Genomic DNA, 65,771 nt, shown 5'->3' with positions numbered 1-65,771 from the left:
AGATGTCAAAAATATTACCTTTAATGACATTAGGAAATATTTGAATAAAAAAAGGTTTCCTGAATATGTAAACAAGAGAGGAAAAAAGGCGAACTTTAAAAAGCAATGCAAAAACTTTGCAGTTATAGACAGCAAAATAATGTATTGCAAAAAAAATATTGACATAGTTAAAAAAGCTTTTTAATTAGTTCAAAATTTCAAAAAAAATTTTAACATTTTAAACCCTTGTTTTGGTTCTAATTATTGTTTTAATTTGAATGTCTACAAACAAACTTTTGTTTCTCGTAAGTCATTATGATAATAGATCGAGTAGAGCAACTAAACATTGTTAAGGAAGTTCATGAAGGTCTAGGAACTTCTGAGAAAGCTGTTGAATTTGCCAGTTACCTTAGCATTAATGCTGTCAGAAAGCAAATATCTTCAAGTTTTTTTCGGCATTTAATAGTGGGGGATATCATAAAGCCTATAAATCAATGTGAGCGATGTCAGAAAACCTGCAACAGAAATCTCTCCTGCTTTAAAACCTGTTAAAGTGGAACAACAAGTAATGAAGCAAGTTGGTGTGGATTCAATTCAATTACCTGAATCGAATAGATTTCAACTTGTGATTTTTTTTTTTGATTATTTTTCTAATTGGACTAAAGTTGAACCTCTAAGCCCCAAAACAGCAGTTTTGGGGCTTAGAGGTTCAACTTTAGTCCAATTAGAAGTATTGCATTGCATGACATGACAGGTACAGCATGTTACCTCGAGTTACCATCCACAAGCCGATGGCCTTGTTGAGAGGCAGAACCAAAAAATTAAGAAAGCAATCATTAAGGTCTTAAATGAAAATGTTCAAAATTGGTTGTCAGTTTTAGATGAAATCCTTTTTGCTCTACGTGTTAAAGTGCATGATTCAATGGGGTACTAACCATTTTTCCTTGTGTATTACGGACAACCCTGTTTTCCAATTGATGTCAAATACAAATTTAGACTCAATGATGATTAACATAATTATGTATATGATAAAGTGGTTTTACGAAAACCTTTAGAATTAAAAAGAGGAAATGAAGCAAAAGCTATGAACAATATTGTTTTTTCTCAACAGAAAAAAAAATTAACTATGACAGAAAGCATGCAACAGTATCAAAGTATTGTCTTGGTTAGATAGTACTTTGTAGAAATCTTAAAATAGATGATGCAAAAATGACTTTCTCGTGGCTGGTTCCATATGAGATTCTTGATATTTTATCAAATTCTAAATGCTTGTTAAGTAACAGTAAAGGGAATAACACATTGCAAAAAAAATACTCTCTACATCATCTTAACCATTAATTGAAAAGGAAAGTAATTCAAAAATGTCTGAATTACCTTTAGAATCCGGGGATAAAAATGAATTTCAACGGCACCTCAACCTAATGAAAAACCCCTCAAAGATATTCGCCAGATAATTGTTGAAAAACTTGCTCTCAAAATACTTGTTATGCCAGATCTAATTAATTAAAAAGAAAAAGATGTACCTTTGAAAAAGCATGTAAAGCTGATGAAAATTATTTTCTTTGAGCAATTTTGTTTTTGCTGTCAGGTTCTCAATGTCAACATGTATGTGTTTGCAATCAAGTAGTAAAACACATGACATCAGTACCTTGTTCCAGTCTCTTATCAGGATATTTAGGTGATGACGTGGAAATCTCACCAAAAGTAGTATGGCCGCAGATGGCATATGGGCTACAGATGTAGATGTTCTTAGTACTACAAATCTTATTGGAAATGATATAGCGGTGTAGTTATTCACAGGACAAAAATCAATGGCTAAAATATCCAGCTTCCATTAAACTTGACCAACTAACATATCATCCTATTCTTTTAGAAAATAAAAACAATAATTATTTTATTGTTGTTTTGTCACTAAAAACTTTAAAGTGAGAAAAATTTATACTGAAATTAAATATTGCTGGTTCCACTTGTTCATCATGTTATTTTAGAAGTATTTACAGTCCTATTGAAAGTATATCTGAACCCATTTTTCAGATATATACGTCAATAATTTATAGCCTTCAGTTATTGATAAACTTATTTGCACTGTGCTTTCCTGAGACCGCCAGGGTAAACTTTGGTTTACTCTAAGTTTTTTTGGCTTATTAACTATTATTAGATTAAATAAACTATTCTAAAATAATTTTTAAAATCTAAACTAATTTTCAGACATAAAAACATTAGATTTAATTAAAAAATAAGTCAAACAATGTTATATGCATTGAACAGGGGTGAATCAAAGTTTAATGACTGGATTGAGAAAATATCTTAAATTAACAGACAAAAACTCAAAAGATCATCTAATAATAGAGATATGTCTGATAATATCACAACAAATAATCTAGATATAGTTGACAAAATTATTAAAAATGATATGTCCTTCTTGCTTTCTACAATAGGTATGATTTCCTTAAGCAAATTTAAAATATTGTATAACTTATATAATATTTTAGTTAATAAGCTATTTCTTCAATTATTGTTAAAAAAAAATTTAATTTAAAAGAGTCTATGCTAGTCAATGCACAGTCTATGATGGACTTATTAAATATTAGTGTATTATTTTTAAATGTTTTACAAATATAATAATATCAGAGTTTTTCCTACTTTTAATTTCTATATAGGCAAAGGGGTTTCTCACTTTTGCTGTATGAGTGAAGCTGTAAAAAACCTAACTTTTTGGCTGAAAATCTTAGAAATGTATCCAGTAAGCAAGTTGCTTCTGGGATTCTCAAAATAAAAATGAAAAAAGGCAATATTAAATCTGAAGACAAATTTTCTTTAAAAACTTTTTGAAACAACCTTCTTGTTGATGTTGGCACACCTGATAATTAAAGCAGGAAAGCATCTGTTAAAAATTTATCTCTAGAAACTATAATGGAAATCTCTAATACTCTAAATCTGAGTAAAAAAAAGACTAAGCTACTTTATAAACATATGCAACAAAACTTAGGGAAGAAAATATTAGAACCTAATATATCAACTCAGGTAGAGGAGCTGCATAACTTATTTTCAAATTTTTTTGAATATCAAAACTGAATCATTTATTCCAAGGGATGAAGAAATGAGTTGCAAATTGGTAAAGGATACTTCTGATTTAATTCTTCGTATGATTAATGAAAAAGGTTTAAATCCTTGTTGCACTATTGCTAGGATTTCTATTGATGGTGGACAAGGCTTTCTTAAATGCGTCATAAATGTTTTTGATCCACTATGTTAACATACAACTTCAAAGAGTCTTGATGATTCCGATGTAAAAAGATCATTGGTTTTGGCTTTAATTGAAGATTTTTTAAAGCATAATGGTAATCTTAGCAAACTATTGAAACCACAAGCTCTGAGTGATGTAAAATATTCAAGAGCATTTGATCTAAAATGTGGTAACTCTTTATTTGGTTTAAGCAGTCACAGCAGCAATTATGCATGTCTCTGGTGTGAAGGGGAAAGTACTCTTGAGAGCGGAAAAAAAAGGAGTCTTAGATTCAATTGATTATATCAATTGAAACTATAACAAGTTTATTGAAGATGTATGCAAAACAAATCACATGATAAATTTTAAAAACTGTATTTCTCGTAGAGTTATGAATCTTTATGAACCTAAAGAAACTTTAGTAAAACATCTCATTCCTCCAACAGAATTACACATTCTTATTGGTATTACTTCTATATTTGTAAAAGTAATAATTATACTGTGGCTTGATTTTGATTTGCGGCTAAAATCGAATTATTTAATCCTAAGAGGTTACCACAGAACTAGTTTGGATGGTATCAATTCACAGAGACCTTCTAAATGCAGCCTCTATTATTACCTCTATGATATTATTACCTCTATTATTACCTCTATGATATTTCTCGAACATGTAGTTGGCTGTCTTAGAAAGTTTACAGTTATTAAAACAAAAGGTTATAGCATGTTTATTAAAGAATCTATTGCTGAATCAATTTTAAATTTTTAAAAAGCTGTCGAAAATTAAAAATTAGAAAATTAAAAAATAGAGTAAACCAAAATTTACTCTGGTGGTCTCAGGGGAGCTCAGTGTTTTATATATGTTCCTTAATGTAAAATCTTCTAATGCTAAGAATAAGGGAAAATGCATAACTTTACATAAAAAAGTAAATCAAAATCTAGACAATAAAGTAAACTATGATTTAATGTATGCATTAAATAATAAAAGTTTTATAGGAAGATAAATTGAAGTACGCTGAATTGTATAAAACATTTTTATTTTTACCAGCCCTTTACCCTGACAAACTTTTAACATTGTTTCATTATTTGATGACAGTAAAAAAAATAACTAGTGCTGAAAATTTTTAACTTTAAAGTTTTACTGCACAGTAAAATTACCATGTTAAAAATTTATTGCGCAGTTAAAATTTTAACGGAGTAAGTTATTAACATGACACCGGAACCAATTCATGAACCTGAAAAAATCTTTCTATAGTTGTATTTCATTTTAAAAGTTACAATCGAAATTAATTGACATAATATAAATTGTACATAAATACAAAAAAATAGTAAATACAAATAAATATAAATACAAATAAATAAATAAATTGTATACAAATACAAATAATTAAGAAATAATTTAACAATTATTAACATCAAAAATTATATTCTACAGATAACTTTGCCTAAAACCACAGTTTTAAATAATTTAAATATAGATCAGATAGTAAGAGTAATAAAAAAGAGAGCTTTTTTTAAAAGACTGAACTACAAAAAAAATATATATAAATATATATAATATAAATTTAAATTACTATTTTATTTATTATATAGCTTCTTTCCATGCTTTATTGTTAGTGTGATTTATTCTCCTCCAGTTAATTGCCAAATAGAGGCCAAATATCAAGGCCCATAAAGACAAGTTCAGCTCACTAAAGAGCATCATAACCGATTCGCAGACAAAGAGTAAGTGATTTTTTGAAGAATAAAGGATATTAGAGAGAAAGTTAGGAGTCGAGTTAGAAAGTTGGCATAGCGACAGCGGACAGTATTTCACTGTTTGTTAGAATGTGCAACTTATGTTCAATATCAAGATCACTTGATAGGAACCATTGTTACGTATAAAGTTTTATGTAATTTTTGTAAACTTTATTACATATATATATATATATATATATATATAAATATATATACCAATTCGAAAGTATTTAATTAGACTTAGCAAACATAATAATAAATAGTTATCTTCAAATGCAAAGATTAAAAAAAGACTTCGTCGTCAACTGGAGCGTTGTTATAGAAAAACTGTTAATTTAACAGATGAAAAACTATATCGAACTGCGTGTCAAGAGGCATCTTAAGCAATTCACCGATCCAGATATAACTATTATAAGAAAAAACTTAGTTCAGCACAAGCTAATCAAAAAGAAACATGGGTTATTGCCAAAGAAATACTTCATTCAAATATTTCTAAAACGAATTACACAATACCAGAAGTAAAATGTAACACAATAAGTCAATATTTTGAATAACTTGAATAACTTCAATAACTTGAATGCATAAAAAAAAATATACAAGAAAGACCTGCTACAATCACAAAATCTGACTTTATTATGGAGCAAAATTTGATTTTATCATCTCCCCCTGTAGATATTTTTACAGCATTTGATACAGTCACTTCTACAAATGTTTCGCAGGTAATCAAAACTCTCAAACTAAGATATTGCCACTTGATATTGTTCCAATAAACATTCTTAAGTTGTGTTTAGAATTATTTATAGCTCAACATGCCAACCTCTTATTCAAATTTGGAACTTTCCTAGTCTCATTCAAGATTGCTCAAATTACACGAAGACTCAAAAATCAGGATAAACAGTAGTTAAACTTACTGATCTGCGCGCCAAATAATACCTCAATACAATATCGAATATTTTCAAAATCATGAAAAGCTTGCTTTATCTGGGCTTCTTCCACATGTAACTTCAACTGTAAACTTCAATCCTCTTCAATCTGGTTTTAGGTTTAATCACTCAACAGAAACGGCACTCCCAAAGATTGCAATTACATTCTGTTAAACATTGATGATGCTTTAACCACCGTTCTTCCCTCTCTTGATATATCGGCAGCGTTTGATGCAATCGATCACAACCTGGTATTTGCTCGTATAAAAAATGACCTGAGTGTCACAAATGATACTGCATTAAAATGACTTACATTATACTTGCACTCTCGAAAATCCTTTGTTTCTATAGACTTAACAAAATCTATATTGTCAACGATTTCAACAGGAGTACCCGTAGGTAGGTACTAGGGGTACTCCTGTTACTAGGTACTAGGGCCATTTTTATTTTTGATATTTGTTTTGCCTGCATATAGTATTACAGCTAAACATGCACAAATCGTCATCAACATGCCGATGATACCCAATTACATACTTTCATTAACCCGGGAAAAGACAACATTAATAAAATCACTGAATGTGCTAATGCAGTCACAAAATGATTTCTAGAAATTAGACTTTTACTTAACCCAAGCAAAACAGAAGCTATCTTATTTGGATCTAGGAAAAAAACTAGAAAACTTAAAAAGGATTCCAAAATTACATTCTCTGGAACAACACAAACTATAGTAAATTTGGTGAAAATCCTAGATATCACCCTAAATTCTACATTCTCCTTCGACCAAGATATAAATAAAATTGTTAAATCCTGCAACTACCATAATGGTGCTCTTCGCCACATTCATCAATGTCTCACCAAAGAAGCAGCTAACACAATTGCTTGTGACATTATTAACTTTCAACTTGACTATTGTAACAGACTTTTATCAGGTTCTTGCAAAAAAAATCCTAAAAAACTTCAAGGTACTCAAAATAGCTTGTCTCGCAGTGTCTCTCATTCTCCTTTTTATTTATAATCAAAAATATTGCAAAAATCTCTTAATTAGGTACCAATCCAACAACGAATAACTTATAAAATATCAGCTATTACATATAAAACTTTAAATACCAATTCTCCTGCATATCTATTCGAACTTTTAGAAACATGATCATCAGACAGTGGTCAACTACTTTTTTTTTCTTTTTCAGGATTTGTTTTTGCAATGCATCTACAAAATAATTCTGTTAAATTAATAAATCATTATTTACCGTAAGAGAAAAGTAAAAAAATGATGAAAATATTTAAAAATTGTATGTAGCGCAAGCATGAAGAGCGTATAGTTGCAGATGATCAGGATGCAGTGATTTAGAAGAAATGGGTTGGATAGAAGTAAATAAAGCTAAAAAATACTTTGCAGGTAATATGAAAAAGCTATGGATTTTTATAAACAAGTACATAATCACAATTGAACCTGATCATTGTACTTTTGTGTTGTGGCGGAAATTGATTTTTTTGAAGTAACCTATGATATCAGCTGACAGGTTTTCCCGGGGAACTTTGAAAAAAATTACCCAAATATCCGGCATAGCACTTGAAGATTCAGATATAGTTAAAATTTAAGTTAATAACCATATAGAGGCCCCATATCAAGGCCCACAAAGATGAGATCAGCTCACTAAAGTGCATCATACCCCACTTTGAAGAAAATATATGTATATATGAGCCCCTAAGATACATAGTGGTATAAGTCACTCGTAACTAGTTTTGAGATACTGAAGCATTTAGTAGCTATCATATCATAAATCATCAAACTGTTTCAGAGGAAGTAAATAAAAATAGCATCATTATTGATATCATTTGACTTATACCACTCTGTCAAGTAATAGAATAAACAAAATACTATCCATTGGTGGCAATAACTCAAAATATTGAAAAAAGTGATTTATACTACTATGCATCTAATGGGTTTATATATATATATATATATATATATATATATATATATATATATATATATATATATATATATATATATAAATATATAAATATATATATATTTATTTATAGATAATTTTGTAAATAAATGAAAATACTATATAGAAAGAACATGCAAGAAAGTGCTAATACATCAACTACAGGTTTAGTTTGAGGCAACAATTTTATTTTTAGTTAGTAATAAATGTGAACAAAACATATATAAATATATATAAATATATATATATATAGTCTTATAAAAGACTCTAGGTCCTGAAAACTTTTAGTGAAATTTTCACAAAACACAAATTTTTCTTATATATGTATAAGATAAATTGGTATGATTTGGTATATATATATACATTTATATATATATATATATATATATATATATATATATATATATATATATTATATATATATATATATATATACATATATGTATATATATATGTACATATGTATATATATATATATATATATATATATATATATACATATGTACATATATATATATATATATATATATATATATACATATGTACATATATATATATACATATATGTATATATATATATATATATATACATATATATATATATATATATACATATATGTATATATATATATGTACATATGTATATATATATATATATATATATATATATATATATATATATATATATACATATATATATATATATATATATATATATATATATATGCATACATACATACATATAAATGTATATATATATGAACATATGTATATATATATATATATACATATATATATATATACATATGTATATATATATATATATATATATATATATATATATATATATATATGTACATATGTATATATATATATATAAATATATGCATACATACATACATATAAATGTTAGCCTACATTTTAATTTTTTAGGCATTGCCCACAACCACCTTCGAAACACAATTGCCGACATAAACACAAAATGAAATCTAAATATTCTCAAATAAAAAATACTGACCCATATCTTTGTAATGCTCCTTTTTATAATGCTATCAAAAAAGGTGACTAAGACAAATATATATAAAAGGTTTTGTCTGTTTGGAAAAAACAACATACTTGAAAAAAAGAGCAGTTTTATCCTCAAAAAAGAAATAGGTCTGATTGTGAAATTAGTTATTTAATAGAAAAAGAAAACAGACAAAGAGTGCATGTTTGTAAAGATACTTTTCTAAAATGCTTACATGTCGGTAAAATTCGTGTTCAAAATATTGAAAAACATTTCTTTAAACATGATAATCCTAGAAAATAAAAGAGAGGTGGTTATAAAAAGAGCCACAATTTTAAGAATAAGCGAAAGGCTATGATAGAATTTATAATAACTCTTCCTGGAGGGGAGAGTCATTATAGTAGAAAGAAATCTATAAAACTTTATCTACCATTACAGCTTAAAAGTATTAAAACAGTATGGAAATTGTATACAAAAAAGGAACCCAATCTACCAGCAACATGAATTTTTCCGAAAAGTTTTTATAATCAACTTTAATTTAGGGTTTGGTTCTCCTCAATCATATGCCTGTTCTTTTTGTGAATGAATTCAAAATCAAACAAAGATTGAAAATAATTTAGAAAGGAAGAACAGTTTAATTACTGATTTAGTTGTTCATAAGCATAGAGCAAATGTATTCTATAATCTCTTAAAGGTGCAGAGAGATGGTTTAAAAATTAATTGCTTTGACCATCAAGAAAACCAAGTCATTCCCTTATTTCATGATCAGCAAGGTTATTACAGTAGACAACTATACGTATACAACTTTCAAGTTGTAGAAAACAAAAATAATGGATCATTAAATCAAGATAATGTCTCTATCTATACTTGGAATTAGAATGATTTAAAAAAGAATAGTTCTTCCTGTTACAGTGCAGTATTTGACAAGCTCTTCATTACAAAAATAGATGGCATAGACTTTGTTTGTTTAATTTCTGATGGATATGGTGGTCAAAATTAAAATATTCCTTTAATTTATATGGCAGGCTTCTGGCTGTTAAGACATGCACGAAAATCAGGAGAAACAATTGAACTTTTGTTTCATGTTCGAGGACATACATTTTTGTCTTGTGACCGTGTATTTGGAACTTTAGAAAAAAAAGCTTGAAAAGATTGAACGAATATACTCTTCAGAAGAGTACTGTAATGTTTACAGTACACTGGAAAAAGTGAAAATTGCAGAAAGAGACTGGAGTGTGTTAGATTTTAAATCAGCATCTCTACGAGTTTTTAAAAAACCATTGTTAATTAAAATTCAGGAGAATAAACGCTTTTTTATCACAAGAGGATCACTTAAAATATTAAAGTCCAAGGGGAACCAAATTTTAAGTTTTTTATGAACAGCCCTCAGATTATAATAAAGAGAGGGCGTGACTATTTTTCTTGTCTATCTCAAATTCAGAAAGGAGTCCCTGTTGTAGATGCTAATTAGAAAGATAGCAAAAGTTTGATTCTTGTGCATGCAGGAGTGAACTGGGAGCAAGATGAGGAAGATACTATATGCAGTTGTCTTGATGAAGATGCTCTAAGCAGACATGTTTAACTTTTTGTTGTATTTCAAATTTTTTTTTGTTGTTGATCAATTTCTTAATAAAAAACTCATAATATTTTGTTTATCCCTTAGTTTTATACTTCCTTTTCGGTTACCTTATTTATGGTAATAATATAAAAAACCTAATTCACGCAAGTTAAATAAATTAAAATATTTCAATGCTTTTTAAAAAACTAATAAGCCAGCTGAATTTAACCAAACATTTTCAAAATAACCTTAGTCAAACTGACATTATTAAAATAAGCTAAGCCCATATTTCAAAAAGGTTTATATCAAGATTTTGTAGAGTTGTATTTTATTTTATGCACGTGATTTTATAGTGTCGATTTAATGATACAAATTTAACAAACACATTTTCTTTGAAGCGCTAATTAGGCGTGGGCCGTTTTCCTTCAATTTCTCAAAATCACTTTACTCGGACTTAAACCTTTTTGCTGATGGGCTCCTCAAATTTTGAAAAAAATATATATATACCCCCTAAACTTGGGGCAAATATATAAAAAAATGAGCCTCAAAAAGTAAGAGTGCTGTAGGATTACTTTTGACTTCTTCCCCCTCAAACCAATAACTTAGGGAAAAAATGACCGAAAAGTGGTCTTTTTGAACCTCTTGAGGGAGGGGTTAAATATTTTTTTTTTTTCAATTTTTTTTACTTACTATATAAAGGGCTATATTTTAGTTTAAAACAGTATGATTTTTTTATTACCCCTCAAAAATTTATGTTTCGTGGTATTGAAAATCAGGAAAATTGGTAATTTTTTGCATTTTCTTCTGTTACGCGTATTGTTGTGTATTTATATTTTGGTACAACTTCTAAAAATTTAAAATTTTACATTTTATAACAATTTCAGATTAGTACATAAAATAAATATATTAGAATGAGTGCAACTCAACAAAGGTTAATGAAAAAGAAAATTTTAATTATAAAAGAGGCAAACCGGCTACATCAGGTTGAAACATATTTGTTAATACTAGAATTAGTAATAAATCGTTTTTTGTAATTATTAATGAGACTTTTTTTGAATGGTTCATTAATAATTTATAATCTTTTAATTTAGATATACAGCTTCCAACGGGTTTTGATATTCTTCAACACTTAATATATAACTAGCAATGTCGATCTGCATCAATATTAAATATAATTACTTGTTCCTTTTAAAAACAAATTTTCAAGATGCTTAGATAGTTGCTGTGAATGTATTTTGTCTAAAATCAAGAGATCCTGGATTAAAGCTGGATTTGATGTGTTAACTGATTTAGTTTTAGTTAAAAAACATTTTAATTTGCTTAAGTCTTATTCCAACTTGAAAAAAAAATGCAAAACGAGGAACTAGTGGCAATTTGGCTAAACAAAACAAGTGTGGGATTGGAAAAAAAAAATTTTTTTGGGCAAGTAATTATAATCTCAAAAACATGATCAGTAAAGATAAAAAAGATCTCTAAAAGACAAGATTGAAGACTTAAAATTTCTTAAAGATCAGGAAGGTCAAAGAAAGTTTGTTATTGGTTCAGAAGATACTAAGTAAAGAATAAAGGTATTCGATACTTTTAGTTAATTACTTCAGCTCTGGTTTAACCTCCATTACTTTATTCTCTTTTCCACTAATTTTAAAATCAAAAACTACTACTAAAACATTTTTATAAATTAGGCAAAAGGACGTATCAGGAAGAATTATTGTTCACAGACTAAAAGTTTGGGAGATGATGTACCTAAGGGTGAACTTATAGACGCAGATCTGAGCGAAAATTCTTCAACTGAATCTGATTTTTATCCCGGTGATTGGTATCATATAGAAGTTTCTGAAAACTTCTATATGAAATCAGTAATTGCAAAAATTCCAAAAGATATTTTTGCTGATAATGTTTCTCTTACTGCCACAGCCTGTGATATATCGCCGAATGTTTTACAGAAGGTAACAAATGCTATTTTATATCAATCAGGTGTTGGCCTTAACGTAGTTAAAAGCAGTCAGTCTACCGCATATAAAAAAATGAAAAAAGAAAATGCAAACATATCAACCATTACAAAACAAGATCTTAAAGTAGCTATTTATGCATCTCTATATCCATGTATAATTCATTTCGATGGCAAGACATTGTTTAAACTAAACAAAGGAAAAATATTCAAGAGGGATAGAATGGCTGTTTTACTTAACATTAATGGAGATTCGTACCTATTTGAAGTACCTCCGCTGGCGTCGTCCACCGGTTAAGATCGATTTTTTGGTATAATAGATTTAATTAAAGAATATCAACTTACATCAAAAACTAGAGGAATATGCTTCGATAAAACATTATCCAATACTGAGACGAATAAAGGTCCGTTTTAAGAAAATCTAAAGAACTGCTTTAATTTCTCCTCCAAATCGCTTGTAGACATCATGTAAAAAAACTAAGAATGCTCCTCTTTTGGAAATTAGTGACCAATGGATAAAATAAATGGACCTGATAATCATCTTTTCAAAAACTTATTAACTATTATTAAAGAACCTAGATTTAATCCAATACAACTTTTACGGTTTGATTGGAATAACGTTAAAAGCAATCTTTTAAAGAAGGCAACTGAGAACTCATTAACATTTTGCAGAGCTTACATTAGTAAATCAAGTATTAAAGAGATAACAGAAGTGAGCTTGCAGAATTAGTTGTCACTTACTTATCCCATGTTACATATAAAGTACTAAAAACAGGTGCTATTCATTAAGCACGATTATTAGGTAAAGCAATTTATTATCGAAAGCTTCAGCTTCTATCCAACCAACTTGCATTTTTTCTAGAAAATGATAAACTAAAAACTGAAACTAGGCTTATTACAGAAGTCATTAATTGCCCATATGCAAAATGGTATTTACAATTTGAGGATGTCATCAAAGCTTCTTTTCTTGATATTACAGCCATACATCAAATGCATCTGTAGAAAAAGGTATGTACAAACCCAACTGCTGTTTATGCTTTATTAGAATCTTAGTATAAATATTGTTGGTATTTGGACTCAACAATGATACCTCTAGCTTTGATAGATGATGACTTAACACTAGAAGAGAAGACATAAATTGCATCAGCAATTCTTTCATTTGACATGTCTAGCTCTGACTATTATAATCATGCTTTGGAAGTTTTCAAAAACATGCTGAAACTTTAATATTTGAAAATGACCCTCGGAACGTTCTATAGGTAAGATAGTGCAGTATACTCAAAGATATTTTAATGAAACTAAAAAACTAAATAGATTGCTCACTGCAGACAAAATTCCATCTGTATTAAAATCACCAGGACAAAATAAAGTAAAACTTTAAAGATTAAGTTAAACGATGTTGTGATGCAGAAAGAAAAAAAAAGGATAAACATTATTAATGTTAGTCTAATATGTTTTTATCTTTTATAATATTTTGAACATACATTTATCTTATTGTTTATTCTTTTCAATAATAATAAATGGAGGTTTTTTCAATATATATAAATGGTTGATCCCTCGTCCATGTTTCGGAATAGATTAGAGGGGTCCTTTTGTGTTTATATATAAAGGGCTTATTTATTTAATTAAGGTTATTACATTGTTTAGTTATAATTAATGTTATTAACATTTAGTTAGTTATAATTAATGTGTATATATATATATATATATATATATATATATATATATATATATATATATATATATATATATATATATATATATATATATATATGAATATATATATATATATACTCCCCTTCCTTCACCCCCCCAACCAAAAAAAAATTTTTGGATTTTCAATACAACAAAACATAAATTTTTAAGCAGTAATAAAAAAATCATACAGTTTTAAACTAAAATATAGTCCTTTATATAGTAAGGAAAAAATAAAAATTTGAAAAAATATATATTTAACCCCTCCCTAAAGAGGTCCGAAAATGACCACTTTTTGGTAATTTTTTTCCTAAATTAAGGGTGTGAGGGGGTCAAAAATGACCCACACACAGACAGATATATATAAACACACACACAGACATATATATATATATATATATATATATATATATATATATATATATATATATATATATATATATATATATATATATATATATATATATATATATATATATATATATATATATTTATTTATTTATTTATTTATTTATAATTTAGGCCTTTATCGCAACGATGGTTTAATAGTAATGAGTAAGAAATCTTGTCCACAGCTTCAAACACAGAAAACATAAAACACAGCTTGATAAAATAAGTAAAGATATTATAAAAATTTTTAAAAAAATTGGCTTTCATATCGAAAAAAAAAAAAATTTTAAAATTGTAAACTTTCTTGATGTCACATTTAACCTTTCTGAAAATTCTTATAAACCTTTCAAAAAACCAAACGATGAATTTTTGTATATTATTATTAACTCAATCCATCCACCCTAAATTCGAAAGCAAATCCCGATTTTAATTAATAACAGGTTAAAAAAAACTCTTTTAACGAAAATGTATTCAACTCCTCAAAACGAATATTTGAAGATGCTCTTAAAAACAGTGGCATTGAAAATTTTGAACTAAAATTTGACCCTGAAAAAAAGAATACGAAAAAGCGAAATAGACCTAGAATTATAATTTGGTTCAACCCCTTTATAGCAAAAGTATTTACGCAATGAAAGGAAAAGTGTTTTCAAAATTTGTCGATAAGCATTTCCCGCCGTCTAATAAATTACATAAAATTTTTAATTAAAATACAATTAAAGTTAGCTACCGTTGCACAAAAAATATGGAAAGAACCATAAAAAGTTACAATAATGCTTTGTTAAACCAAAAAGATATCCTAATTGAAAAAACGACAAAAAAGAGTAATTGTAAACAAAAAAACAATGGTCCAATGAGTGGAAGTTGTTTATCAGAAAATATGGTATGTAAATGAGTTGTTTCCTCTAAGAATATACCTGATAAAAAACCAAGTAAACACAGATTGGTTCAGAATTGGTCAATATTTAATCGAAATCGGTCAAAAACGGGTGAAACGCTTTGCGACCTAATAATAACTAAAAATTGACGCTTGATTTTAAATGTATATTCCAAACATTTTTTATATTTACGTTTACCAAACGTCAATCTAACGTTTAGAACATCTACTTACATTAATCAATTTTGTAAACCTTTAATCGACCTTAATTAAACTTAAATATTTATTGATTTGAAATCTACGCTTTAAATTTTTTAATATATTGGTTTATTAAACATTGATCAAACTTTTACAATATTGACTTATATAAGTCGTTATTCTCTAGCGGTTTCTCTGTGACAAGACCTGATGGTCTTCCTTGAGTATCCACGTTCTTTATATTTATTTTTATCATTTATTTCTTAACGATATCTTGGCTTGTTAACTTTCATTATTGTAATAAAGTTTTTTTTTTTTTTTTTTTTTTTTTTGTAATAAATATTGTAACAAATAACAAAAAAAAAAAATTCTAAACGTTTAATCGAGGTTTAGTAAAAGTTTATTATATTATAACATAGTAATATAGCCATTGGTCAGAAAACAACGGTTTAAGTCACATGGTTTAAATAGGCATCACTAAATCGAAATAAAAAACGTATTTAAAAAATCATTTTTCATTGGCTAAATAATTAAACTAGACTTGAATGCGTCTTCAAGATTCACTTCCTTATAACAACTGAATGCAAAACGACTGATAAATTAATAACAAACGAGTGTCGGGTGCCCATTTTAATTGGTGGAATTTATTAATCTACCTTACTAAACTAACTTCTTAAATGCCAACATATCAATGGACTCTGATGTATTAGAAATTGTTTATGGCGACATTGACACATTTAAAAAATATTCCTGATCTCTCGTTATGAAAGTCCTGCTGCAAGAACTTTTTTCGTAAGTTTTATAAACAGTTTAATTTCATTTTGAATACACTAGTATGATTGTGTAATAATAGGTATTCATCTTTGCAATAACCAAGAGGTTTAAAAACTAAATATTTATTTTTTATTTTAGATGCATTTTAGCTTAATTTAGTTACATTTGCTAGAGAAAATAAGAGGAACAGAGCTGGTAAAAACCATTGCATATTAGGGGTGTTCAGAAGAAAAAAATTTTAGAATTTGAAAAACCAAACCGTCTAGATTTGAAGCAAATATGTTTAAACTTACTCACAAAAAATTTCAGCGCCATTGAATCACTCTTTCCTTGCCCTCAAAGCACACGTTTGGAAAAAAAAGGACTCAAAAATGAATAAAAACGGATTACTTTATATGTCTTGAGGGAAAGGCTAGCATAAACATTTATAATAAAAGTTTTTATCAGGGTTTAGATAAATATCTGTATTATTAATTAAAAAAGTATAGTTTTTTTCTTTCTTTTCAAAAAATTTACATTTTAAATCGGCTAAAAAATGTTTATTACGTGGTGTGGCGTTGTCTTTATAATCTTTTTAACAATTAAATTCAAACTTTGTTATTTAGATTCATAATGCAGTTTTCAAAAGTGTGTATTCAAAATAAGAATAGAATTACTCATTTTAGGTTTGTTTAATACCATTACCACAGAAAAAAATATGTTCTTAACTTACAACTACGATATTTTTAATTTAATAAGTAGTGATATGAAACACAAATTAAAATATACTGTGCTGTATATATCATTTAACAAGTGAAATAAAGCTATATAAAATATTGCAAATATTTTAATGATATATTAAATATTTTGCCAGCTTTTATAATATTTACAAATATATTCTTGGTTATTTAGATTAATGATAATGATAATTACTAAACTTTGCAATAAATATGTTAAAGGAAACGAAAAGTGCAAGTTTGAAAACAAATTTAAGTTAAAATCTAATAGAAAAAAGAAATTGTTTATTATTAAAGCAGCTAAACCAGAAGTTACAGGTAATTTCTAGTTTGTAAGAAACTTTAACAATTATATTTGTATATTATATATTTAAGATAGAGAGTGATCTAAATTATCTCAATAAAGTATAATGAACAAAAACAAATATGCATTTAGATATTCAATTTCCAACAGGAATGGATACTCTACAACATCTAGCATGCCTGCAATCTATACTGCCTTAAACCATTAAAAAAATCAGTTTGGTTACGTGCTCGCTTCGTAAAAATTTTGAAAGATGTGAAAATTTGGATTGTAACTGTGTTTTAGCTAAGGTTAAGAAACCCTGGATGGTTTGAAGTTGTTATTGACACTCAACTATTCAAAAATCTTATTAAAATTGACAAGCAGTGTTCTAATTTTTAAAAAAAACGAAAAAAGAGGCTCTCCTAAAGATTTAACAAATCAGAAAAACTTCGAAAATTACTTAAAAAAGGTTTTTTGGGTATGCGAGCCAGATTTGAAGAACATTATTAGGACCGACAAAAAAAGATCTGACAAGGACAAGTGATGTTTTGCCAAATATTTTGCAAAAAGTTACAAGTCCCATTTTAACTGAAGCTGGTGTTGAACTTACAGATATAAATTGCAGTAAATCAACAGCCTTTAGAAAGATGAAATTAGCAAATGAAAGTATGTCAACCTTAGCAGAAGAAGATGTAAAAAATACAATTGTTTCTCCTTAAAAAAAGTTTCTCCTTATCCATGTATTATACATTTTGATGGAAACACTCTTTATGAAATTAATGAAGGAAAAAAAGTTCAAGATTGACAGGCTGGCAGTTCTTGTGAACGTTGAGGGTAAGACGCGTACTAAAAGATTATAAGCTTGAATCAAATGTAAGAGGTCTTTGTGTTGATACAATTGCAATACTGGGATCAAAAATGGTTTAATCATAAAGATATCCAACGATTTAAATGCATCTCTTTTAAAATTAGCATGCAGGCATCACATAACAGAACTACAAATGGTGCATTATCGAAAACATACAACAAATGAGTTGACAACAAGACCTGAAAACTTATTGTTTCAAAAATTTTAGAGCCTATTTGAACATCCTAATTTTAATTATTCCCCAAATGATCTGTGCAAGTTTAACTGGAAGGAGGTGAATGGTAGTATAAGTGAAAAGGCTGCTGAAGAATCTATGAACTTTTGCAAAGCATATATAGAAAGAAAGGGGATAGCAGGAGAAAATAAACGTGAAGACAGAAGAGAGCTGGCTGAATTGGTAGTGACTTATTTATCACCTTCTGTTTATAAAATCAGAAAAACTGGAGCTATCCATCATGCCCGTTTTCTTGGTAAAGCAATATATCTGAAAATGCAGCTTTTGTTTTCTCAACTTGACTTTGTTCAAAACAACAAAAATCTAAAAAAAGAAATGAAACTTATTGCGTAGTGTGTGGTCTTTTTTTATGCCAAGTGGTATTTAGAATCGAATAGTGTAAAAAGGCCCCCAACTTAGATATTAAAGCTATCTATCAGATGCATCAATTTAGAAATAATTGTTGAAGTCCACAAGCAGTTGATGCTGTGCTTGATTCGCTTTACAAGCACACTTGGTACTTGGACTATGATTCCACTAGCTCTGTTGGATGAGGATTTGTCTTCGCATGAAAAAAAAAAAATTGCAGCTGCAATTCTTTCATTGAAAATGCCTAAGGCTGAACACTTTAAAAATGAAAAAAAAAAAAGAAAGACATCAGAAATGAGATAGAAAAAAATGCTAGTACTGAGAAATATCTACCAAGCTTAGCCCCTATGGTAGATGAGTTTTCTTACCTTATGTTTAGTTTTAGTGGTTTAACTGAAGAAAGAATAAAAGACTGGCTTTCACTTCCGCCGCAATACTGGCATATACAGTCTTCGTTTAAAATTTTTGAAAATTATGCCAATAGCCTTATTGTTGTCAATGACCATTCCGATAGAGCCGTCGGCATGATGTAGCAATTTATCCATCGTTACAACAACGAGGAGGAAAAAAAGAACAGATTAATATCAGTTGACAGAGTCCGCTCAGCCTCAGGATTTCTGCTAAAAGCTCCACCAGTCTTACCAAAATGAGATTACCTGATAGTCTTTCCTCCTTAGCAAAGAAACAAAACACAAACAAACAAACAAAAAAGATTAATTAGATAAACTATAGAAGAAACTTCGACAAAATCTTTCTAAATATTAAAAAAACATTTTTTTGATTTAATAAGTAATATTGAATTGTAATATGCAAAAACCAGATATGTTACAAAATCAACATTTTCGGTAAATTTGAAAAGACCTTTTTATTTCTTAATTGTTAATGACTTGTTTTTAAAGACCACTTGATAACCGCGTATTTATTAATGATGTAAGGTACTTTGGCACATGTTTAATTTTTTTTTAGAATATCATTGGTACTGCACATATGGAATATTTTTGGCAATAAAATCTTCAAACTTTGCAAAAAAGTAAAAATAATGCGAAGTGTGATTTTTGAAGACAAATAAATTAATGGTAGTCATTCCTCCATGGAGTATTTTATTTTATTCTGATTAAAATATTACAAATAATAAAAGTACATAAAATGAGTAATTCTATTCTTATTTTGAATAATACATTAGCAAACTGTATTGTGAATCTAAATAACAAATTTGAACTTAATTGTTGAAAAGTTTATAAAAACAACACCACACCACGTAAAAAACATTTTAAGCCGATTTAAAATGTAAATTATACTGTTTTTTGAAAAGAAAGTTAAAAACCATATTTTTTTAATTAAAAATACAGATATTTATCTAAATCCGGAAAAAAATATTTATTATAAATATTTATGATAGCCTTGCCCTCAAGACACTTAAAATAATCCGTTTTTGGGTCTTTTTTTTCCAAACATGTGCTTTGATGGCAAGGAAAGTCTGGTTCAATGGCGCTTAAATTTTTTGTGAGTAAGTTTAAACATATTCGCTTTAAATCTAGACGGTTTGGTTTTTCAAATTCTAAAATTTCTTTTTTCTGAACACCCCTACTACATATGTTATGTCGCAAAGATACTAATTTTTTAATGTCAAAAATAAACATGAATGGTACAAGAAATTTCGGAAACTTCCATTCAGAAAATCCTTTTTAACGGGTGATGCGGAAGTTATCGGACAAATCCTAATTTCATTATTTGAGCATAATAATTAGTTTTTGTGGTTTTATGCGTAAGCATAAACGTTCTATAAAATATAAACTTTATTATTTGAAACACAGTTATTTAAAATGAGGTTAAATGCAGCTGAACGAGAATCTTTTCGAAAGCGACTAAAAATGTTTTTTGTAAATTACCCTAATATTAAAAAAAAAAAAATTGTAAATCATTTTGAAAAGGAAGGATTTGCTTAAAGTACAATATATGATAACCTAAAAAGACTTGAAACTGTTTAATCGTTTTCTGATAGAAAGCACCCTGGTCGTCCGACATCCTGGACTAGAGAAAAGAAAGCCGAATTAACGAGACTTGTCAACAATCGAAAAGGGGTCAGTCAGAGAAAAATAGGTAATAAATTCGATGTAAATTAATCGATAATTGGTCGTCAGTTAAAAAAAAATGAATATTAAATATAGAAAACGTGAAAAGACTCCAAAATACACTATAGAACAACAAATAAAGGCAAAGAAAAGAAGCAGGAAACTAGTTAACCAACTCTATAACACAAAATCGCTTCTAGTCATCGATGACGAAAAATACTTTTGTTTTGCAGGGGACAACATGCCTGGAAATTCTGGATACTACATAAATAACAAAAAGACATGCCCAAAAAGTGTTCGTTTTATAGGAAAAGAGAAATTTCCGAAAAAATTATTTATGTGGATAGCCATATCTGACCGTGGTATGTCCGAGCCAATGTTTCGCACTTCCAAGGCTGTAGCAATCAATTCATCAATCTATAATAATGAATGTTTAGAAAAACGACTTCTTCCATTTATTCACAAGTATTATGGAGACTTTAACTATTTATTTTGGCCAAATTTAGCAAGTTGTCGTTATTCTAAAGATTCTCTAAATTGGATGGACCAATATGTCTATTACGTTGATAAAGAATCCAATCCCCCAAATGTGCCTTAAGCACAACCAATTGAAAATTTTTGGGGACATTTGTCACAGAAGGTTTACGAGGGAGATTGGCAAGCTTCAACAGAGCAAGTTTTGATTGATCGTATTAAACTAAAACTACAAGAAATTGGTTTAAACTTTTTACATTCGCATATGAAAGGCGTCAGAGCAAAATTGAGATCAATTGCAAATGGTGGTGTTTTTTCATATAAAAAATAAAATATTTTTATTAAAAGATAAATGCTTTATTTAAAAAAATATAATAGTAGTTTGTTTTTTTATTTATAAATAAGTTATTGACGTTTTTATTTTGTCCGATAACTTCCGCATCACCCGTTATGTAAAGATGTTCTGTGTAATTCCAATTTTGATTTATTAAACATAAAATTCTAACTATTTTACACTAGTTTTTTGAGGTTACAAATCAGGTTATGAAATCAGACGATCAGAATACGAATGTATAAGATGATATTGCACAAACAGGTGCAGGATAAACAAGCGGTTGACAGTATTCTAGGAAAATTTTTGATAATGCATACACAAGAGAAAACAGTGAAACAAAATATTTGTTTATAGGTTTATTAATTTTTTTAGTAATCTTTGACTTAATGTAAACTTTTACTTTCTGCTAATTAGATTAAATTTAAAAATATTCAATAGAAGTTGTTACAATAAAATTTCCACTGCAAAATGATTGATCATTTATTTATTTAATATCGAAACATAAACAAGTATTGTGCACAAACATTTTTTCTCTATATCCCCACTATATGAAAACGTTTTATATAAGTTTATAACTTTATATAAAGTTTTATAAAATAAAATTATAGTAAAAGTAGTATAGTATAAAAGTTTATAAACATACTGTAATAGTTATAAAAATATCAAAAATAAGACCAGGTCATTTATAACTATATCTTATTTATAAATTTCATTGCTTTTATAACTATATTTTATTTATAAATTTTAAGACCTATATAACTCTTATTACTTATATAAAGTTAAAAAGTTATAACGTAATATTAATTTATATTAGTTTTAAAACTTAAATAAATTGAAACTACGTTAACTAAATCAAGGAAACTATTAGACAAGATCTAAAAGTTTAATGTGCGTTTACTTAGACTGAATCTATAATAGACGTTTTAAATACGTTTGAATATAGACGTTTTATGGGCGTTTGTTCTAAAAGTTAATCTGGATTTCATTCTAAACGAATAATTGATCAAATCTAAACGTTCTGTCGAAACGTTGTTTTAACGTTTAATAGACGTTTGTATGTTTACTGAGAATATATTGGCATAACAAAGGGTGAATGGAAAAACCGTTTTGCCGATCATAAGCAACCTTTTAAAAATAAAAAGTATTCAAAAGACACCATGCTTTCAAAATATATGTGGGAACTAAAGGTTAAAAATAATTTTATACTGAATTCGTCTGTCGGTAAAACAGCGCCTGCATATAATAATATTTCCAAAAAAGGCATACTAGGCCTACAAGAAAAATTTGAAATAATTACACATGCAAACCAAGAATGCTTAATAAACAAGAAATCGGAATTAATTTCTAAATGCAGGCACGAAAATGAGTTTTTCCTAAAAAACAATAAAAATGAATGAGCTCAATTAATTGTTACATTAAATCCCCCCTTTTAAAAAATATTTTTTTAAAAAGGCGTAAGTGATCATTTTCGAAAAATTCTTTTTATAAAAGTGTCAGCAAACTTCACAAATATGTGTAAATATACAGTTGTAAAGATATTTGCGACTTCCTATAATTTAATTTTGTGTATAAATTGAAGTTTTATTAATTTGATCATTCATTTCTGATGAGTCTTTATTGATGAAACCCAGTGTTAAATGAAAAAAATTTTTGCTAAGTGATTTTCTACTAATTTATAACTGCTCTGTTCTTTTAACAACATTCAGCACTCAATATTGTTGAATATATTTTAAAATTGTTTAAATATGTATATAAACATATATATATATATATATATATATATATATATATATATATATATATATATATATATATATATATATATATATATATATATATATTTATATATATATATATATATATATATATATATATATATATATATATATATATATATATATATATATGTATATATAAATTAGTAAAAACACTTATCTAATTTTTGATTACTTCAACACTGTGTTTCACCATCAGTAGGTTCATCTGGAAGAATGTCTAAACATAAAAAAAATTTCAAACTATAGAAAAATTATTTTACAGGAAAATGGGAATTGTTATAATTAATTATGTAATTACTGTAGTATTTTGCAACCAGGAAGTTGCATCAACTACATTAGATAATTAAAAAATCATGAAAAGATTTTTTTAGAATTAGGATAAATTTGGACTGGTCATTTGTTTTTATAATTTTTTAAAAGAAACTTATATTCATGTTTGCATTTAGAAATTAATTCTGATTTTTTATTCAGTAAATTTTCTTGATCTAAATGAATAATAATTTCAAATTTTTCTTGTAAACATAGTATACATTTTTTGGAAATGTTGTAACAGGTAGACGCAGATTTTAGGATAGACCAGTTTAATTTAAAAATAATATTTTTTTCGTTTAGTTGCCAAATATATTTAGACAGCATAGTCTCTTTTGAGTATTTTTTATGTTTAAAAGATTGTTTGTGATTGGCATAACGTTTTTTCCATTTGCCCTCGGTTAAGCCAATATAATGTTTATCAGGGTTGTTTTGCGAGGAAACAATGCATTTGTAAATAATATTTTTTGATAAGCATTTGCCATTCATAGGGCAGTCAAGTTTTTGCTTGCAGTTACAATTCTCAGTATTTTTTTCTTTGAGAAATTTATTTTTATTAATCAATGCAAAATTATGGCCTTTTATAATTCTTTTAATATTTTTTGTACAGCTATAGCTTACTTTAATAGTGTTACTTTAATTAATTTAGCCAAAATATTGCTAAAATAATTAATTTAGATGCTAGAATTGAATCAGTCGCACCAGCGCAAGCGTTTATAACACTAAAAGATCATAAATCAAATTTTGAAAATAAACTCCCTACTACTCTACTAGCACCTTAAAAAAGTGAACTAGGGCACGTTAGTAAAATTAAATTAGATAAAAAAAATAATTTATTCGGAAAAAATTAAATTTACAACAGTGGAAAAACACCACTGATGTTATAAATTGGTTTTCTAAAATTACTAATAAAAATGAATGCACGTTTATACAATTTAATATTAATGATTTTTACCCCTCAATTACAGCAGAAATTTTAGATAAAGTAATAGAATTTGGAAAAACCCACATTGAAATTACAGACGACACTTTTCGTCTAATTAAACATTGAAGAAAAACTTTACTCTATTTTAATAATGAGACGTGGAAGTTACGACGGAGCAGAAATTTGCGAATTTGTAGGCTTATATATTTTAAATTCCCTAGCTAAAATAGTTCATTTTAATCAATTAGGCTTGTATCGCGATGATGGCTTAATAATAATGCAAAAAAAATCAGGGCCTCAACTTGACAAAGTCAGAAAAAATGTTATAGAAATTTTCAAAAACATTGGCTTCCAAATTGAGATAAACATTAATTTAAAAATTGTGAATTTTCTTGATGTCACATTTAACCTCTCAGAAAATTCTTATAGGCCTTATAAAAAACCTAATGATGAATTATCATATAATAATATAAATTCAAATCATCCCCCTCAAATCTTAAAACAAATTCCCATTTCAATTAACAATAGACTTAATCAAAACTTCTCCAATGAAAATATTTTTAACTCTTCCAAACCCGTGTATGAAGATGCTATTTAAAAAAGCGGATTTAAAAATTTCGAGCTAAAATTTGAAACAAAACTTGCAAAAAAGCGAAATAGAAATAGAAATATCATTTGGTTCAACTCACCGTACAGCAAAAACGTTTCAACAAATATTGGAAAAGCATTTTTAAAATTAGTTGACAAACATTTCCCTCCCTCTAATAAATTGCACAAAATTCTTAACAGAAACACTATTAAAGTAAGCTATAACTGTACAAAAAATATTGAAAGAGTTATAAAAGGCCATATACTACCATTGATTAATAAAAATGAATTTCTCAAAGAAAAAAATACTGAAAATTGTAACTGCAAGCAAAAACTTGACTGCCCTATGAATGGCAAATGCTTATCAAAAAATATTATTTACAAATGCATTGTTTCCTCGCAAAACAACCCTGATAAACATTTTATTGGCTTAACCGAGGGCAAATGGAAAAAACGTTATGCCAATCACAAACAATCTTTTAAACAAAAAAATACTCAAAAAAACTTTTAGAACATTGAGCACTCTATTTGTAGAATACACTAACATAATTTATAATTTATATATATATATATATATATATATATATATATATATATATATATATATATATATATATATATATATATATATATATATATATATATATATATATATATATATATACCTGGCCCGTAACAACCGGGTGATCAGCAGGGGTATTTGCCCCCCCCCCCACCTTCCCCAACAACTTTTTAAATAAATAATTTTAAAGAAATTAAATAAAAAAATAACTTAAAAGAAAAAAAAAAATTCTTAAAATTGTTTCAGGGTAGTACTGCCCCCTTCTCCCCTTGAATATAATTTTTGTTCCTGCGGCCCTGATATATTACGGTAACATACTATACACTTCTCGCTACAGCTATTCTAAAACGTTACAAACCATCCCAACAAAAAATTGACCAATAAATTAACGCAAATAGTATTATAATACTTCGTGGGTTCTTAAATTAATCCTTATTCTCAGACGTTAGTTTCGAAAAGTTGGCATAAAAACAGTTTTTCGTTTCGGACGATCTTTACTGAACATTTTGTGCCAAAATAAATCAAAGCCACCACCAAACAGTTACCCGGCGTACATGTGGCGCTTTTTATGTGAGTGAACCTAGGAAAAAGATAACAACACGAATTGTTGAAAATCAAAAAAATGTGACTGACGAGCGAACTGGAAAGCTTCTGGAATTGCTGAAGATGCACAATATTGTAAAGGTAAAATTATCATTGTAAAGATACAATTAAAACACTTTCAGTTATCCCAAGTAACTATACCAAAAATTCAGGGAAGAAATTAAAATAGACAGATTGCAACGTTGCTACCATAAATATGAAATTCTAAACCAGGATGATTGAAAGCTAGTGACTACTCACTATTGGAAATCGTTTTTTGTTAAATGTAAAAATAAAAATAAAACTGTATAAAATTACGTAGCAATATTATAAAATTTTTTATAATATGGCTGCGTAATATTATAAAAGTTATATAAAAGTTATATATATATATATATATATATATATATATATATATATATATATATATATATATATATATATATATATATATATATATTAATATAAAATCTTTTCTACCTAAAATTGCGTTATTTTCATCACACCCAATCATTTCATCATAGAAGCTCAGTTTCCTTAGGTAAGCTTTTTTTAATCGACTCAAAAAAACTTAAAAAACAAAAAAATACTCACAAAAAAAAAAATCTTTTCTTTAAGGGCTATACTAAATTAAAAAGTAATTATTATAAAAAAACAATATTAAATCTTTGTTTGTATTAAAATTCGGGCCTCAACGTAAAAAAGGTTATACCATCGTATGAACCAGCTCATCTTATGCAATCTTAGCTTATTATTTTCCAAAATTTATTTTAGAATTAAATGGGTTTTTAAGTATTTTAGAAATTCTTCTACCAAACAAATAATTGGATCTCTTTATATCCTAATAACTTTATTAATTAGAAATCTAATTATGGCAGTAATCATAACTGTAATGGCAGTATTTTTGTAAAACAAAAACATTTTACATCATTGAACCCATTTTTTAGTAATTAAAAATTTACAACGTAAAAGTAAAAAAAGCGATAAGCTTTAAATTACAACTGTAAAAATTTAAATTACAACTGTAAAAATTATAGTTGTAATTGTGATAATAATTCCGCAAATCAAAGCTGCAATGGCATAGTTTTTAGCAGATTGAGAAGCAAGTTGTGCTCTTGTAATGTCTCCTAACAAAATAGCTGTGTTGACCTAAAGAATAAGTTAATTAATATTACAAAGCCAAACTCGTTCTTAAGATCAGAGTTTTAAGAATAATTTTTCTGAAACATTAACATAACTGATCTAAAACAAATTTAAAAACCTCATTAGAATAAATAATTGACAAAAATCCTAAAGGGCAACAGCAGAATAAACAAGTTAACCACGCAGCTGCACTATAACTACTTGGAACTTGTCTAATATCAACTGCCACTTGTTGTTGAGTTACAATGCCGGTTGTTTGATAAGGCTAAAATGGTAAAAAGAAGTACAGATTAAAAAAAAAAAAGTTTGTTTTTTTTAAAAAAAATAGCTTTGTTTTTTTAAACAAGTTTTAAAAACACAATAAAAAAATAAAGCTTTTGTTTTTGTAAAGTAGTGCTTCAATTATCAAAAAAACAAGTTTAAAAACAAAATAGTATATGAAAAAAGATATATTTAATATATATTTAATACGCTTTTGTTAAAATTATTATTTGCTTGTTTATTTGTTTATATTAAATTCCACTTCAATCACTTCAAAAACCTTCCACAATTGAAACTCGAAAAAGAAACTACAACCAATTCTTCAATTTTTCATAAAAACGTTTTTTTAATTATTTTAAAATTAAAAAAGGGGTATAAAACCTTGCACTTTTTGATTCAAGCTAGCGCTTAAAGCACTGTGTTACACCTGCCTAAAATTTTAAATTCAGCTGTTTAATGAGGTGAAATAAAAAAATAAAATATTTTTCGATACGTTTTTTTGTTACGACGCACAGAAGAGTATTTGTAAAAACGTCAAAAGTCAAAAAATCAAGTTATTATAAAAATCTTAACGTTTTATTTTCAAGCTAGATAATTGCTTTATTAGATTAGCAAAACTTGCAAGCTAAATTGTCTTTTTGTTGTTTATCATGCTTATAATTGTTTATTTATTAACTTTGCTTATAAAGAAATTTGAATATGAAGAATTTTGTTGAAACACGATTCAAAGTTTCATGTTGTTACCGTTGTATTAGACCCCATTGATGTTTGTAATGGATTAAAGATTTATTATTGATTAATAATAAACTATAAGATCTATCATGAATAAAAAAGAAGAAAGAAAATGAACTTTAAAAAAACAAATAAACAAAGAAAGAAAGCTGTTTTTGCTATTGTTTTTCTTTTTACAGATAGTCCAAATACTGAATGACACAATTTGCTTCAAATATTTGCAGCAAAATGATTCATTTTGATGCAAATATTGGACTCTGAAAACTTATAAACCAAATACACTTGTTCCTCTATCAGTCAAAAATCTAATTGTATCCATTTTTATGGATTTGCAGAAAGATGATTTACTCTTGAAATATTTGCATGGTCAATTACATAGTTCAAATGAAGCGCTAAACTCACTCATATGGTCCAAGTTACCTAAAATCAGATTTGCTAGTAAAGATGTTGTTGAAATGGGTGTAAACTCTGCTATTTTGCATTTCAATGATGGTAGAAATGGTGTATTAAAAGTATTACAGCACTTTGATATACAAGGTAATCACTATTGATATTTTTGGAGATGGTGCCCTTCTAGCTAACCCGAATAAGCCACCTATATGTGGTAATAGTGGACACATGTAGGTGTCCAGAAATGGGAGTTTTGAAATCCATCTATTACGTCCGAGAAAAAAATCAATTTTAATTTCCCAATTATTTTACTGATTCAATTATTTACTAAACAAGCTATAAAATTGAAATGGGTCATTGGAACTTCATGAAATTTTATGGCGTTCTACCTATATAGTATGGCTATCAATGTATAAAGTTTCATGCAGATATCTTGCTTGGTTATAAAGTTATAGGCCAAAACGTTTTGCAAAATCATACATTTTGACAGTGTTGGTACCAAAAGTACATAAAAATTTTGTCTGATTGCCCTGAATTTTTGTATGTATACTCTATAGGCAATAGGCAACAACTTTTGTTATTAGAGTTTTGCAACTAGACCATTTGCTAAAAAACTGTGGCCACAAAATCATTTCGAGCCCCAAAATTTCCTTATAATGTTGGCAAATCAATTTTCAATGAAAATGACCAACTCTGGGGAAAATTTTTGAAGTATTTGCAACCCTGAGCAGTTATCAATGTAAAATATAATGAAATGCATGTACACATAACACAATTTGGGGGGTTTAGCAAAATAAATAGTTTTTAAAATAGTAGGTTTTTTAAGTGACTTGCTCTTTTCATTATGTCCGTATGAATTTCATTCAGAAAAAGCATTACAGAGGTCGTAAAAATTAAGCTATCAAGTTAAAAATTGAACCCAATGTGAGCAGTAGACTTAGGAACATTCGTGTAAACATTGGTTGAAATCTGACGGGTAGTTTTTGACACAGACAACCTTTACCGAAAAAAGAAATGTACGGCATTCCCTATTTTTTTGTTTAAGCGATTTTACAGGTAAATCCATAAAAAAATAACTTATTATTGTTTTCAAAACTTGCATTTTATTGCATTTGGAAATAATTTCTTGCTTCAACAAAACTGCAAATATCAAGGTAAGATTCTTTTTTTACATTTTTAACTTCTGATGAAAGTTTTTGGACTATGATGTTTAAGATGGAAATATTTTTCAGCGGAAAAAGTAGGAAGTGGTAAAATGTATTGTATTTTATTGAGTATAGTGCGCAATTTTATTACAAAAAAATGATATCAAAGAAAAAGGTGCACACTTTAAAAATAATATTTATTTAATAGATGTATTCCATATTTATTGTTAAAAATGTTGAGTGTGCACTATACTCATATGCAAACTATACTATATAAAATACTGCAAGATGACAAGTGGGTAAATGAACTAAAGGGACAGTAGATATAAAAATAGTTTGCTTTTATATCAAAACTATTTTAATCCTAATAAATATATTTTAAAGCTCTGAAATTAAGTTAGATTATTTTAAATTTTGTGACAAAGCTATGCCTAAATTTTGACCAATCTCCAAATAAAAGGTTCACCCTCACTTTTGTGACCGTCCATATTTCTGCATACAGGTAAAGCTTCGATTCGTTTCAATTGCATATATTGTCAATAACATCAACTATATTTTGGCTTATAAGTCTACAAACTTTTGCCCGTTTTTTTAATTCTTTCCATTTGCAAAACTAAGAGATTTAAATTTCAAGACTGATAAAACTATTTGAATACTGTTGCATTTATAGGAGACAAAGCAATTTCTCACAATGCCAAATCGTGCAAGCGGTCACGAGGAGAACAGAAAAATTGTCTGTCTAACTTGCCTTAAAAAGTGCACCGGGCAAATAACTTTATTCCAAGCGGACCGTTTGTCAAAAATCTATGGCTTCAACTTTGTCTTGGGTGATGCAAGAGTGCCTCAAGGAACATGTGATAGACAATCATGTAGAAGCGAGATGAAGGCAAAGAAGTTTTTCTACCATCACTGTATGACTTTAAGTCTATCCGTGTCAGATTGGAAACTCGTGGCAAAAACTGTGACTGTCTCATCTGCAGGATAAAAGACACTGTAAGGCTATAAAACCATCTGAAGGACCACCTCTTCCTGTGATTCCAGGTGCTTCATTTAATATCGAATACCTTTAGAAATATTACATTGACGCAACAAATATTGTTATTCAAAAAGCATTTTTCTCCTCAATAATTTAGTATTTGGAAAAATATTTCATAAGCCAATTTGTAATTACAGGGCTCCAAGTGGAGCCATACCAAAAACCATCTCTCCTGCTTTGAAGACACAAGACATGGTCAATGTTCAGCTCAACACAGGTATATCTAATGTGGGAAAGATAAAATTGGCAAGAGTTGTAAACCAGACTTCATAGACAAAGCTTGTTGAGCCGAGTTTTAACAAACATTTTCTGCTGGTCGAAAACTGAGTGATTTTTTTACCCACTCAAATATAAAGGCTTCTGATGCAAAAGGTGAAACTGGTTCATATCACACTGTTGCCCACTGTAAAAACATCACTGACCTTATCGGCACAATCAGCACATCTCGAAATGTTTCAACTGAGCGAATTATAAAAATTGGAATTAATGGTGGCAAGGGGTTTCAGAAGTTTTGTTTGGGAGTCATCGATAGAACCACAAAAGAGTCCCCACCTCAAAAGCGTCTCTTGACTGACAGGCTTGCAAAAGATACGGGTGTAAAGCGCCAGATGCTTGTGGCAGTTGCAGAAGAGCTTCCCGAGACTTATGAGAACGTCTGCCAAATTTGGTCGCTATTTCAAGTCGATAGAGTAAAGGCCATTGTTGCTAGTTACTTGAAACTGGCCAACATTCTCCGTGGGCTTCAAGCTCACTCAAACTCTCACCCTTGCTCTTGGTGTAGCATTGATTTCACAAATCTAGAGAAGGCTGGAGCCTTGAGAACACTTGGGTTACTCAGAGAGAGCTATAAAAGCTTCTTGAGTGCAGGGAGCATTCTTGCCAAGGCAAAACACACGGGCAATGTTGTCCATCCACCTATCCTCAGTGAAGCCGATGATACTCTCATTGCGGACATTTTGCCTCCACCAGTATTGCATCTTTTGTTGGAGTTGTTAACCACATTTTTCAGAAGATGAAAAGTGTATGGCCCAATGCCGAAAAATGGCCAACTTCTCTTAACATGAATCTGAGCCCATATCATGGAGGCATGTTTGAAGGAAACGATTGTTGCAAACTTCTTCGGAATGTGGATATGCTTCAACAGTTGGCAGAAGCTGAGTCGGCTTTCCATGTTTTTGGATTCATCAAAGCGCTCAGGAAGTTTGATGCTGTAGTGAAAAGCTACTTTGGATCACACCTTGAGGATGACTTTTTGGACAAAATCCAATAATTTCAAGACTCATACCTTGCAATCCCGAATGCTAGTGTTACACCCAAGATCCATGTGGTATTTCACCACATCAAAGACTTTGTGACCCGCCACATGTTACCACTTGGAATTTACAGCAAACAGGTAGTTGAAGCAGCTCATCAAGACTTTTTTCATCATTGGGAACGATACAAACGACTCCCATCTCATCCAGAATACGCTCTTAGACTTAAAAACTTCCTTGTGGACTACAACAGCAAGCACCTTTAATAGTCTTACTCTGCCCAAAATGCCACATTTTATAATTCTAAAATTGTGCAGTTTATTTTAGAACTGTTTAATTAAATTAAAAAGTAGGTGTTTTTTGAATCAAGAAAAAAACCTAATTTGTAATTGAGAGTAAATTGTTAAGTCATCAATTTAAGAAGAAAATAAAATTTTTGAGTTTAAAGCTTTCACCTCTAATATTTGAGTTATCTTCAACTCTTCAATTCAACTATTTCAGGTGACTAACCTGATTAAAATTCAAGTTTTATTGCATCTAAAAGCTTTTTTCAGCTTTGAACCTTTACTAAAGCCACTAGGTGCATCAAGAGGAAGCCTTAAAATTAACTTATTGGGCAAAACCCCCAATTTGTGTTATGGTTACATGCATACCATTATATTTTACAATCTAATTTTATTTTTTAGTTTTTCATGCAAAAAAAGCCATGGTTACTTATTGCTTTTCCATTTTGAACCTATACTAATGCATAGAAAATGTATACAAAAAAGGCCTATTTTATGAAAATCTAAAAACTGACCTAAAAGTAGCAATTTTTTGTTATTTTTCAATAGACTCTGTATTTTTTTATATTGATTGGTGCTCAGGGTATCAAAAAAGGCAAAATGGACCCCTCAGTTGGTCATTTGAAAAATGATTTGCCAATATTATAAGGAAATTTTGGGGCTCGAAATGATTTTGTGGCCACAGTTTTTTAGCAAATGGTCTAGTTGCAGAACTCTAATAACAAAAGTTGTTGCCTATTGCCTATAGAGTATACATACAAAAGTTCAGGGCAATCAGACAAAATTTTTATGTACTTTTGGTACCAACACTGTCAAAATGTATGATTTTGCAAAACGTTTTGGCCTATAACTTTATAACCAAGCAAGATATCTGCATGAAACTTTATACATTGATAGCCATACTATATAGGTAGAACGCCATAAAATTTCATGAAGTTCCAATGACCCATTTCAATTTTATAGCTTGTTTAGTAAATAATTGAAACAGTAAAATAATTGTGAAATTAAAATTGATTTTTTTCTCGGACGTAATAGATGGATTTCAAAACTCCCATTTCTGGACACCTACATGTGTCCACTATTACCACATATAGGTGGCTTATTCGGGTTAGCTAGAAGGACACTATCTCCAAAAATATCAACAGTGGAATGTTTCACAATTGACAACAAGTTTAGCAAACAATATATGAGTAAAACAAATGAAACGTAAGGCCACAATTACGGAAAAGAATCAGAGAAAAAAACTCAGAGCAATCAAAAAAAGGATTCAGTAAAAATCTTAAAACAATGTAACCTTAAGACTCATATGATTCAGGAGGATTTTAACATGATTTTACAGTTTAAATGTGATTTTTTTCTTCATTTTTTAATTTTTTTTTTTTTTCTGCAAGTTGAGTTTTTCATATTTTATCAAGATTTCAAAGCATGTTTTTTTTCTGATTAAGGTTTTGTTCTGAAATTTTCAGGACATATTCCTAACAACATTAAAATTTTTTTGAAAGATAGATTTTGTTAAATAATTTTTAAAACTCATTATAATAAGTTTCAACTTCTTTAACTGCTTGTAAATTGTACAAATTTAAATTGTTTTAAAAAAAAGTCATTTCTTTACATACAAAAAGACTAATTAAAATTCTTTCTGTTAAATGGAGTAAAATAATGTCATCAACAGATCTGCAAAGATCGAATTATGGTTCTTAAGTCTAACTTAAGATAACCATTACAACCTACATAAACATATTTACAATTTCACATTAACCATATAAACACATTAGCAATTACATACAAAGCCGTACAAACATATTAACAACAATTACCAAATATATACGCACTTTAATTATAAACCACTTGACATTACGGAACACTGTAACATTTAACTTAATATAATTACACTCCTCCTTGACCTTTAAGGGTCATTTAAACAGTAATTAGTAAATTTTTTTGGCATGCATTGCTCCTGAGCACTTCTTTGCAAAGGGATGCCTATTTCCTGGGGACTATCCTCGACCTTGATATCCAATTTGTAATTACCACTTCAGCAGTTCTTTCAACTTTGTCCTCATTGTTTTCAACATTATCTTTGCAATTATTGCCCATATCTCTTTCTATGTCTAGAATAAAGCATAAGAGCTGAATTTTAAATTGAGATCTAATATGTTTAACGTGGCATGGAACCCCATTCACTTTAACAACTTGCTCCGACACGTCTTTGGTTACTGTCGCTGGCTTCTAGTTGGGTTAGCACTTTGCATAGGGTGGTTTCAACCAAACTTTATCACCTGTTCCAAATATTTTGTTTGTGCCATTTTTTGCCTGATGATTTCTTTTTTTTAATCCCTTGAAACCAATTTGATAACTATATATTCTCCATCGGTCGTTCGTCATTTTTGTTGACAACAACGTTGTACTAATACATTGCTTCTGGTATTGATATTTCAGACCGCTCTGCTATTCTTTTTATTGTACTATGGTTTCTTTTCACGATTCCGTTTCCCTCAGTGTAATAAGCGGTCCGAAACGTGATACGCACTCCCCAACTGTCATGGAAACTCCTCCTTTCTTCAGTCTTACACGTTGCTTTATTGTCTGTTAGTCTACGTAATATCCATGGCCAATCTTTCCCAATTTTCTTTAACATTCAAGGTACCTTTCGTCCACTGTACAGGTGCTGGATCTATTGACTGACACGGCTTGCAATTTTTTAATACCATTTAAATTTTTTTATAATTTGCATTTGGAAACATTTCACGAACAAAGTTCAATGTTCTACTCACTCCAAAATGTCAAGTTTTCTTGTGTATACTCGAAATGGGTTCAGGCTCGCTACTACTATTCCAATGCAAATTTTTATAAGTTCATTCCCAGTCAACTTATTTATCCATCTGCTGCGAACTCCTGCTAATGTATCAGCTAAATTATCTTCCGATGGGACAAGATTTACGCCAACTTTCAAATCGTATTTTCCACGCCAAAGTCATATTTATTCCTTGTAGCACCGTGTCTAACTCTGCCATGTTTATAGGAATGTTTAACTTTTCTTTTTGCAGCCATGTTGCATCTTCCACAATTGTATTTTTCAACTTGAACTATTACACCCATAGCTAAAGAACTTGGATTACCTCACACCTTTCCCTCTTTGCCATCTACAGCCCAATCCCCACAAGCTGGCTCGCAACTTTTAAACTCATCAAAAATTTCTCAAAGTACACATTTTTGTTACAAATTTCATCAACCCAGATCTTCGTCAAACTGACAACTCTTTGTTTCAACAGACTACAAACAACTCGTAGCCAACCACACACAGAAAAATGATCCACCAACTGTCCGCCAACTGAAAACACTCCTCTCCTGGTTAATTTTTTTAGGATTCCTTTAACTCGATTCCCTCTTGACCGCGTCAGTTTGTTACCAGCTTTGCGTGCGCATAATCCCAACACACGGACCCCATTATTGTCAATCTGTTCACCGTCTTTGCTCTCCAAACCATATTTTTTTAAATTTATTTCAACATAATTGAGATTCACCTCGTTTTCATTGGTAAATATGTCATACACACAGGCGGACATACCTTTATTAAACAACTCGTCTTGATCAATGATGGCGTTCATAACGGATTTCATGATCATCGGTGCAACATTAAAGCCAAAACCAAGTTGTGCTAACCAATATCTCTTGTAGTGAAATACCACCGTTTGGAACGACCAAAGGTGTTCTTCAGTTTTCAGCTGGAGATAAGCCTGGCGTATATCCATTTTTGCTGGTTTGTTTCCCATTCTTCTTCATTCTCTCAACTTATCAACACACATCTCCATCTCTTGTATACGCCTCAATAAAGTTGTTAGCTTCTCTCCAATCCAAAACAGGCCGGACTTTATTATCTTTGTTTCTTTGAATCCCAGCCGTCAAAGGAATTTGTCCTTTAGGCGGCCCCATTACATTTTCGTCATACTCAAGTAACCCTTACCGCTTGATCCAATCCTGAAGTTCGTTTTTGTATTCCGTTTCAGCATGTTTTGGTGTTGTGTACTGGGCAACTTTGTTAAACAGTTGGTTGGGTCCATCTCGTCTCTCCATTTCCATTTGACTCTCCATTCAATACCATCAAAAACAGCTTCATGATCTTTCTTTTTAATTCCGATTTTGTTTACTTCATCTTTGTTTAAAGCTACCAGTCCGCAATAGCTGGATCCAAACTTCATTGTTTCTGATGAGGAAATTAAAACTCCTCCCAATAATTTAATTGAACTCGTATTAAGCATCATATCAACTCCGAAAGGTCAGAAATCCACCAAAATAACTTCGTCGCGTATTTTGATATCATCAACCTTTATATTTACAGTCGCAGGTCCAATACATTGATGAACTTTACCTACAAAAGTTACCACCTTTAGAGAGTTAAAACTTTTATTCTGATTTTTTGAACGAAAACTGTGATTCAAAATTTTCTATGAGAATCCCATGACCACTGTAGCTGTTGCTACCATGCTGTTAACTTTTAGACGAATAATACAAAACGTACTGATTCTATTTTTGTTCAGAAGTATATCCCTCGCACCTGCTCTCATTTCCATGCATCTTTAAGCATCTTGAAGCCATATGTTCTTCTGAGACAGGTTCTTTGCAAATAAACCGTTCTTCACGATGAGGTGTAACCCTTGGCACTTTTAACACACTAAAGGGTTTTTTGGAGCTTGACTTTGAGAAACAGCGCCGATAGCATTACTGTCATTTATCATCCCGCGGTTCAAAGCAGCTCTTACTTTGGGTTTACATAATCTCATTCGGGTTCTTTCTTGCTCAAAATTGTGATGATGAAAACTCAGGCAATCCCACAACAAATGCCACGTACAGTCTCTTCAGATAATTTCGACAGTTCAGCCAATAGTTTCAAATCAGCCAAATACACATCAACTCTCTCTCTCCATCATGTAAATTCTGTTTTGTGAAAATCTCTTATGCACTGTAAAGTTCCAATGAGAACGCTGCTATAAGCACTTGCTTGACTTCCATTGCATCTTGCTTATCTTCAATGGTTAAGGTGTCATAAACCAAATACGCAGTTTTTCTCAGAAGAATTGGAAAATTAGCTCCAGCTTTTTGTTCTGCATTTCAGCCATTACTTTGGTTCTTTGCATCGACACCACAGCGTCTGAAGTTCCATCATATGTTTCAAACATATCGAATAACTTCATACTTGAATTCATGACCCGGTTAGTTTGTAGTTAACACGCAGAGATATAGCATTAAGTCAAGATATTTTCTTTTGTTTACTCAATGAGAACTCATCTCTTACAAAATTATAATCTTATTTTATAGTAAATCACATACTTCAAATCTTACCAATACAACCCACTTTAATTACAAACCACTAGATGTCACGGAACACTATGTAACATTTAACTTAATATAATTACAATATATGTATATATATATATTTATATATATATATATATATATATATATATATATATATATATATATATATATATATATATATATATATATATATATATATATATATATATATATATATATATATATATATATATATATATATATATATATATATAGTAGTGCTTGCAGCTTTGTCGGGATAGAATCAGAATACCAACATATATATATATATATATATATATATATATATATATATATATATATATATATATATATATATATATATATATATATATATATATATATATATATATATATATATATATATATATATATATGTATATATATATATATATATATATATATATTGTGGTGCTTGCAGCTTTGTTGGGATAGAATCAGAATACCAACATATATATATATATATATATATATATATATATGTTGGTATTCTGATTCGCTCCCAACAAAGCTGCAAGCACCACTGTTAAGTTGGGAGTTACTAGAAAAAAAATAGTGTAATAGAGCAAGGAAATGGCTGATAGAAGACGTAAAGAGTTGAAGGTTGTATCAGTCAGAAAAACACGAAGATGAGAGAGTTCTAAAGGGTTGAAGTGTGGGGAAAAATGCTTGACAAATAAAGATTTTTGGAGCATGCAGGGATAGATATAGTAAAAGAATGAGACTTTGAATAATGACAACTCAAGCGAAAATGAGTTTTAGTTGATGGAATTAGAGACGATTGCTCCTTAGAGCTGCGACCATAATATCATTTGTAGAAAATAGAAAGAGATGCAACTTTACTACAATGGGAAAGAGGCTAAAATTAAGAAGATAGGCCGGGTCCAACTACGTTTAGAATGCGTTTTCAGACCTTGTTTAGAAAAGTAAGAGCAGCATTAGAAGAACTAGCCCAAATATGACAACAGTATTCCATACAGGGACGAATAAACGATTTGTAGAGGTAGAGAATGGAATCAGGAGACAGAAAATGGCAAGCAAAATAAAGAGAAGCAATCTTATCAGATGCTAATTTAGCTATTTTAGCAATCGATTATATTTATGGTTTCCACCAAAGTTCAATAGTAAATGATAATCCAAGAAGACGTAAAGTAGAGTAATTAGTGAGAGGGTTAGTATTCATTAACATAGGAATGTCAACATTTCTTCGATAGTTGTTTGCAGTAAATAATTGAGTTTTGTTGCAGTTAAAATTTTACAAACCACTATGAGCCCCAGTATGTTACAGTAGTGAGATCAGATTTAAGTTCAGCTGCCTATTCCAAGCAATCGAAAAAAGAAGACTTTTTGTCAAGACAGGAGTATAAAGTTTAGTTATCAGCAAAAAAAGCTACTTAAGATGTAAAGTTGTCGGGAATATTATTAATGCAGACAAGAAACAAAGTATTACTAAGGATAGAACCTTGAGTTAAATGGGTTAGAAAAAACGATTTGATAACCTCAATAACTTTTCCAAATACACAATATAAAACAAAGTTATGGAAAAGACCAAATGCCAAACTTTGTAGAAAACCTTAGACATGTCAAGAGCAATAGCCCTAACCTCTCCGTCTCCATCTGATGCACGATAAAATATAAAGCGCTCTTTTTGATTGCCTATTTGAATTTTGACATAAAATTATAGAATTATAATGTTTTTGTTAACAAGTACGTTGTTGCCGAAATATAATTTTTTACGAGCAATAACTATAGGCTGAAACTTTTTTTTAAATTACCCGCCAACGTCCGCCCCATTTTATATTAACGCTTCGTTGTGAAAAACCATTAGCATAGTGTGTAAACTATTACATAAAATACACAATCGTAAAAAGTTTTAAAACAGGTATAAAATAAATTCTTGTTAAAAAATTTAAAGTTTAATATAATCTATTTAAGATTTGTTTACGTAGTTTTTATAAATTATATTTTAAATTTTGTACAAACTAAGTTAAACTACGTAAATAAATCTTAAATAGATTATATTAAACGAATAAACTATAAAACTATTAAAACATATTTTATTGTCGATCGTTTAGAACACCGTTATTGAGCTTTGTATTTATTGTTTCATTATCTATCTTGTAGATTTATTTGAGTTGTTCGCAAGAAAACAGTTATATAAAATAATGAAAGACTTATAAAGGTAAAACATTTGATAAAAAGTTTTCGTTGTTGGAAGAACAAGTTATAACAATTATGAAATATCTAAGAAATTAAAAAGTTCCAAAACAAGATTTTTAATATTTCAATCTAATATTAAGAATAAAATATTTTTTAATATTATATTGTAAACGCAAAAGTTTTATAAAAAACAATAAAAAATGGCTCAAATTTAACATCAAACTGTCTTATGGTCAATAAACGTTCGACAGAAACCTGAACAATCATCAAAATCATTTATAGAGCTTGGTGATTGCAGTAAGCGTCAAAAAAACTCTAGATCTGTGCGAGCAGGTAACTGTTGATGAGTTGACGTATGCAGCCAGAGTGAGGCAACGCACTTCAGGAAGTACTGGTGTATATAAATTGCTGATGTATAAAAAAAAAAAACAATTAAGTAAAGGTTGCTTTCTCTTTGGCTTAAATGAAGTTGAGTCGTCAGAAAAGTTTCTTCAAATTAAATTTTCAATAAATGAAATTTTAATAGACTGTGAGTTGGATTTTAAAACTTCAGTCTAGCCGAAAGATCTTATAGGAAATCGATTTTGAAAATGATTTCCTAGAGATTCCTCAGGACAACAACAGTAAGGCAGTAGCAACCTTGATTGTGCAATTTTTATAAACAACTCTCGAAAAAGAAATTTGAGCAAATATGAAGCTTTATTAAACCATGAAAACGTAACCATTTACATTGAGTTTACAATTTGGCTTTCTAGAGTAGGGGTTTGGTTACCCAGAAAATCTCTTCTTTTTAGCGTATCAGATAGTTTTCCTAACTTAGATTTGGTTAAAAAAAGACTCATTCTAAAAGTAAATAACTTCATATATGCAGCCATAAAGCTCCTAAAACGTAGAGGTTAAACAATCTTTATTTCAGCATTTTATTAGTATTATATTGCTTAAGCTAGACAGCATAAAAAGTTCGATTGTAATTGAATCTGTGATTTTGAAAGCTCTGATTTGTATTAAATAAAATAGTTTTATAACATTATTATTAATTTAAAAGGATTTAACTTAATACAGCAAAGCAGTATTATAATACAAACGACATATTTTGTTTCACCATCAGCCAAAGCTTTAAGGAGTAGGAAGACCTATAAGGGTTTGTAAGGGCTTCTTAACATCAGATATATAAAATAAGTTGTAAAAAACCTTATAAATTTTTAGATAACTAATGTGTGGTGACAACTGAGTAGGATTGTGACAGTTTTAACAAGGCCGATATTTTATTCCGCATATTTTTTTAATCTATATGTATTGACCAAATACGCTAAGTACCTTCAAGAGTCATCTATTTTCAAGAGTAATCAATAAAAAAATATAGTGAATTATACATCAATTTTAGCAAAACTTAGATTCTTATTTCAAAGTACTATCACAATTCTACTCAGTTAACACTACCCATAAATTAGCTAAAATATATTTAAGATTCATAAAACCCATTATGTATGTCAGGTCACATCCTGTGTATACATAGAAACCCAGTAGTACTATCAAACATTTGGAACCGAATTCTATAAACCAATCCTTGAAACTGATGTTTTAATTATCAAAACTTTTTGCAGTTTTTAAGAATGTTACGAGAAGTAGGTATGCAAAGTAAAAAATCATCAACAAAAGTACATTTGTATGTGGCAAGATATTATAGCAATAGGTTAACGGATTGCATCTTGAAAAATCAATGGTTTTTGTAACTATTTTTAAAAACGGAGATATTTGTAACTATTTTCAAATCATATGTAATTAAAAAACTTATTTATATATGTTTTAGAACATCGTAAGTACATTTTAATAAGTATGTAGTAATAACCCGCTTAGTTTCTATATTTAGGAAAAAATCAATAAAAAAAAAACTCCAAGCATTGATAACATTTCCAGCAATGCAGAAATAGAAATTTAATTCGCTATAAAGATTCTTTTTTTAATATTTTCAACTCATTAACTTGATCAGGAGTTATATAATAGCAACAATTTTATCAATACTTTAAATTGGAAACACAGCATTGCTAACCAATTATAGACCTAAATTTTTTAAGTACTTTCCGAGTTCATGGAACAAATAATTTACAACAGGCTTTTTAACTATCTAGCATAAAATAAACCTTTAAGTGAATAATATTACAGTCTTCTAAGAAACCATTCAAAAGAAATGTAATCTTAGACCTCATAAGCGACACCAGCGCAGTTTCTAATTAAGGAAAATTTTTAGACCGAGTCTTTATTGATCTTTCAAAAAAGTCAAAAATATTCTTGTTCTCATAATAACATAGATAACTACATAAAAATTTTCTCTCGATAAATCAAAACTAAAACTTATAATTAAATAGTCTGCAATTGAAAAACGCAAAAGTTTAAAAATTCCATTTCTCTATTCGCGGCCCCTACTTATGAAATTAACTAATTCTGAAATACACCATAATTACTCTTCCAGATAATAATATTTCTTTAGAATAAAAAATTGAAAGTATTTAAGTTTCAATTATAAAGATTATTATTATTTTATTGATTCTCAATCATAAGAGTTCATTTAAGGTTCTTGATCATAAGACTTATTTCAGTCTTCCATGAGTTTCCTATAACATCACAATCTATTTTATCAAGTCTCAAATCATGCTTACTTAAGTAATGTATCCTTCTTTTTTCTTTTTTTTATTTTTTAAATAAGACAAAAACGTTACAAACAAGAGGGTTATAGCATCAGGCATTTACCGATAGCATCAAATTGTTGTCTAGCTCTAAGTCATGATCAGAGAAAATATCGAATCGTATTTAACTTGATTGCAAAATTGTTTTAAATGTTTTCAAGAATATTGGATTTGGATTGGGAAACAAGAAAACTTCTGATCTTCCTGAACCTAAAACAATAGCTTTAGAAAAATCAGAAATTTCTTTTTATTGCGACTCATAGTTTATCTGTATTTTATTATATCTTGCTTTTAAGACTTGTTTGTGAGAAATATGAGTAACATCTTTATAACTTTGCAACTGATAGACAACATAGCATTTGCTAAAATTTTTGACATTATTCAGCTTTTGTTAAGAAACATTAACTAAAGTATCTTTATTAATATATTTCAGGAAGTGCATTCAATAACCTTTTAAAGGTGTTAGGAGATTTGACCGATGTAATGAATGGCCTTATATTATGTTGGCTCAAAAAAGCTATAATTTTACTAGTCTATATAGAAATGAAAAAATAATACACAGTAAAATGGTATACGTAATTTAAATTTAACTTTACATATTAATATAAGTTAAATCATAACAACACTTACGTCATACATTCTTCTCTTAAAATATTCGATTAAGTTTATAAATCAAGTTCATGTGGACAACAATTATTATAGGTACATAATAAATACCTTGCAGCCTGAAGAGCATCCGTTAAAAACTGTTTTCTAGGAGATAATAGTAGATTTCTAGATTTAAGAGTGAGTATGACTTCCATATAATTTCATGATATACATTCCTCTTATCCATTTCCAGCTGGTTCATAAGGGTTATCCTTCAAGTTACAATATTTTTAGTAAAGAACCAGTATTTTACTTCAGAAGAAATTAAAGAGCATTAACGACATGAATGAACAAAGCTTGGCACGCTAAACATGGAAAACAGATCAGCTAAACAATTATTTGTTATCTGAGTCGTCATACTTTTTATTAAATAGGCAAAAGGAAAACGTGAGTATTTATCTACAACGGTAAACATGTACTATTCAAGAGTTGAAGAAGATAATAGTCCTTTAAAATCTATGGATATACGTTAAAAAGGCTGAGTCGCTTTAGCAAGGTGCGTAGCATTTTGATGATAGTACCTCAGTTTTATACCATTACATATTCTACAATATCTAGGTATTTGTCTTGCGTCAAAGGTAGGTTTGTTTTGAATAAAATGATAGAGTCGAATAATTCCATGATGTCAAAGCGCAGCATGCAAATCATATAGTGACCCTGAACTTATTGCTTCACACCGAACAGGTGTAAAAGTATCTAGATCACTTTTACATTTCCCAGGAAAATATTCAATATCATACTAATTCAAAGACAAGGCTAATCTCTAACAAATTATCTAGTCATTTTGCTATTTTACTGTTTGATTTATGTTCATAAATAAATGATACAGGGCATTTTTCTGTGATAAGAATGACATGTCAACCTTAACGAATTTTTCGGCAATGATTTATGGCTTTAAATATTTGCTTTAGCTTCTTTCTGCGCTAATGAATAGTATTGTTCTCTTCCCTATAGTGTTCGTAAATGCCAGGCAAAAAGGATTTCCGATTCGGTTAAGTGTGCCTGGTACGGCAAAAACTGAAACATCAGTTTCTTTAGTAAAAGGGGTATTCTCATTAACGGTTTGCATATATGATAAATAAGCTAATTTTTAAGATTTTATATGCTAATATTTTTTGTTGATTGAGTAAAAATTGGGTAACACAATTCAAAAGTCGAATTTTATCTGAAGGTTTTCTGATCCATTTTGCTTCCTATGAAAATATTTTGATAATCTGTTGTCGAGACTTTAAGTGGTTCATCACCCAAATGTTCTCTATACATACTGAACTAGAGAATGAGCAAAAAAAGTTAAGTTAACAAAGCTAAAACTTGGCTTTGTTTCATTTTTTTTGAACATTTTTTTAAAAGATTTTTTTTTTTGCATTTCTGTAGAACAGTCATATAAATACACAAAAAATAAAAAAAACTGGTTTGTCCAACAGAAAAGGTTAATAGGAACATTTCCTGAAATTTTCAGTCGAACTGATAAAACTTTGGGCGAGTTATAATAAGAAAAAAGAAAACAAATCAATATTGTTAAAAAGTTCCCGCAGAACAGTATTTCGGAACATCAGATTGGTCTTCAATGTCAATAAGTCATATACGTATCTTTTTATAAATCGACTTAGCGTTCTTGTAAATCAATATGAAATGAATCTTCAAAAAATAAAGAAAATATTTAAAGAAATATTTGGTGAGTATAAAAAAGAAACGTTAAATGAGTTTAAAAAAAACGAAAATATGTTTAAAAAACACGAACAAATTGTTTTAGACATAATCAGAGGATATATGAAAAGTATAAATAAAAATTGGACAGACTTGAAACTAATGCTGATGAAAATGTAATTAAAATCAAAAAAATTGAAAAAGAAATTGAAGAAATAAGCAAAAGCATAAACTTTAACAAAAACATTATTGATAAAAAAAAAAAAATACAATAAACAATTAGATCCTATTGCTTATATTTTATACAATATATAAAATATAAAAATATATCTATACAAATAGTTATATTAATAAAAATTAGAAAAGTTAGAAAATAATTAGATAAGGAATTAATTGAAAAAGTTTTAAAAGAAAAACACGGAAAACTAGATGATTATTCAAGTAGAAATAATCTACGAATAGATGGTTCATATGAAGTCAAAAGAGAAACTTGAGGACATACATAAGAAAAATTCCATTTATTTTTCAAACAAAATCGAGCGTACCCATCGCATTGGACAAAAGAAGGATGGACAGACCTTGGACAATAGTTCTTAACCTTTAACAATATAAAGATAAGTGATAATATTAAAAGAATTATTTGATTAAAAGGAACAAATATTTTCGTTAACGAAGACTTTTTACTTGAAACCATTGCCATCAGAAAAAAATTCATTTCATTTCAGTCATTATAGAATAATAATGACTTAACAACTTTATCACTTTCAGAAAAATTCTACTGTTATGTTAACCGATGACATTATTTGTGCCCCAAAGGGTAAGATTGATCTTTTCAAAAAACAAAATTGTATCAACAATCACTTTTAAGGTATCTCTTCACTTTTTCATCTCACCATTGATAAATTTCTCAAGATCGTAATCTATAGTCTTCCTTGTTTAATGTTTTTTTTTAAGAGTTTTCCAATTAAAATAGCATCTTTGGTGTTCATTGCTGTTTTCATATTCAGAAATTCTTGGATTTAGTTTCTTGCACAGACAAAATCTATTTGAAGTTTTTGAAGATTTTTGTTGTTGTTGTTGTTGTTGGAAAAACAAAATTAAAACATAGAATCCTCTTTTTTACTGTACAGCAACTAATAGTGGAAAAAAATTTTACTATTGGAATTAGTTATTTCGGACCATTTTGCAATGCAGTGTCGTATTCTGCTGTCAAAATCACACGACGTGTTTAATGTAATGTCGCATTCTATAGAAGTGTTGCATTCTTTTGTCAAAATTACACAGCATGTTTAAGAAAAATTCTTTCTTGTTGTATAAAAAATGAGCAACCCACGTTGAAAAATAATCTAACTTTTTTCATCAGTAGGTTCATTAGGAAGATCATTATACTTATATACATATATATATATATATATATATATATATATATATATATATATATATATATATATATATATATATATATATATATATATACATTTATATATATATGTATCTATATATATATATATATATGTATATATATATATATATATATATATCTATATATATATTAGGGATATGACTTTTTTGCAACCTACTAGGCCTGTATCGTAATTCAATGAACTTTTATGTAAAAAGAACGAATAGATGTTTCATTTTGACATATTTTGAAAAAAGGTCACCCCAAAACCAAAAAATCGAATTTTCAATAGGTACACTTTTGTACAGTAAATGAATATTAAAGGCTGAAGATGTTGTAAGAGTCATACTCCTGTTGTTATTTTATTTATTTATGCAACATGTACTGTGATATAACAAAAAACATTATGTGATATATAATTATACAAGTATTACAAAATTAACAGTATCAAAGCGTCTAGTACAACAATATACATAACTGTCTGTGTCTATAGGCCTACTGTGTTTAGTACATGGGTCACATGATGCTCACGTCTCATAAAGAGTCTAGCGCTTATTACTTAGAATGAATCGAAGTTGCAGTTTGTCTTTCTTTCTGCAGGAAGCATACAGGTCTTGCATCACCTTGATTGCACGTTCAGCTATCTGATTACTTCGTGGTATGTCGATGACGGATGGCTCTTTCTTCCAGTGATTTTTGAATGACTGCAATGCCTTTTTGTAAGGCTTCAATATATCAGATAAATTCTTGAAGTCATTGTCATTGTACTTTTGACTACTAAACCAATGTTCTGCCCACTCATATGAAATGAACCTGCAAACCTTCTCCAAATTCTTTCTCGCTTCAGGCATAAGAATGAACGCCAGAATGGCGAGAATGGCTCTTGAGTTCCATCTGGCATTGCTCATATTAGGAATGTTCTGAAAGTGAATCAGAGGGAAGTTTCTTTGTTCTTCATAGAACCTAAACACTCTTGTTAAATGGTACAAAAACTTCATATCGTCTCTCCACCCTGATTTATCAAGAATTTCTACAGTTCCATTCACAAACTTATCCTTCAGTTCATCATACTTATTCAACAGTTCAGACACAAATGGGTATTCAATGTTTGGAGATTTGGTATCACCCCCAAGTTCTTCGTCCATCACCAGACGGAGAATCCTGCCTAGTACGTGATGCTGACAACCGATAAATTGTGGTATTGTGACACCCTTTAATTTAAACATACGTTGCAACTTCACAACAACTCCATTTCTCTTCCCAGTATTGACGTTTGTTGTATCAGTAATGATCATCTTAATTGAATTCCACAAATTGTATTCATCAATAAGTTTGGCAATTTTTTCAGCAACAGTTTCAGCTTTGCCATCTTTTAAACGCAGTGCATCAAGTTTCACGTCAGTTCTTTCATTCTGAAGTACAACTACCTGATATTCCTTATCATCTATTCGTTTGCCGTCAAAGTGTAAGGACCACTGTTCTATTTTAAGTTGTTGTATCATTTCTTTTTTTAATTTACCTGCCTCTTTGAATATGGACTTGTAAATTGCTGATTGACTTGGAGTTGGAATATCAATACCTTGTTGTGATGATACATTGCATATTTTAGCAGCTTTCTTTGTGGAAACTCCACTTGATGTAACCATACTTACAGCAAATTTACTTTTGTAGTGCTTTCTAGTTTTTTTCTGAGTGTCCTCATCATCGTCTTTATCACCGTCGTCGTCTTCATCATCTTCACTCTTACTTTTGCAGTTTTCAGATTCAGTACCACTGTCTGTGGTAGACAGGGCTTGTGATGTGGAAGGTATTGCTGTTCCAGACTGGACTTTCCTTCTCTTGGAAGGGTGAATGGTTTCTTTACTTGCCACTTGTCCTGTTGAGTACCCCACCTGTCCTTTACTTTCTTTTTGTAGGTGGTATAGACGTTTATCTTCCGAGGATAACCACTGGCCATTCACTTTCGTGATGTCAAATAATGCATTGAGAACATCATATTTTCCACGCTTGACACATTCATCATAGACCTTCAGCACCTTCATAAGCTTTGCTCTTATCACTTGATCAGACACACGTGGAAAATTCAGTTTATTGTCCCACAATTTTGTAATTTCCTTAGAAATTTGGTCTATTCGTTCTTTTCTTCCTTTAACATATGCTCCGAGAAACTGGTATCTTCCTACGATCTGCAATTGAAGTGGTATTCTGGATTTTTCATCGAGTGAATGTTCTTCTACAGCCACGCTTCCTCTTCTTCTGTGTGACTCTTGAAATCTCACCAAATTTTTAGTCCAAGTCTTTTTGTTCTTTGTTACTGTGGTATGACTTTTCTTGTGAGACATCATATAATATTGTTACGACTTTACGGATAGCTGAGCGTAAATATCCGTTTAATAAAGTCGTTTAATTAATAAAATACTTTAACTGTATAGTAATCCAATTATAGTTCGATAATCCAGTCAATGTTGATAACAGTTCGATAATCCAGTCCGTATCCTAACGATAATGCTACAACTACTTATACTTCGTACACTTACGGCGTCTTTAGTTCGCTACAGTAGTTCCTTATTAGCTCAGTTACACGCAGAGTACTTCATAGAACTATTGACATTATCAACACTGAGCTCTGACAGCAGCTCGCTTATATAATTATTTAGAGCTTCCAGAATGTTCTACTAAGTTCTATAATCTTCTACAGTCTGTTACAGTCGTCTATATCACCGTGGTAACACAATGACGTCATTACATAACAATTCCAAGTATTTGCCGGCACACGGCCGTTTCGTTGCCATGGTAACGTGTGGCGTTATATTTATAAATTCATAACAAAATAATGAAATAAATAGAATTAAGCTGAGAATTAAGCTTAAGTTAAAACATCGGTCAAAAATGAATGTATAAAAATGGTAAATCAAATTTTTATTTTGGGGTGACCTTTTTTTGTTGCAGAAAGCTATTTGGGCCTTTTTTCATGATTTTAGGTAAAAGTTCATCGATTTATGATACAGGAAACATTTTATTTGAAAAAAAATTAAAAAGTCATATCCCTAATATATATATATATATATATATATATATATATATATATATATATATATATATATATATATATATATATATATATGTTAACTATGTTAGATTAAAGGGTGTATATCAACTATGTTAGTATTATGTAAGGAGGCGCAGATTAAATTAAATTTCTTGGTAGCGCCTCGGACCGCAGCCCTGCTAGCCTCGCCCTTAGTACGGCTCTGGACGTGGAACAAAGACACTTAAACGGAGAAATGTTGCGGTTTGGTAAGATAAAATTATTTGTTTTAAAAGTTCTTTTTAAGATAGCAATATAAAAAAGCAAACTAATCAACATTCTTAAAAGGAACTCTCCTTAAACATTTATAAAACAATCACGGCTGCATTGAATAATTTTGAATTTCTTGCATTTAATTTTTTTGAAAAAGAATTTTTTTTCTAGGATAAAAACTCAGATCCCGAGAATGATTTTTATTGTGAGACTTTTTTAGATTGCTCGTATCTTTTTCCAAGCAAACTAGAATAGTATCTTTTTAAGAATGTTATTGACAAAAATTCGAATCAAATTAGAATTCTCCACCTCAATACAAAAAGTCTAAAATAGCGACTTTGAAAAACCTTTCTGCTAGCTTGAGCGAAAATCTTAGCATGTTTTTGCAAAACGTCATTAAAAAAGGCGATGCCGTAAAGAAAAAAAATATTGTATTTAGGGGCTTCAAAATGAGTTGTTTTCTTTATAAAGACTATAAAGTAAAAATTTATCATGACACATTTTTTGAAACAGGACCAATCCCCCTCATCAATCCCCTCATCATCCCCTCTCATCAATTCCCCTCATCAATCTCCCTCATCAATCCCCCTCATCAATCCCTCTTATCAATCGCTCTACCAGAGTAACTATAAACTTAGCTGCTTTAATCGATAGCATTACTTAAACTGATATTTTTAATAATGGTATAAAAATATGTCTCGTAAAAACTGATATAACGAACCATTTTTTCCTTTTCGTAACAAATAATGCAAATATAGAAAAAAATCATTGACAGTAAAAAAGTATTGAAGAAACGGGTTTATTAATCAGAAAACCTTAATTTATACAAAGACTTACTACCTTTACTCCATTGGAATAACATAAACACAACTAATAATGTAAATGGCATATATGAAACTTTTCTTAAAACTTTCTATTCTGCATACGACGCTAACTTTCCCATAGTTAAAATAATAGCAAAATCTTTATTACAGGAAATTACAGGAAAACAAATATTATGCTTTGGTGTTCCGCCATAAATCATTAAAATTGATGACACTAGTGTATTTGCACCAAACGCTATATCACATTAGTTTAGCAAATTTTTTACTGAAATAGGTTTTTAAACTATCAAAAAAGATTCCTATCTCCAGAACCTTATTTAGTGACTTCTTATTACCCTTTGATAAGTGCATATGCTCTGATGAGCTATCCTCTGATTTATCAATTAAAGAAATTAAAAAGGCTTTCAAATCTATATATAAAAAAAATTAATGTGGACTAGACAAGATAAATGGAAACATGATTATAGACTGCATTGAGCAACTAAAAGATTTCAAAGTTTTCAGTGCCTCAAGGAATGTTTCCAGAACATTTAAAAATTGCCAAAGTTACACCTATTTATAAAGGGTGATCAATCCCAAAAAACTAATTATCACCTCTATCTCTGTGCTCTCTATATTCTCAAAAACCCTAGAAAGAAAAATGTGCAATAGAATACATAAACACCTTGACAAAAATAACCTACTCTATGATAATCAATTTGGTTTTTAAAAGGATAGCTCAACAGAGCATACAATTATCCAATTTGTAAATTTCGAAATCTTTTGAACAATCAAAATAAACCATAGGTATCTTTATTGACCTATCGAACGCCTTTGATACGGTTGACCACTACTACTGGAAAAGCTGTAAAACTATGGAGTAAATAACTAAGTGTTAAGGTGGTTTAAAAGATACTTAACAAACCAAAAACAGTTTGTTGTTGGTAATGAGAACAATGGTAATCTCAACAACTGCTTATATACAACCTGTGTAGTTCCACAAGGTTTAATCATCAGATCCCTCCTTTTTTTAATCTATATAAACAACCTAAATAAAGCTACAAATCTGATAAGCATCATGTTTGCTGATAATTCTAATTTATTCATCTCAAAGAGTGATATTAAAATGAACTTTTTGCCACAGTAAGTAAAAGACTTAAACTTTTTTCCAACTTTTGTTCAAATCAAATAAATTAACATTAAATGTTGACAAACTAAATGCAACTTCTTTTATTCGCTTTGGAAAAAAAAATTTTACCCTCAAACTTACATCAAATCTTTAATGGTGAAATTGAAATAAAAATACACTCTGTTCTTAAACTCTTAGGTGTTTATCTCAATGTAAATATTACTTGGAATCAGCATATTAACTTTGTATGCACTAAAATCTTTAAAAGCATTTGAGTTTTATAAAAAGCTCGAACTTATCTCAAATAGAAAAACTTAAGACAACTTTATTTCTTATTTATTCACTGTTACATAAGCTACGCTAATATTGCTTGGGGAAGTACTGAGAATAGTAAATTACATCGTCTTTATCGCTGTATGAAACGAGCAATTCGCATATTGACTTTGCTGATTTTTTTACTTATTGTAAACCTTGTTTTATTGAAATGAAAATTTTAAATATATGTAAAATAAATCTTAACCTTTGTTTATATGTGGAATTAAATCTCCTACCACCCTCCACCCCAAGTCCCAGTCTTTAAAAATCTTTTCAGTTTAAAACCCAGCAACAAATACATTCATAAAAAGTTTTTAGAAAGTAGAAGAAACCGTAGCTAGAAGGCACAATGGGTAATCTGCAGAAATTTTTATCAGAAAGTGCCAGAAATTGAATGGAATCAATAAGCTATTTATTAAAAAAAAAGCCATTTGGGTTATAATGGCAAAATTTTCACGGGACTTGTTTTCCCATATAATTTACTATTGAAAAAAAAATTACAAAAATCTTTTTTTTTTATTTAATTTATAACAATACTGAGAAATTTAATTTTGAAATTTTTAAAAAATGTGCCCTACTTTTTTGTTTTTTACATATTTGGTACTTACTATTATTTGCTAACAACGTAAAGCAATATTTAATTTATGGTCTAAAATTGTTCCCAACATATATTGTAAACTCCTATAAATTTTGGCTTTAAAATACATTAACAATCCTATATTTAAATTTTGCTATAATTTACCCTAAGGTAGGATAAATTTGAGTACTTTTTTAATTAAGGAATTGAAAGAGCCCCAAGAAAATTTCTTTACAATAAACAAAGCTTAAAAATGTGACCTATAATCATACTCTTTAAGACTAAACTTTATTATTAACAAAAAAATGTGACAATAGGGCAACAGAGCTCAAAAATTAAAAACAGAGGCAACTAGCTCCGGTCTCCCCTACCCGAATCAACCAGCATATTTAAATGGAGCTTGTTATTAAAAAACTGAAATCAGCCGCGATAAACACTGTATTTAACTTTTAATACTCTGTGATAGAAACTAAATACAATTTTTGTGTAATAATAAATAAAATTGCATTAAGTTTAACATTAAAAAATAATTTTATTTGTAGCGTAAGCACTAGATTATTTAATTGTTGATCCTAAAATTAAAACTAAAACAAAACGAAAGAAATACAAATCAGATTGTCAGTGTAGAAAAACAAGCAGATACAAGTCAAATAAAACAGAAATAATTGTTCAGAAATAATTCGATGCAAACCAGTCATGTTTATATAATTTAAATAAAATGATTTCTTGGTCTTTTAATGATCATTATTAAAAGAAGTAATTTTCAAAACATTATTTGAAGTAGGATTTGTAATTGCATTACCAGAAAAAGTATTTTTAAATGTTATGGCGCTTAATAAATGATTTTAAGTATAAAATTTTAATAACTTTTAAATACATAAAATTAAGTCACTTACATTTGCGTTAGGCACATTTCCAATTAAAGGAGCTGAAGGATAAAATTGCTGGGGTTGATTGCTGTTTTGATATTGAGGTGTAATTCTAAAATCTGGTTGTTGCTGCCAAGGCATTGTTGTGGATTGGTAATAAGGAGGTGGTTCAGCTTATAAAAAAAACAATTACTAATATTTTTTATTACCCCTTATTATGTTAACATTATCAAATTTTTTGGAAATTTTCAGATTCAAAGTTGTGTAAAAGTTATTATTACCCCAATTATTAATATTATTTATGAAAAGGTTTTATTATTTTCTATAACTTCTCTAACAATATAATAAAATAATCATAAACTATTAATGCACACGAACATATTATTATAAGATACGATATTGACAGTATTTTATTATACTAATTTGTTTTGCTTGGTAATTTTGTATGGTAATTTTTTTTAATATATTGTATTATGGTATTGTTGTTTATCCTCCTTCGGTAAATTGCCGTATAGAGGCAACATACCAAGGCCCACGAAGACGAATTCAGCAAACAAAAGATCATCATAATCCGCCTCGACGGACCAAGAATGATAAAGTTTGAGAAGAACGAATAAAATTAGAGTGAAAGTCAGAAGAAGTTAAGTTAGAAAGACAGCATAAAAAAAGCAAACACATATAGCATTCGAAGTTAGAATGTGTTATACATTTAAGTATTATATTATTACAAAACATTTTATAATACTTTACCAAGATAAGGTTTTAAGAAATAAATATTTAAAAATTGGTGGTTATTGTAGTTTTGAAAAATCTTAAACTTTGTTCTAAATATAAACTTAAATGTTTAACACGTCTGAAAATCGTATTAAAGTGTGGTAATAAAATTTTTAGACGACCAAAACATGTCTTCTGCATACTGGGTTTAAACCTTCTAAATAAAATTATCAAAAATTTTCAAACTTTATATATTCAACATTATGTAAAGTTTGGCGTAGGTTTTTATCTTTTTAATGTATACATACCTATATGTATATCTATCTATATGTACTCTATAGAGTACACTGGGGTAGGAGTAAACGGTTTAGCTTCAAATTCTATTATTTTTTATAGAAAAAATAATTTATGGTTCTTTTTTTTGTTTTATAGTAATTTTTTTACATTATATAAATATATGAAAATTAAAAAAAATATTGTGAAAGTTGAGAAATAAATCGAGTATTATCAAAAAAAAAACGTTTACTTTTCCCTATATAATTGGAGAAAAGTTAACTTTTAATAACAATTGATAAATAAATTTAAGCTAAAAAGCAGAAAAGAAAATCAAGCTAAGTTAATTAAAAACAAATAATCTTATTGAAAGTTACAAATATACGAAAAAAACAAATTAATAATTAAATAAATTTGAATAGTTTCATGGTCAGAATTAGGTCCGCGGCATTTTTTCATTCAAAAAAAATTAGTTTTTTTGGGTAAACACGTTCAACAAACCCAAGACTTGAAACTAAAACCTTCACATTGGTACCACATGTTGTTTTGAGTTAGCAATGCTTTATCCCAAACTCTGCGACACTTTTTGCTTCTCTTAATGTCTTTGTCTTGTGTCAGTTTTTTTAAATGTTGCACTTGCTGAGTTTCATCTAAAGCTGCACTGAAGTCAATCTTGTTTTTCTATAGCTGCTTAGACTTTTTGGTCTTATCTTCTTGCTTTAGTTTCTCGATTACCTCAGATGTACTTAGAAACTGGTATTCAAATTCATAAAGGCCTCAAAATCTTTAAAAAAATTTTATTAGATATTATTTAAAACAAAAAAAAACTCCTTAAACTTGTAAAAGTAAGGAGCTCTTTTTCTTATATTTGCAAAAGCCCCACCCCCAATAAAGGGATATTGGTGAACCTGGACACAGCTCTGATTGACTCTTTTGGAGTTTTTTTGTGTTTTAACGGGGTGGCACTGTAAAACTGCGACCATGTTAACACACTAAAAAAAGCCAAATTTTTTCCTTTGATACTTCTATGGTGCTGCAACATTTAATACGTTTGAGCTGAAGTCACTGGTGTTGTTGTTAAATTTCGAAGTAGGCAAATTGTTGGAGTTTGATGCTGACTAATGTTTTATGCTGACTGATGTTTTAGGCTCGGTGAAAGATGATGAAACTTGAAATGTTTGAGCAACTTATAATTTTGATTGATTAACTTTGCTGATATCAAGTGAAAACAAACCAGTATTTTGAAATCTTACGATTATATGTGTTCGTGTAAATGCGTCACCGCAGCTAAAAAGTTTTCCTTGTAGTTAGATAAAACTCTTAAGTTGTTCAAATTTGTAGCTACTAAGTTCTGTAAGTAATTTGTGCCAAACTTGTTCAACGTGACAATACTCCCTTACGTCTAACGGTTGATGAATCTAGGACGAATGAGGCTGTAAGTATATCAGCCTAAAGTTATTGTCATTGCAAACACGTGTAACATTGTAAATAATATGAGTGACGTGCTCGTCCAAGACGGACACGTCACATATATTATTTACAATGTACGACTAAAATGTGAATAAATAAAATTGAAAAAAATATTTAATTAATTGGATAATTGATTAAACTACTCAATTTAAGTAGACCAAACTAATTACCTGGAAATAATTTGATTGCCGGAATGAATACTTTAGTGAATGAAATGTTTTAGCCATTGAAAAAATTGCTTCTCTTCCATCCAACCCGAGTTGGACGTTGTAAATACCGTGTTTGGTGGTCCTCTAACACACTAGCTTTTGTATAGACGTGATATGTGCGCTTTATTTGTACGTGTCAATCTTAGAGCCGTTATAGCAGTAAAGTACTTGGTTTATCTATAACTTTTTTGTTAACGTTACAATATGGTTTTGCATTAAGTCTAAACCATCTTTTAAGCATGGTACTAGGCACCTGAGGAAAACAATAAATCTATTGCGTTATCTGTCTTCTGAACTAAAAGAAATCAATCCTGGTATAAAACAAAACGTCTGCTTTGCTCATTAGAAAAACATTCATCTTGCTATTTTTTGCGTGTATTTATTTCTCAATAAGAAAATAATTTACAATCGTAACTAATAAAAAAGAAATATTTAAATGACTGGAGCTAGAAGTAGACAAACTTAGTCTTATCACCAAGCCCCAAAATAATGTATCCTCAAACATAAACAATGATGTAATAAAATACAAAAAATATAGTGCACAACTTTTAAAACATTTATTAATAAAAGGAGTATTTAAGAGTTGGTAAGTAAAATTTAGTCAAGTCATAATTGCATTTTCTCTTGTACAGCAATAAGATTTAGCAGATAATATAGTTGGATTGACTTTTAACACAACTGCTTCAAAAATTGAAATTCCAATAGAAAAAAAGAAGTTTTGTATTGTATGCAGACATCACATAAATAATGAATACTTTAAAGAGTTCCAGGAAAAATGGGACTCTATCTTGGACAAGGATGAATTTAAATGCTTAGATTTTATAGTCAGATAAATGAAGCTAAAGAAAGATTCCGCCAATTCTTTTTTTTTAAAGAGCAGCTGAAGAATAAGGATCTTTTACTAGGGGACGATTAAAAGTAATGTATAGAATTTATGTTATATTTACATGAGGAAAATTTAGATGGAGGTATACTTTAGTGGGGGCTCTCACATATATCTTTTTAATGCTCTTGTGCATGTCAAACACTGATTAGCATGCCCCGTTGGAGTTGACGCCCCTTCGATGATTTGAAACTTTTCGATGAGTTGCAGGATTTCAAATTAATTAACTAGTATTTATCAGAAAGGAATTTACGATTATTTAAAAATCAATTATGATATTTAAAAGAGGAGATTGCAGTTTTTTCATTGTTTTTAAAAAAGTTATCTGAAAAAGAAAAAAAAAACTCCAATACTACCAATGTGGTGAGTTGAAAGAAGATGCACTAACTTTTTCTGTTTTGATAAAAAAATCTATAATTGATTGGACAATACTCTTGGCTACAGTTTGAAACCCTTCCTACAAACACGGAATAGCTAAAAACTCCAGTGAAACATGAAAACAAAGATTATCTTTAAGAAAATTAAAGAGTTACATGAATAAATTTAATAGTTACCCAAGAGATTTGAAAGATATATATAAACGTGAAAAATTAGTAACATTCACAATAATTTAACTCCCATGATGAACTTACTATCTTGGCCAATGATTTTTTTATTTTTAACATGTGAAATAAAAGTCAAAACTGAATTTACTTGTTTATTTAGTTAAGAAAAGTTAAAGAATAAAAACAGTTTTGAAAGTTTGAAAAAACAAAAAAACAAAAAACTTTTTTTTTGGGGGGGAGGGGGAGATCTTGAGACAAGGGTTAGGGCTAATATTTCAGGCTAAAATTTGAAAATGAGGGTTTATAGGCTACCCAGCACCAAAAAATAACCGGACAGATTGATATTTTTAAACTTTGCTTTTTTTGGAACACCCTAGTATATAGCAGCAATATTACAAAAATGTCTCCAACCCATGCTTGTTATGTAAAATATTTCCTGAGGATATGATTAACATGAGTCAAATTGTTGTTCTCTTCTTCACTAAAAATTTACTGAATAATTTTCTTGAATAAAAAGACTTTTGTTAAAAATGGCTAAAATGATGATGGTTTTAATGGACCCGGTGATGCCTAATTTCTAAAATTTTAGAGCAATGTTAAACTTTACTAATCAGATAAATACTTAAAGTGTGTTGAAATCCTGTTGAGTTTTGAAGGAGATAATTCATTTTTTTGTCCAATTATTTAAACATTTTTGGAACATTTTATTTTAATTTAACTTTTAAAGTTCAGTATTTCCTATTGTGGCCTGACTTTTTAGAAAAAATGTTTTAGGTATCACTTATTTAAAACTTACATTTCATCTTAGGTCAAGATAAGGAATGTTTTAAAAGGTAATCCAAGAATTGTGTTGAAAGATTTTAATTCAATTTATATATGTAGGGCATGATCAACCAAATCACTAGTCTAAATATTGATAAAAAACATAAAAAAGTTGCCTGTTGCTCTTAAAAAAATTTTTTAAGAGAACACACATAACAAACTCATCAGGAAACAAAAATGCCTTAACTTAAGAATGAATTACTTAGACAAAAATAAAAACTTACAAAGTTTTTGTTTGTAATCTTGCTCCATTTTTTAGTCTTTGTGTGTAATGTATCAAATTTTTGGCTGAAAAATTTTTTTTGCTTTTATATAAATACATAGATACTTACAAACATACATGCATACTTACATACATGCATATATACATATATACATACATACATACATACATACATACATACATACATACATACATACATACATACATACATACATACATACATACATACATACATACATACATACATACATACATACATACATACATACATACATACATACATACATACATACATACATACATACATACATACATACATACATACATACATACATACATACATACATACATACATACATACATACATACATACATACATACATACATACATACATACATACATACATACATACATACATACATACATACATACATACATACATACATACATACATACATACATACATACATACATACATACATACATACATACATACATACATACATACATACATACATACATACATACATACATACATACATACATACATACATACATACATACATACATACATACATACATACATACATACATACATACATACATACATACATACATACATACATACATACATACATACATACATACATACATACACTTATAAAACGCATTACGAATAAAAAATGATTTTATCTAAAATAAATAACTTAACGAACATATATTTTTAACCTAAAATAAAATAATTTATCAACATTTCTACGCGTGGTGTATAATTTGTTTACTAAAATAAAAGGAGTTTTGAGTCTTTACTTTCACTTGATCATGTAATATAAAACATTTGAAAATATAAAAACTTCAACAAATAAACTATGTAACTTTATACCAAAGCTCTTAAATCAATAATGTTAAACTTTAGCTCTTATAGTAAAACGTAAACGACATACTAAAAGAAAAAATCATTAAAAAAAACAAAAAAAAAGAAATGTTCTAATTTCTTCAATAGCGGTTTCTCTTATTTTTATCCGTATTATAAATATTGTAATAAAGAACAAAAAAAAATGTATGAAGCAGGCATTTTCTTTAGAATATAGAGTAAAAGTTGTCTATTTTGTTTTATCAATATTTAGGGACAATCTGTTTAATTTAAACCAGTATGAGATTTTATTTAATTCTTGTGTCATATTGTTAAAAAGTGTATAAATGTTTTCATGGGTTAGAATCGGTTTGTGTCATCTGCAAAAACTACAATGGTTAAGTTAGAGGCTTTGTTAAGATCATTTATTTACAGTACTGTGAATACGTTTTAAACCACTTACATTTTTTCAAAAAATCCCAGAGAATTCTTCTCTAATATTTAAGTTTGTAGTTCTAAATTATAAACTTATTAAAACACATGTATTTTGCACAAAATATGGAACAATTACAAACTTTTTAATGTCAAACTTCATAAAAAACTCCTAATATTTACTATGTCCTCCTTTTGCCTCAATCCCAGTCAATATTCGCCGGGGAATAGATTCATACAAGTTAGTTATAAAACCCTGGGGTGTGTTGTGCCATTTTCTTTGAAGTACTTCAAAACATTCTTTAGCATTTCGGGGAGCATGTTTGACCTTCTTTCTGTCCAGGTAATCCCAAATATGCTCAATTATATTCAAAACTGGACTCTGGGGAGGCCAGGTCATCAATTCCAGTACTTCTTCCTCTGCCATTTAATTTAAATAATTTTTTGCTTCTCGGGAACAATGTTTTGGGTTATTGTGCTACTGCAGAATAAAATTATGACCTATTAGTCTCATTCTGGATGATACAGCATGGTGCCTTAGGATATCCACATAACGTTCCCCGGTGAGTCGCCCCTTTATTTTGATCAAATCACCTACTCCAGATGAAGATAAACAGCCCCAAACTTGTAAAGAGCCTCCTTTGTGTTTAATAGTAGGGTTTAAACACTCGGTCTAATAGGCTTTTTTAACTCTTCTTCAAACATATTAGCGTCCTTTCGTTCCAAAAATTTTGAATTTGGACTCATCGGTTTACAGAACCCAATTAAACATTTCCTGGGCCCAATCTTTGTGCTGTTTTGCATATTTAAGTTGTTTTTCTTTATTGCCACACCGTAATAATGGTTTTCGAATTGCAACAGACCCTCTTAATCCCGATTTAAGTAGATGCCGTTGAATAAAAGAAGAGCTGACACTTTTCTCAGTTGCTGTGTTAATGTCTTTTGCCAGCTCGATTGATGCTTTTTTTCTATTTCTTAAAGGTAGGGTTTTTAAATATTTATTGTCATCTTTTGTTAGCTATGGAGGTCTACCACTTTTCTTTTTATCTTCAAGGGAGCCAGTTTCTCTGATTTCTGTAACAGCATTCTTCGAATATCCTGTTTTGGATGTAGTTGTTATGACACATTGTTTAATAAATAAACAAACAAATCCCTCATATTTCCTCATCAATTTTGTTTATTTATTCAAAATAATATATTCTTTTAACTTTTCTTATATATTATTAAACTTAAGTGCGCTTTAAAAAAATTGCATAGGAAAAAAATTGTAAATACGTCTAATTATACAAGTGGTCTAAAACTTATTCACAGTACTGTATATAAAAAATGATGGGAGTCACTATGGATTACTGTGGGACAGCACATGTTACATTTATTAATAACAGCCAAAAAAACGTCTTTGATATTAACTAACTGCTTATGATTACTAATATAGCTTTTAAACCAACTGAGGTATTTATCTCTAATGTCAAAAAGTTCTAACTTTTTAAATAAGATATAATAATTGACAGTACAAAAGCTATAAACAAATCAATGAATACTCCCAGTGTATATTGAGAAATTTCAAAAGGATCAGAAATGCTGCGTGTTTGTTGGAGTATGCGCGTTCAGTAGAATCGAAAAATTTTGCTTCTTTTAGAGAGTTTATTTTAACATTTCCATTCAAAGGAGTCTATTTTAACATTTCCATTGATCAATCAGCCTCAATTGCCTTATTTTGTTTTAAAGATCTAAACTCAGCTTCCCAGCCGGCACAAAGACGTCTATAACCCAGTGAAAAAGCGCAGATGGGATACGCGTGGATTTTTTCCACATGTAACCCATGTGGGGATTATTATTTTGTCCCATGTGGGCTTCATATGGTAAATCCCACATGGATTCCATATGGTAAATCCCATATGGGATACGCGTGGGTTTTTACCATATGTAACCCATATGGGGATTATTATTTTGTCCCATGTGGGTTTCATATGGTAAATCCCACATGGGTTTTATGTGGTAAATCCTACATGGGATATAGGTGGAAAATACTACATGTTATAGATCTTAAATGCCACATATTTTAATCCAAATGGTATAAAAGTAGTCAATACTAGACAAATGAAAGTCCGAATGCTTCTATGATCATTTTTAAAATTTTTTAAATTTAAAAATTACTTAAATAGTAATTTAAAATTAATCATCGAAGCTTTCAGAGAGGTTTAACTTAATCTGGTATTTGCTACTTTATCCCATTTGGTATTCAAAATGTGTAGCATTTTTGATCTTTTACATGTGATGTTTTCCACCTATAACCTGTGCGATTTACCTTAAACTATTATGACGAAATTTTATAAAATTAAAAACCGTGTTGCAAAGTGAATTTATTTCAAAATAAATGCTATTAATTAATACATCCAAAATGAATATTAAAAATATTATTTTTTCTTTTGTGCTTTACACGTCGTTTTTTATCGATTGAATTAATTAAATCGCTTCGGCTTGCATAATACCAAGTTTTTTAGTATCTTCTAACTTTCTTCAAACATTTTCTAAAAAAAATAAACAAATACAAATATATATAAATATACATATATATATATATATATATATATATATATATATATATATATATATATATATATATATATATATATATAGAAAGAGAGAGAGAGAGACAGAGACAGAGACAGAGACAGAGACAGAGAGAGAGAGAGAGAGAGAGAGAGAGAGAGAGAGAGAGAGAGAGAGAGAGAGAGAGAGAGAGAGAGAGAGAGAGAGAGAGAGAGAGAGAGAGAGAGAGAGAGAGAGAGAGCAATTTTAATAAGGAACCTTATTAGTCGAGCAATTTTAATTATTAGCCAGCTTGAAGTCATTAATGACTACAATATTTCACAAATAATTATTTCATAATTTATTACTTACAATGACTAACGTATTATGCGTAATTGAACACATATTATGCGTAATGAGCTTGAACCCATGAGAAGAATCCTGAAAAAAAGTGATCAATAAGGATAAGTATTTAAACAAAAAAACAAACACAAAAATGTAAAAACCTACTTTTTCAATGATGTAGACTTCTATAATAACAGGCCTTGACATCGCGCAAAATGCCGTAAAAACTGAAGGCCGATTAAACTTTCACTTTTACTTATATTGACATATTTTTATATTAGGTAGGGTGTAATGGCAGTCTATGTTTTCTAATAATAATCTCTAGTAAAAACGGAAATATAAAAAGAAAACCAAAAAATTGTTAAAAGATAATTGTGCTTTTCGTATTTCAAATTTCATTAAGAATATTTATGTAATATTAAATAGTATCAATAACAAGCAGAACCATAACAAAGTATATATCTATATGTTAGAAAGATAACTGTATTTTTAATTTTTTTTGCTAAAAATGGTAACAATAAAAATCACCAACAATAAAAAACACCAACAAAAGTTGATTCAAGCAAAAAAAAAGTTTTATCAATATATCTCAACAGGGTTAAAGTCCTTATACTTGGCAACTTGTAGTCAATACACAAACAATCATCTAAACTTCGTCGCATAGCAAAATACTCATATGTTCTACATATAATATCTGAAGTATATAAAACTTCACCAACATTATTTTTTCTCATAGCATTAAGGTGTTCGAATAGAATATTTGACAGAAGCAAACTTTCTTTATTTTTTAAAAATCTAACTGTTTCAAATAAAGCTGATTTTGTTTTTATTAACTTTAATTTGTTTACAGCTAAATATGAAATATTACAAGTTGTGCCATTATGGTTAGCTACAAATAAATAATCATTGAAAATTACTAAAATAAATAATGGAACACCAAGTTTGTACATTTTTGATTGTATGTGCAAACTTTTTTTATTAAGCTGGAAAACAATAAAATTGTTATTATCACTTAACAAAGATTGAATATCGTCAAATATAAGTTCATCCTCTTTAAGAAAATCATTTAACTCATCTGGTAAAATGCTTTGAAAACTGCTTGAAGTTACAGTTTTTCTAACTTTACTTGCTGGTGTGGCTAAACAACTAGGCGGAATATTTATAAAAACAGATGGTGGGTTTAAAGGTCGTTGCTTCCCATATTTGCTTTCAAAAGGTGCTTCATTTGGCCAATGCAGTTGACATAATGCTATATAGTCTGTAACAATAAAACCAGTTCTTGGGATAGCTTCACTACATCTTTTTCTCTCCTCTAGATTCTTGGGGAATTTATAAATTGATGTATTGTCGTAGTTGAGTATTGATATTTTTGTTGTAGTTGTAATTGATATTGTAGTTGTAGTTGAATAAATTGATATTTTTGTTGTAGTTGAGATTCGACTTGCAAAAAGATACACAGTATTTTAAAGGCATTTTTAAGGCATTTTAATTATTAAAAAAACTTATCGTTAGTTTGACAATATTATTACCTTACAATGTTAACGCCTTGAACCTTACAACGTTATCATCTTGATGTTGGGCTATCTAATTTATAAACCAATCACATTTTAAAGATTTATTAAAAAAGCGTGAACACAAACTTTCGTCTAATGTTAAAAGATGAAAATGTAAACAAAGTATTAGGAATTGGCCTTCAGTTTAACAACTTTGTTGCGCGATGTCAAGGCCTGTTATTATAGAAGGCCGCGGTCACACATAATATAATATTCTGAAACTAAAAAACAAACATCTAAATTTCTATAAGTAAATTTATTTTTTGATCATTGACTTCATATCCTATCTTATTTTCATATCATGATCTATTATGGAATTATTTATATAACATATCACAACAATATTATTAAATTTGTGATGTTCAATTATCATATGAACATTCTCTAACATGTTCATATGATATTTGAATATAGTTCTTGAGTATATTATCTGCAAACAATTGACTGATGCAAGTTCTAATGTTGTCAAAAACCAAGCATGCATGCATGGGACACTGCAGTGTCTCACAAAGAAATGCAGGTTTGAAAGTCAAATTTTGTTTTATTAAAAAAAAAAAATTAAAATAGGGGGGAGATAGGGAGGTTTCTGTAACTTTTTTTAGGCTTCAAAACTTTTAACTTTATATATAATAAGGTTCATAAAACTTAAGGGACTTACAAAGTACATTGAGGAACAAAATTAGGATATTTACAGAAACTTTTAAATTTTTAATCTGGAGTACCACAGTGTAATTGGGAATAAAGTCTCTGGGTCCAGTATTCAAAGTAATACGATCTAAAGTAATATATAAATTAAATAAAATGCTTTAAAATGCATGCAGTTATACATATAACTCCTGATAGTTAACTATATGTATAACTAGTTATACATAAAATTTATTATATAAACTTATTTTTTAAGGTTATGATTGAACAAATTAAAACCAATTAATTCAAATTCAAGATTTAATTCAAGTTCAAGTTATTTGTTCATTGTTTTTTCACTATTTTATATTTATTTAGTCAAATTTGTTAACTAGTACTAATTCTTACTACAGTAAGAATATTTATCATTGTTGAACGTGATTTTATTAGTAACCTAATTTTACTATCAACATATTTTGACAACACTCTTTACATTTTAAATGATGACAGCTTTACTTTTCTATTGATGTTAAATTTATTACGTTTCAATAACTCAGATTGAATTTTAACTGAATTATTGTAAGCTTTGTAAGGGTTTGTTGTATCTCAAATGGTGTTGTAAATAAAGTAAAAATAATAAATATATATATATATATATATATATATATATATATATATATATATATATTATTTTTACTTTATTTACAACAACATTTTTATATATATATATATATTTATATATATATATATATTTATATATATATATATATATATATATATATATATATAATAATATATATATATATATATTTATATATATATAT

At 28.9% G+C, this 65,771-nt stretch overlaps 1 protein-coding gene across 2 annotated transcripts; it reads right to left on the bottom strand.

The window, feature by feature from the left end:
* Positions 1 to 27,254: 27,254 nt before the first annotated feature.
* Positions 27,255 to 58,692, bottom strand: LOC100197985 (proline rich transmembrane protein 1B). Of its 2 annotated transcripts, none has more exons than XM_065798345.1 (4): positions 58,609 to 58,692; positions 53,496 to 53,641; positions 27,596 to 27,742; positions 27,255 to 27,483 (listed from the first exon to the last, which is right to left on the bottom strand). In XM_065798345.1, exons 1-4 carry the CDS (start codon positions 58,634 to 58,636, stop codon positions 27,346 to 27,348), a joined length of 459 nt encoding a protein of 152 aa, XP_065654417.1. In that variant the 5' UTR covers positions 58,637 to 58,692; the 3' UTR covers positions 27,255 to 27,345. The 2 variants fall into 2 exon arrangements, with proteins under 2 accessions (XP_065654417.1, XP_065654418.1); XM_065798346.1 differs by lacking the exon at positions 58,609 to 58,692 and adding an exon at positions 58,359 to 58,380.
* Between the last annotated feature and the right edge of the window lie 7,079 nt (positions 58,693 to 65,771).

The sequence above is a fragment of the Hydra vulgaris genome, chromosome 06 (genome assembly GCF_038396675.1).
Source record: "Hydra vulgaris chromosome 06, alternate assembly HydraT2T_AEP".
In the NCBI taxonomy this organism is placed as follows: Eukaryota; Metazoa; Cnidaria; class Hydrozoa; order Anthoathecata; family Hydridae; genus Hydra; species Hydra vulgaris.
Note: the sequence above shows the minus strand (reverse complement) of the source record. Positions and strands in the feature narration are given on the sequence as shown.

Bases quoted from the DNA above. Each gene is read 5' to 3' on its own strand.
- LOC100197985 (XM_065798345.1), bottom strand. From the start codon at position 58,636: ATGGAGCAAGATTACAAACAAAAACTTT. The intron at 53,642-58,608 runs GTAAGTTTTTAT...TTTTTTTATAAG, and splicing joins AGATTACAAACAAAAACTTT to CTGAACCACCTCCTTATTAC. The intron at 27,743-53,495 runs GTAAGTGACTTA...TTACCATTTTAG, and splicing joins GAAATGTGCCTAACGCAAAT to CCTTATCAAACAACCGGCAT.